Genomic DNA, 72,089 nt, shown 5'->3' on the forward strand with positions numbered 1-72,089 from the left:
TGATAGTTAAAAGAGTCCAAGACACAGGAGTAGTGGAAGTTGGAAGCACAGTCCTAGAGACTGCAAAATTCAGTGTTGCGGTGGCAGAGAAAGAGGCACAAGAAAAGGCTAATCTCCAATTGAAGTTGGAGACTATTTTAAAAGCTTACAATGATGCTTAAGAAGGAATAGCCAACAAAGACAGCATAATTGCTAGACTCCAAAGTCAACTGGCAGGTCAATATCATCCCGGTGAATCTTCTACACTCATGATAGCCTCTTCTCCAACAAGACCCCCTCCTACTAGTCCCATCATTGAATATCCCCCTTCTCCTATGCCTTCTAGTTCCCAATTACCTGAAAATGTCCAACATGAGTTGGAAAAATTGAAACAAGCTCAGACATTGTATGCAAACAAATATGAGGAGAAGGTGAAAGCCACCATCTTGAAGTTTGCTGACTCAGTCAAAACCTCCAATGTATACATAAATATGAAGAGGATTCTTGAGATTTTGATCAAATTCAAAGAAGAAGAAGCCACTTTGGAACCAATCCTGAATAAGTGGGTGCCTAGAGGTAAAGAGTTAGATCTCGTGTGTTCTTCCCATGCAGATGCAGAAGAGAATGACAATCTAAGGTCCACATGTGAGTTTATAAAAGAGATGAATATTCTTTCAGTGGAAGGAGAAGGTATAAAAACAAAAGCCCAACTTTATAGGAAAGAATATTCAAATCATAAATTTGAAATGTTTCCAGGAGGTTTTATTGGTCCTGTCTAGCTAAAGGAAGAGAAGACTTGGTTAAAGGAGGTGGACCACAATGTGTCCCTAAGGATCAATCAGATTATTAGTACTGATGACACATCCTTATTTGTCCAAACAATTGAGGAAATTGAAAAAGTTAAATCTCATTATGGTTTCATAGAAACAAAGATTGGGCATGTACGAGTCACTTGGAAGCGGCTAGAAGATATGAAACAGAAGATTGCTAGTTTTACTTGGCCTAGTGATGATGTGTATCAGGAGTGGAAAGATAAGTATATGGGATAGAAAGAAGATGCTCGGGAGTAGTTACAGGAGGTTGCAACAGAACAACAAGTAGAGGAAGCTGCAGATGTTGAAAAGGACTTATAATCGCTTCTTGAAAACGACCGGTTGTTTGTAACAAACTTTCTTTTGAAGGGTCCAAAGCTTGTATGCATCCATACTATTATAAATGGATACCAGGACTCCTAAAAAAATGATCGCAAGTGATTGTAAGAAAATGTTGTAGAAATTTATCTGAGCTTTTTTCTAGTCTTATGGAGAATACTCTGAGTTATGTAATATTTTCTCAAAATTAATATCAATATACAGACTATCAACTTTCAAGCCTAAATTTTGTGTTGTCTTCTGGTCTACTTGCAAATATTTACTGTTTTCAATATGAGTAATCTAGGGTTATTCATTTGAGAATGGATTGTAAGGCAATCTTAAATAGAGGCATTTCTTAGCTTTTCTTTCCAGGAGGGAAATTAAATATGCATGAAGCATTTCTATCAGTAAATTCCTTGTGGGAGATTTTGAATTTAATGAATGCAGTCTAGTTTGATAAGGGTAAATTCTTATCTATGTCAAGCATATGTGGGGTTTTATAGAAGCCAAGGCGATGGGATGTGTGGAGATATTTGATTGTGGGAGCATTGTTTAAACTTAGATGACTCTGTGGCCTCGATAAGGCACTGGTATCAATTGTAGTTGTTCTTTTACATGTCTTGTGTGTCAACATTGAAACATGAGTATTAATGCAGTCCTTGACCAAGTATGCATACAAGAAACATCTAGTTCTATTAAGGCACAAGCATCAAAGTCAGAGGTTATGACAACTAGTGAAAAATATCAAGAACAAAAAGTTTAGTCTCAAGCATTAGGAGTTGTAATAAAAAAACTTACAAGGATGAGGCATATTCATAACTTTTGTAGTCCCACCTTGGATATCAACACTAGAAGCAACTCATATTGTTCATGTACAGACAAGACAATATGGGAGTTCATTATACCCAGCAACTCATGGTGTTGTTGTTTGTGTTGGCTTTGTTGGACCCTGCAATTAAGATTCAATATACATTATTCAATAAGATTAACTGTGCAACATAATGAAATATTGAAAAGTGTGTTACCTTGTTAAGATTCGCTTGGTTTCGAGAATAGTTTAATATTCTCTACTTAACCGGGCCAACCACATGAAGGTGGAAGCTCATTTGGTCCCTCCCCCCCCCGCTAACATCACTCTAAATTCCCCGTTAACATCTTATAACATTCATTCATCAATTCTTTCTACCATTAATAAAATATAGCATTCATTCATTAATATCACATAACATTTATTAACACATAACATTGATTAACATTAATTGACACACAACATTCATCAATATTAATTAACACATATCATCCATAACCATTAATTAGCACATAATTACATTCACTAACACATAAAAATCAGTCATTATCAAATAAGTTAGATTACAAACATTTCTTTCTTTGTTTTTTCTTTGAAGCTATGAAAAGACTAAGTGGAACATCGGTGTCTTCATCATTTCCCCCTCTGCAGATGTTCTGCCAACTGCTCGTGATCTCAATGTATGCCTAGTCCTATACTGAGGACGAGGACACTAAACTGAAGGGGGGTCCTCTACAATAACAAAGAAATGGGTTAAATACAAAAAAAAAAAATATTATTATTACAAATATTTCATTAATTTAGAGAACATAATTGTTGTGCTCTTTACCTGATGGGGCCACATCATTTTGTGTAGCCTCAACCTCAACATGTTGAACACCAATTGCAATTATATTTGTTTAAAGCAATAATAGTGGTCCTCTTTACCTGAGTGGGGAACATCACGTTCTTGAGGTTGTGTACCCAGATCATGCTCCACTTGCTCACCACCAACTACATGCTCTAAAATATTAACAAGAAAGGTTACATTAATTACTACTCTAATTACAAATTAAGATGTTTAATTATATTAATAGCTAAATAAATAAATTTGAATAGCAAATGAATACCTCCACTACTGGGATGCACATCCGGACCTTCATGTGCAGGTGGTGTTTCACAATTAGCAGGCTGTATTCCAATGACATGCACATTGTTATCATTGCTTGCTTATTTAAAACAAATATAGTCACTTTATGTTGGAACTCAACATCAATTAGATTATTGGTAAAGTATTCAATTTGAAACAACTTCCATTTAGCATATTTACCTATGTGACGGATGCACTCGAATATTGTGTATGCCCACTCAATTCTCGTAGCCGATCAACCACGGCTGAATAGCCTTGCTGGTAGGCAATTCTCTTGTCATCTTCTATGGGCACTCTATTGAATTTAGAGCCCTATATTTTTTCTTGGTACTGTGAATTTTGCTTGCATTGTTTGATAATAAAAAAAATGTTTGCATATTATTAATATTTTGAGACAATATGGGAGTTTACATGAGATATTACAATTCGTGCAACAAGTTTCATGTAACCACCAGAGCTGAGTTTGTGTTGCTCGTGCTTTTCTTGCCTTGCCTTGGTTGCCTTTGACGTGTCACTCAGTCTATAAAAAGTTTGAAATATGTTAGATTATATAAATATAAAGAGTAATTAATTAGTACATAATTACATTCTTAATAGTATCTTGTACCTTCTTCTGGCGTCTACTGGTGTATTTCCTTTTTTCCTTTCAATTCTCTCCTTGGCATCCAAAATCAGGTCCTTCCACTCCCTCTCTGGAATCATGGCGGGACGCTCGTACTTTAGGTTCCTCTCCAAATGGTTCTTGTATTGGTCCCTCACATACTTTAGATATGTGCCATCTTTTTCAAGGAGCTTGGTTTGTCAAAGGTGTCATTTCCAAACCACTCAACCATTTGGTTTGTCAATTCATCTTTTAACCTTTTTTCTTGGTCATTCCACCTTTTAAAGCAAAAAAAAACCTGTTAGATTCAGAAATGAACTGAAGCTACATTTATTACACTTTAACAAATAGATCAAAGGAAAAGTATTCTAGCAATGATATGAAATCAAAAGTGGATAAGGGTTAGTTTGCATATGCTGCAATGCAATGTCACTAAGATGTTTATAGAAAATATCATTGCCTGCAAAAAATTCATGGGATCATTAGTCTAAAACGAGTGATCATAAAGTAAATTACAATTAGAGTATATATAATAATAATTTTAAAGTGCCTGGAACCTTTTGTATCTTTAAGGGAAGCATTTCTTCATCGCTCACCACGAATGTGGCCTGCAATGTTCCCGTACTAGCAATATGAGAAGATCCAGGAAACGATGCTATGTTATCAGTAGTAGTCACCTATGGCACATCCTCATGTGCATCTCCTCCTGTAAAAAATGAATCCACTATGAAATGGCATTAGAATTCAAGAAAGAACGCTTGAAGGGAAATAAACACATGACAGAAGATAGAGAAAAAGAGGGATCTACCAACAGTGGGTGGGCCAATATGACATACACTAGAGGATGTCTACATGCTACGTGTTGCCGACATTGCAGTCGGCAATACAGGTGAGGGTGACCTCTAATGAGGCGGCGTCGACATTTACATAGTAACATTGACAACACCTAAAGAATGATACATTAAATATATCAAACATTAAATATATGAAAAGTGCAAGAATTGTAAACAAGGATGAACCTTTATTTTGAAAACTGATAGTATCAAGTATGATGTGTTTTGGGTACTCAGAGTGATAAGCCAAGCAAGTGATAATACAAGAAAATCGTCATCACTTGATCCTGCAAACCCTGATCGTAGGAACGACTTTCATGAGGGTGGATAAATTGCTATAAAAACAACACGTACATATTTTAGTTAATGACATAAAAAGAGAATAAAATATAAACCATTATTGAACTTTTGTTATAATTAAAGCTTTCATTACTGCTTACTTGCAATTTTTCTGCTGTCTTATACAATAATTCCACCCTCTGTCGTATCTCATTAGTGGTAGGATGCACGGTTGCCAAAGAAACAATCTCTTTTCTAATTTTTATAGGAGGCATTTTGAAGAATTTCACAAGGTCTGTGGGATCTTCAGGGTCATCATTTCTTAACCCTAATGATTCCACATCCATAGAAAGGTTCTCAGGTACTACAACTCCCTTTCCCTTTCCCCGAACATCCGTCTGTGTCAAGAATATCATTAACAATTACAAAATTAGTATAAATCACTAAAAAAAAGAACAAAATAATGTAACAGTTTGCTTCTACCTAATTTGTACAATTACAATAAGGTTTACCTGCTCGGTAGAAGTGTCGCAACGTACATCTCTATCTGTGATATGTGATGGATCCATGTCGGCCTGTGACAAAGAAAAAATATAAAAAACGTTAGCGAAATTACATCATACACAACATGAACAACATGAACTTTGTAGACAAAAAGAGTATTAAATATTAAAAAGATGTTGTCATCAAAATCATTGTAAATTTTTTAATTCCTTACCTTTACTTTATGTAGACTATGCAGGATCCTCAACTAAATGGTCACATAAATAGTCACATAGCTAATAAACAATCCAATTTCCATAAATAAACACAGTTTAAAAATGGTCACATAAATAGTCACACTCCCTATCTCCATCTCCATATTAAAAGGTGCATCATGAATTAATTATGTAATAGCATTAGAATTCAAAACAGAATGAATTAATTATGTAAAAAAAATTCTATCAAGAAGTCAATATTAAATAGATAATATACTAATCGCATTCCTCATACATTTCATTCTTCATCATCATGAACATCAAGGTCATCATCGCCATCGTCATCATTGTCATCGTCGTCGTCATCGTCATCGTCATCGTCGTCGCTGTCGTTGTCGTCATCATCAACGTCTTCGCCATCATCATCACCATCATCACCATCACCATCATCATCATCATCATCATCATCATCATCATCATGATCTTCTTCTTCTTCTTTTTGTTGTTCTTCTTCATCGTCATTGTGAAACTGTCGATCGTGATCATCATCCACTTCATCTTCTACTTCTTCGGTATCTTCCTCTTCCATCACATTATACTTTATCGGCCTTCCTCTTGGATCATGTCTAACAACAAATGACCAACCCGGTTTATGTGGAACCTCAAAGTAAAATACTTGCTCACATTGGCTTGGAAGAACATAGGGCTCATCCCCAACTGGTTCAAATGACCTTGTATTTAGCATTATAAAACCATTATCATGTTCAATAACAGTTCTATCAGGATCATTTTTATTCAATCGTAGCCTGTACCATTTGACGACGAACAAAACTAATTTGAAGGAATTAAAGTCACACTCAAGTATATCATCCAAAATGCCATAGTATCGATTTTGAGACTGTTGAGAATGAATGTCATTTCTCGATGAAATATTTGTCACCTCAAAGACAGTAGTGATTCTAGAATCACAAGTTTTCTTCGTGTCATCCAACTTTTTTATGCGAAATTTATAACCATTGCAGCACATAGCATTGTGGTGTTTGACCTGCGATATGTCAAACATGTAAAATTTATTGCATTGTGAGTTGATAAACATATGGGTGATTAATAAATTTATACGTACCTGTTTATCTCTTAAACCATATGCTAAATCAATTTCCCTTTGCGTAACATTGGAATCTCCATTACGATGTGCTTCTTTAACCAATGAAGCCACACCTTCCCATGTTAACGTGTGTCCATAATGTTGACAATGTTCAATTCATACCATCATCCAATCAAGATTGTTTGCAATATACAAATGTAGTGCATCCCACTCTCGACCAACTGTACAAAAAATAAATAGATGTCTTACAATCAATTTATTTTGAAGATTAAGAATTAATTAACTACAATAACATCTTATAATTACCTCTCACTTTTCTCAATCTACCTTTCCCCGTCAAGTACTCCCCTTCGAATTTGTTAATGGTGTTGGGATCCCAAATGTGACCCACGTGGATCTTTGCTGCAAACTTAGGAAGATATTCAGAAATGTACACCATAGTCTAGTATACCATATATCCCTCCACCATAGAACCCTCAGGATGTGCTCTTTTTCAAACCAAAGCCTTCAAAAATTTCAAGTGCCTCTCAACCATCCACATTGACCTAGTGTGTATAGGTCCACACAATTCAATCTCCTCAACTTGGTGTATGAGGTAGTGTTCTTGTGCATTGAAAAAAGTTGGAGGTAGACACTTTTGCATTTCACACATTAAATGAGGATTTTTTCTCTTCCAATATTTTATATCGTCTTTATGGATTTCTTTACATGACAACCACCTACAAGGTATTCAAGATGCAAAAATATATATTACATAATAAGTAAAACAAATCGCAAATATAATATCTATACAATGAACTAAACAAATATCACTACTTACCTCATGTATTTTCCAAGATCATATATGACTTGCTTGACATTATTGTCGAAGTCGTCTGGGAGAGATAGAGGTAGAACGTACTGCAACAATTATAAAATTGTCTTTTCATTTTTTTGTAACATAATGAAAAGTACACGTACGCACAGTACTTAAATACATACTAAAAACACAAGAACATGAATTACCTTAATGAAGGTATGCCAATCATGCATTTTCATCCCTGGCCCAAATTCACTTTTCTTTGATATGAGACTGTTTATGTTCGCACCAAATCCTGTGGGAAATCGAATTTTTCGTATGACTTCTTTTATAGCATTGCTTTTCTGGTCCATTAATAACCAAGGAAGCTCACTTATATTAATATGTTCTCCATGGCTATTTTATTGAATGACATTTATCATTGCATGATTGGAATCCTGAATGTCACTACATATTTTGACAATTTTTTCTTTGTCACGCATTCCATCCAATATTTTACATAGTGTCTCTATTATATTCTTTCCAATATGCATACTATCAAACAAATGAACAATTTGTAACTGCTCGTAGTAGGGCAACCTACAAAATTGTTGGGGATAACTTTTTATTCCCTTAGGAAGGTGGTCATTTATGCCTTCACGACCTTCATGATCATCAATCACATCATCAATAAAAAAAACAAAATAGAAAAGATGTTTTATGACAAACCAATTGATGGAATGGCATTACCTTGATGATTAATTCTATTATATTCCAACATCCACAAGTGAGGTGTCATTCTTCATGGCTTTGATGTATTCTCTTCTTTCCTATTGAAAAAAAAAATTTCAGTATTTCGATACTTATGATTTTTGTGGAGAAAGTGCCTATACTCATCAAAGACCTGCTTTCCTAAACTTTTTGAATGATGAGATTTCATCTTTGGACCACAAACAAGACATGCAAATTTTCCCTTTGTTTGAAGACCTACAAGATAATGTATAATTGGATTAAATATGATAATTTTTTGAATTATAATGTTCATGCACAACTTAAACACTATAACATACCACAAAAATGTGTTAGCCCCGGGGCATCGTGTATTGTCCATAGAAGCATCGCATGGAAGTGAAATTGTCTTTGTCCTATTGGTCTAGAGATATCATACATAGTGACACCATTCCATAACTCCAGCAACTCGTCGATAAGAGGCTCGATATATACATTTATATCTTTAACTTGGTACTTACCTAATCGAATGAACAAAAACATTACATAATTATTATGACCATTTTACTGCAATATTTATAATTAAATTTAGACGACTATATTTAAATGATAAAATACCTGGAACAATCATTGCCAACATTATGTGCTCCCTCTTTATTGACATCCATGGAGGAATGTTATTGTTGATAACAAAAATAGGCCACATTGAGTAAACAGATCTCATCTCTCCAAATGGATTGACACCGTCCACTGCCAATGAAAGCCTGAGATTAGGAGGTTCTTCTTTAAAGTGTGGCCACTTTTCCTCTATGTCCATAAATGTTGAACCATCCGCAGGCATTCGAATAATGTCATCTCGACTTCTATTGTGTGCATGGTAATCCATAAATTGTGCCAAGCTAGTGCACTTGAATAATCGTTGCATACGTGGAATAATGGGAATATAGCGAAGAACCTTGCGAGGAACCCTTTTTGTTATTTGATCTATTTGATATCTACTGATATGACATTCAGGGCATTTAGTTCAAAATTCATGTTGTTTGTGATATATAATATGATCATTGGGACAAGCATCTATTGCTTGATACTCCATTCCAATATCTTTCATAACGGCAAATAATTCTCAGTATGAACGAGGTAGAATATTTGATGGTGGTAACAAAAACTCACCTATCAATCTACAGCAACAAAATATAATTTGTTATAATAAAGAATATTAATGGTAGAGCATGATACACAATTTATTATGACATATATGACATGCCTTAACATACGTGACATTGTTATGTTGGATAAACCATTCATAACCTTCAAGTTCACCAACAACAATACAACAGAGAGAAGAGTTGCCTACGAGCCTTCATAAAGGGCCTCAGATGCCTTCTCAAGTAGAGGGACATCATGAACAACATCAGGGTCATCTTCATTGTTATGATCAACTGCGCGAGTACTAAATGAGTCATGGATCAATGTATTTGTACCATCATCTTCAATTGTGTTTTCTGGCTCATGATCATCATCTTCCATGGGATCATTATCTTCAGCTTCGATATTCACACCTCCATGTTCATCCACTTCGAAAACCATATTCTCAGGGTTGTGTTGATCCATACCATGTGCTCCGGGGTGCTCAACCTATATAAAATTGATATACATAAATAAACTATGATCATGATCTCATCATCACGTGATTTATTATGTATATAAATTATCAAAATGATATAATGAAAAACTTACCAATGGATGATAATCATGTCCACCTTCAATGTGACCATGCAACCTACAATGTTTCTTCATTGTTTTGATTAGAAGTCTTATAGTCTTTAACCCCTTACAAATTTTGCATGGACAATAAGATTTTCCATCACCTTTTCTTTTCAAGTTAGACCACAATCTAGTAATTGTCTCCTTATTTTGTTGTTTGTTGATATTGTCTGACATGCTCTTTCTTCACAGGCAAGAAAATAGAAATTATTGTCTGACATGGTCTTTCCCTCAGGAGTTGGCAGATCTTGCTTCCATACTTTAATTATGTTTTCTCAAAGGACAATCCTAAAAATTCATGCATTGCAAATAACTTTTTACACCTTTGTTGGTTGTGGTGGCATCACAAAGAGTTTACATCAATAAATGAAGAACATGCCATTGCTTTTAATGCAGCAGTAGAAGTCTATCTCATATTCAATATCTCTAGTGAAACCCCCATGATCTTTTGTTGGAGTAGAATTTATTATATTCTAGAAAGGTTCTTGTCCTTTGTTGATGGGATATTCATCTACCTCAAGAAATAATTGTTCTTTTCTCCAACAAGAAGTGGAACTAAATAAAGATCTAGCACCATGAAATTAATCCTCAAAAGGATTACTATAGTTACTTTTGGTAGATAATGATCTAGGTAAAATACTAATGTGGTTTTATGAAACATTATGTACTAGCTTAACATACTCTAACAACTTTGGTGCGACATGCTACATCCAATTAAGTCTCCATCGGTATCTCTATTGTGTTTATGGATTGGGATTCAATGTACTCTTTTTATACATGGATTTTACTTTCAACTGAGGATGTTTGTATGTACTTACTTGTCTTTCGATTGTATCCCTATTTCAAGAATTTCTTCTATCAACAAATCATTTGTTGTAAGTTGTACAAGTGGAATCTTGAACATGCCTTCCATGCTAGCCTTGTTGATATGTTCAACACCATCTTGTGCAACAAATCTTTAGAACTCCATTTTTCTGAATTGAAGAGTGAGCAGTAGGGACAATCTAGGTAGTAGGGACAATCTAGGACTCAATCCAAGAAGAGCTAGAACTAATATGCGATATCTAGATTTATGATCTCTATAATATAACAATCCCATAATTATGTTTCCATGCATCTATACCACAACACAAACATCATGCTAGTGTGCAGCCATAGCAATTGATATCCTAATTATAGAATGTGAAATATTTACATAACTATAAATAAAGATTAAGAAAAACAAAGAAAGATGCTTATTGCAAACATAAATGACTAATGGACAAGAATTGAATTCATTGTAGATAGTTTTGAATATATAATTCACTTATTTGTGTGCATTTAGTAACTCATGTACTTGTGGCCAACCATTTATCTCTTTCATAAATTAAACACTTATTAATAACATTAAATGGCTGAGTAATTATGTTTTAGTTGAAATTGAAAATAAAATATTTTATTTTAGGACAGCTCACACTATTCCCTATCATATTTTAGACTCTCGGTTTTGTTAGTAGTGGTTTTATGTCTTTGGAGTTGATCATTGCATTTCTTTAGTTACATTTGCTAGCCTACTCCCAGCCTATGCCAAAATGGGAGCTTTGGAACAGGGTATGGACATCCATCAAAGCATAAAAGATAAAGGAATTTTGTCAGATGTAGTTGCAACTGCACAAAATGGATTTGTTGAGAAGGCTTTAGAAACTTTCAAGCAAATGCAATCAGCAGGTGTAAAGCCAAATTCCATGACCATTGCTACTATCCTCCCTGCCTATGCCAAAATGGGAGATTTGGAACAGGGTATGGACATTCATCGAAGCATAAAGGATAGAGAAATTTTGTCAGATGTTGTAGTTGTAACTACCTTGGTAGACATGTATGCAAAATGTGGAAGCATAGACAAGGCACGTGAACTATTTGATAGAATGCCTGAAAGAAATGTTGTCTCATGGACTACAATGATTGTTGGATATGCACAAAATGGATTTGTCAAAAAGGCTTTAGACACTTTCAAGCAAATGAAATTGGAAGGCATAAAGCCAAATTCCACAACCTTTGCCATCATCCTCCCTGCTTGTGCAAAAATGGGAGCTTTGGAATAGGGTATGGACATCCATCAAAGCATAATGGATAGAGGAATTTTGTTAGGAGTTGTACTTGCAAATGCCCTGCTTGACATGAATGTAAAATGTGGAAACATGGACAAGGCGCATGAATTGTTTGATACAATGCCACAAAGAGATGTGATCTCATGTGAACAATCAATATGCGCGTATACGGGAGGAAGGGATTGTTGATACAAAATTCAACGCTCACTCCTCAATCACAGTTCTATGGTTTTACGAGATTAAACTAGGACAATTAACCACCACATGTATATTTTTTGCAACATGAAATTAAAAACTAGGGCAATTTGAATCTACCTCCTGCGTGGGATTGCCTTCGACACGGGTTTGATGTTCTTGGGGGTTGAAGTTGCCACGGACGCCTATGCAGGATTGCAATTCACAAATCAATTCCTTGCCTCTTTTTTTATTTTGTAATGGCCACTGTCGTCGGAATTATGACAAACTCGAGCACTTTTTGAAAAAAAGAAAATTCTCATTGCTAATGCCTTCTTCGTCGAAACCAAATGGGTAGTTTCCGTCGAAATTATGATGAATGCGGGCATTTTTTAAAAAAAAATCAAATTTGGCCACAATATACCTTCTCCGTCGGAAACCTCAGTCGAAAATCTAGTCCAAATGTATTAGTGTACCCTGTTAAGGGATTTCCCAATTATTGAGGTGGTTAGAGATCAACAGGTATTACAATGATCTGGTAATAGCACTCAATGCCAATGTAGATCCACTTTAGCTCCTCTTCACCTTCTGCACTTACACTCTGCATGTATCACTTCTCTCCTCTGGTCTGGAAAGAATCATGTATCTCTTCTCTTGGATACACACACACACCTTTTTCCAACAACCTCAGAAAGAAACACAACATCGACCTTATAGGAAACAGGTAGATCGGTAGCTTAAACCCTAAACCCTAAACCTATTAGGTTAAGCAATTCAAATGGTTCAATCCTAACCATTGAGCATATTGCATTAAATGCAACAATCTTGATCCAATCTCAAGTCATTCTCCATCGTTCATTTTCCACCGATTTCATGGCGGCTGATAACCCATCATGCGTTATCACCATTTACAGGCTTCACACATTCCCAAGGTAAATAGGGACAATCTCCTTCATGTAAGATCCTTCACACGCACAAAGTTGATGTGGAAAAATGATCCGTTCTTCGTTACAAAGCTAACTCATCACACAAAGTCACCAGTTGAGCCACACAGGCTTGAAGCACTTCAACCAGAAACCCTAAAGTTGAGACTACCAACCGGTAGTCATACAAAGCTTCCATGTGTTGGTTCCCATAACCACATGTTGGTTCACCTTAAGCAAACACACTGCTTCACTTTGGCACAAATACCGGTTCTTGGTAACATATCGGTTCTCACATATACTGGTTCTCTCCTCTTCAGCATATTGACATCAATGACAACATACAATGTCATCATGTCTTCATGCCAATTCACATAATGCCAACATCAACATACCATGTGAAAAATATGGCAAAGGATTCAAGATCCTACAAAAATTTGGGTATGATGGTAAAAGTCCTCTTGGCTTAAGAAAAGAAGGTATCACTCAACCTTTGCAACCAGAATTAACATTTAAAAATCAGCGCTCAAAAGGGCTTGGTTTAATCTCTTCCAGGGTAAACACTCACAAATCAGGAAAAGCATTACAAATCATGATGTCCAATGATCAACAATAGAACCACTATTCTACCGACTCTAATGAAAGGGAATGGGGTTCGGACAAATCCTCCAGTGATTATGAACTCAGCGAGACTTTCAGAGGACCAGGTGAACCCACAGAAGAAGAGAAATTTCATAGAAAATTCAAAGTTGGTCAAGAAACAACCCCTGAGCATCCCACATAGTCTTTGTCTCTAGTTTCTAGGTCAAAATCACGAAGGATGAGGACATCAATTCTAGAATGTGCTTTTAGTAATGAAAATTTGGACTCATTCACGATTGAGACAAATGAGGAGAGTGCCAACGATGATCTCGATAACTACCTTGACATACTAGAATATAACTGTATTTTCACCCTAACACCCACTGACTTCGAAAACATTGAAGGCCTTCCCCTTGTTCACCACCAACTTATTGACTAGTACCATGAAGGACCTGTACAATTCGACACATTCCAAAATGATGAAGCCTTTATCGACTATCTAGGCATACAAGATGATCTTCCACTTGGGGACCATAAGGCGGGATACACTATAGAACTCAATAGTGTGGCATATTTTGGTGAGGGTGTTGGGCCTTCTAGTCGCAAAAATGTAAAAATAAAAACAAATCAAGGGTTTTACGGTGAAAAGCACATTGTGGCACTATCTGACCCCAAAACAGTACAAAGAAAGGACGTATCTGAGGGTGAAAACCTCTCTGAGGCACCCGAAGATGGAAGGCTCGACATTCTCCCGACATCATATGAAGAAAAATCATCTATGTTAGTAGAGGAGACCATCAAAACAAATATTGGTACGAAAGAGATTCCACATAACATATTCCTAGCACAATCTCTGACAGAGGGAGAAAGATAAAAGTTCATAAGTTTCTTTAGAGAGAGACAAATCAATTTTGCATGGTCATATGCCGATATGCCTGGATTGGATCCAGATTTAGTAATGCATCATTTGATAGTTAAACCGGGGGCAAAACCAGTAAAAAAGAAAATAAGAAAGATGCATCCACAAGTGGCATTATTAGTCAAGGCAAAACTTGGAAAATTATTGGATGTTGGATTCATATGCCCAATTGATTATCCTGAATGGATCTCAAACTTGGTACCAGTCAGTAAGCCAGATCATAGCATCATAAAATGTATAGACTTCTGAGACATAAACAAAGCTTGTCCTAAAGATGACTTTCCATTACCAAACGTAGACCTGATTGTAGATCTCACAATAGGTCATGCAATGTTATCTTTGATGGATGGATTCTCTGGCTAAAATCAAATCAAAATTGCATCTGAGGATCAACCCAAAACAATATTTACTTATCACTGGGGAACTTTCTGCTGGAATATCATGCCCTTCGGGATAAAAATGCAGGCGCTATATACCAACAAGCTATGACTACTATATTTCATGATCTCATGCACGTAATTGTAGAAGATTATGTTGATGATATCCTAGGAAAATCTATAGATAGAGATACACATTTGGACATCCTTTCAGTCATTTTTTATCATTTGGAAAAATACAAAGTAAGATTAAACCCCAAGAAATGTGTCTTTGACGTAACCTCCGGGAAGCTCCTGGTATTCATTGTTTCAAAAAGAGGAATTGAAGCCGATCAAGAAAAAGTCAAAGCGATCCTGGAAATGCCACCACTAAGAAATATCAGTCAACTTTGATCTTTACAAGGAAGACTCCATTCCATATGACAATTCATAGCACAACTTGCGGATAAATGTCATCCTTTTCAGCACTTGCTACACAAAAACATCAAATTCAAATGGGACGATAATTGTCAACATGCTTTTCAGATACTCAAAGATTATCTTCTGAATCCACCAGTCTACTACATCAGTCGTATGTTGGTCGATTATGAGCTAAACTACAGACCAATTGATTGTGTGTGTCTAGCTGTGGTTTTTGCTTTGCATAAATTACGAAATTACTTGCTAACTCATAAAACTAAGTTGGTCGCAAGGATTGATCCATTAAAATATCTTCTCAATAAGGTGACACTTACTGGTTGACTAGCCAAATGGGTGATGCTCTTGAGTGAATTCGACATTGAATATATGGACTAAAAAGCAATAAAAGGACAAGCTATTTCATATCAGTTAGCAGATGCACCCATGATAGATGATGCTTCTTTAATTTCAGAATTTTCAGATGAATCCATCTTGACGGTATCACACACAAAGCCTTGGCAAATGTACTTTGACGGCTCATACACGCAGCATGGTACAGGAGATGGGATCCTCTTTATCATACCTCAAGGGGATTCCATTCCAAAATCATACCAATTATCATTTCCTTGCACTAATAACATAGCAGAATATGAGGCATTAACAAATGGATTACAGATTGCAGTTGAGTGGAAGATCCAAGAACTTCATGTTTTTGAGGACTCTCAACTATTAATTCGTCAAGCAACTGATTACTACCTGTAAAGCGGAAAAATCAAACCCTAGTCATTCTCCCCTCCCCAACTCCGAGGAGAGAGAAGGGAGAGTCACTAGGGTTGATGGTTTTCACTTAGGAGGGACTTTACATTCAAAAGAGGGGTTGAAACCCACAAGATCCAATCCCACGCAATGCAAGATTGGATTCTATATGAGTTTCAAGGGTTGTGATAGCAAGGATACCCTCTTTTGTAAAGAAATGTAGATAGAATGATTGAACTAGGAATGCATAGAAAGTGAGAAAGATTCGCTTATAAACTGAGTTAGGGATATAGGATGAAGCTGCGGACCTGGAATTAGCAGTAAAGTGTCGATATGGCGCTGTCCTGCAAATTTGAGAAAAATTTGACGGGACGATGGCGCCCGAGCGCCACGGTCCTCTGAAAAATCCGCGAAACGAAGGGGGATCTGTTCGTCTCTGCACAAGGATTCCAGATCTTCAATTTCAGCTGCGTACCTGCAACCTACACACAGAAAAGTGAAGACGATTGGGGGGTTAGGGATTAGGGGTTTGCCCTTAGGTCAAACCCCGGTTTTGGAATTAACCAAGAAATGAGAAATGCTTGTAAATGTAATGTAAAACAAGTACTAATACCTTGTTGTAAGGATGTTTGTATCCTTATATGCGAAGGTATAGATGTTGTTGTATGTTGTATGTTGTAATATGTGATCTCCTCTTCAATGGTTGAATCCTTGTCTTCAATGCAACACTTAGCCTTGAATGGAGACTTAGAATGATCAATTGCTTGAAGGAATGCTTGAATGCTTGAATGTTTGAGTATAGTTTCCACGCTTTGTACACATATCCTCCTCATGCCAAAATGAGAGAGAAAATGTCGCTTATATACTTGTCAATTAGGGCTGATAAACTGATTTTTTCGACCTTGGGCCGACAAGCAAAGTTTATTTTCCAATTTGCAATCAAAAAGACCCGAAGTCCCATAGGAGACCAGGCCCAAAATAGGGCCAGGGACCAGGGCGCTGGGTGCTCTAGTCCCACCTCCCGAGACAGCAGGGTGCAAGGAGGATCAGGCCAGGGTGCTGGAAAAATGCAGTTTTTGGTGTCGTGAGCAAGTTTCGGGGTCTCCATTCAGGTTTAGTGTTGCGTCGCCATCGTGAAGACCCAAATGCAGTCGAAATTGCAAGTGTCGCAATTTTAGGATGCTACATTTAGCCCCCACTTTAGCGGGAGTATAAGCGTATGCTCATACTTTCGGTAAAGTACAAGGAAACAACATTGAAAAACTTTCACCACGTCAAGGAGGCAAGATACACCAAGCCCCCAGTGGACTAAGGATCTTACGACTTTGATTGACAAAGTAAAAGGGAAGATCACGAGGGAGAACCATGACTATCAGTAGTAAGGTTCCCTCACTATGAGTCATGCAAGAAAGATATCAAAAATTTTCAAGGCAAGGCTAAATTTGCCAAGAAATTTTCAAGTATCTTGAAAAGATTTGAACGGGATGTATGCCCCCCTACGTTAAAGCGATCGCACACGCCTCACCGAGGGTGATTGCTTTAAGGTAGTGATACATATAAGAAATGAGAAAGGAGCACGTTATCACAAGGATTTAGCCCCCAAGTGTGAGATAAGCCCAAGGATAATAGACACAAAACACAAAGCACAAGGTGACTTCGCTTTCCTCGGGGTCAGTATGCTGTATGATAATTCATGTATATCATATGTATGTATGCATAATTGTTCTTCATTCCCCAATTAAGGAAGGTCACCTAGAATAAGGGAACACATGTGTCTTTTGAGTCAACATGAGAGAGATCGAGAGATCTTAATGCTTTGCATCATCCTCAAGTAGACAACACTAAGGACAACAAATAGAAGAATGAGAATAACACATAGAAGAAGTAACAAAAGAGAGGGGGAGAGAATCTGCTATGCTAATGAAACTAGTCTAGCACGTCATCTACCCCCCGATCTTGCTGATCAATGTTTCGGGAAGGTAGGGAACACGCTAGAGGAGGAACATCCAACACAGCAGATGGAGCTATCACAAGATCCAAACAAGGGCTATGTTCATGTTCCGAGCCACATTGTTCTTTTCTAGGAGCTAGGATAAGTGCTTTAGAAAATTCATTAGATAAATGGTTATCAATATCAACAAGTTCATATTCACTATCAGAATGAACAGGAGAAGTAGCATTTTCATCATGAATAACATTTTCATCTATATCATCATCAAGATTTATAAAAATAGGATCTTTAACTCGCATAGGATCAAGACCATCATGCATCTTATGTTTAGGAGATTTCGGCTCAATCGTCGGTTGAGGAGAAAATGGAATAATGCTTGTTGAAGGTGTTTTTGGGGATTGCAAAGTTTGAAAAGCAGCTACCTGAGCTCTAAGACGACGCTTTTGTCGGTGTTCACGTGCCGAACGATTTCGTCTAGTCTTAGTAGGAAGTTGCGAAGAGTGAGGAGCAGGAATGTTCTCATCCTTATCACTTGGGTGTTTAGGTTGTGGTCTCTTAGGTTGAACAATAGGAGAAGAGGAAGGTCTCTTCTCTCCATAAGAGGAAGGAGGAGGAACTGCTCCATATAAGGGAGGAATATTTGGTTTTGGAAGGAGACCAAGTCCATCATGACGAGGAGGGATAGGTCTACTTTTAGGAAGTTTATTAATCATAGGCATAGTCACATCCATAGGGATGGGTTGGGAATATTCTTGAGGAAAGACATTAGTTTTATCTTTCAAAGGAAGAACTTCCTTCTCAAGAATGATAGGAATGTCAAGTTTGGGTGTTCTAGGTTCACTTAGAGATAGGATCATGTCTTTTTTCCACTATTGATAAGATTTGAAAAGATGATCACTTCGCGGAGGAAGAGATTGGAATTGTTTAGGCCAAAAGTAATCAAGAGGAACGCTAGAAGTTCTTTCAGCTGGTTTAAAGAGACTATGATTGATAGTAACAACTTCACCATTATGGGGAAATTTCAAACACTTGTGAATAGGAGAAGCAATAGCTTTCATGGAAGATAGCCAAGGATAGCCTAGCTTCACACGAAATTGTTCGGATGATGGAATAATAGCAAAGTCCACATCAAGGGATTTGTTATGGACCTCAATAGGTAATGTAATAGAACCAATTGTAGGAGAAGAAAATGCATCAAATAGTTTCACAACCACATTTGTTTCATCATAGATCACTTGATTCAATTGCAAAGTAAAAAGAAATTCTTCAGTAATGACATTAACCATGCAAGAAGGATCAATAAGCACTCCACGGCAAGGTGTATTTTTGACTTTTGCAACTATATATAAAGGACCATCAGGTGCCCTGATAGTTTCACTAGAATCAAAGGTGATGGAAGGTTCTTTAGGGATTTTTTGCTGCTCCACAAAGTTAATCACATTAGGAGTCATAGACACAAGATCATCAGGTGAGACAGAGGAATCAGTAGTATCAATCGCATTAGAGGTATGAGAAGGCCATGGATCAGTAAAAATTTGAAGATTTTGGTTAGGGGGAGCTACAGATGTATTGCCTTTATAATTCACACCAGAAACAGAGATAGTATTATTATCAATCAAATCTTGAATTTTCCCCTTTAAAGCAAAACATTTTTTAGTATCATGCCCAGGTTGACGATGAAATTGACAAAAAGATTTGTTATCAAAATAGGGTGAATTAATCTTTGCAGGATCAATTTGCCTTATAGGAGGAAGAGTAAGAACATTTTGTTCCAATAACTTATTCATAATACTATGCAATGATTCATTCAAAGGAGTAAACTTTCTCTTGAAAAACTTAGAAATAGGAGACACGCCTGATGCTGCATTCACATTGTTGTTGATGATGTTTTCATTGAATTTAATGGACTCTCTGTTCGGTTTAAACTTCCCAAATGGTTGTTGACCACTATCACCCTTATCACTCGGAGCCATAGGATGTGATTGTTCCATTTGACTCACAGTCAGTTGATAATTGTGAAGAGTTGTGCACAACTGTTGGAAAGAAGTAAACTCAGAAAACAGGAGTTTTTCTCTAATGTCTTTTTGTAAATTAGAAATAAAGATTCTTTGAATATCATTGTCAGGCACTGGAAAGGAAATTTGAGCATACAAATTCTTATATCTACCAATGAAATCATTCACTTTTTCTTTAACACCTTGTTTACAATGCATTAAATCAATCAAAGTAACTTTAGGACTTATATTGTTTTGAAATTGTTGAATGAAAGCATTTGCAAGTTGTTCGAAAGAAGTAATAGAATAGGAAGGCAATGAGCAATACCATTGTAGGGCTTTGTCTCTTAATGTTCTAGTAAACAGTTTTGCAAGCAACCTTTGGTCATAAGCAAAATCAGTACATATTGTTTGAAAGGTCTTAACATGTGTTAGAGGATCACCCTTACCATTATAAAGCTCCAAATACGAAATTTCAACATGTTTAGGGGGAATAGCTCGAACAATATCAAGACAAAGTGGGCTCGCAACATCAAATGTGGGCACACTAAACTTGGATTGATTCATAGAGGCAATTTGTTGCTGTAAAGAAGAGACAGTTTGTGCAAGATTGTTAATGGTCGCTTCAGTCGAAGAGTTCATATTAGACGTGTTAGATTGTGATGGAGGTGTTATGTTATTGAAAGAAGGTAGAGAGTAAGGTGGTGGGACACTATGATAGTTAGTCATAGGAGATGATTGGACAGGAGGAACACTACAAGGAGGAATGGAATGGTTAAATGAATTGCCCCCTTGCGTCATGTTCATTTGTGGAGATATAAGAGGAACACTCACTGAAGGAATGAACGAAGAAGTTGGATTGAATGAAGGAAGAGGGTTGATTGAAGAAGAGGGATTGCCCCCATGACTGGTGATCATAGGAGGAATGTCTTGTGTTGAAGTAGTCATTATGTTTGATGTAAAAGTAGGTATATTAGCAATAGGAGTTGTCAAAGGAATAGAATGATTGTCTTGAGTAGGAGGTTGTGTATAACCTAAGGTTTCGGCACAACTTTTCATAGGCATCACATTTGAATCCACAATGTGTGCAATACCACGCAAAATATCAATTCCATTCTTATCACTTTGAAGCATACGTTTTAGACCCTCAATTAAAGGAAGAGCTTGACTATCGGGGTATTCTTGAGACATCCATTGTCGAAAATCATCAAATTGGTTATCCAATTTTGAAAGTTGTTCTACAGAAACCTCATGGAGAGCTTCTTCATCATTAAGAGGATTAGAGGAATTACCCATGTCCTTGTTAAAAAGACCATTCAAATTAGGTTCCATCTCCTCAGTAATTAAACCTTGGAAAGACTTAATTCTACGGCTTCGTCTAACGGGAATAGTGTAAGTAGGGCTTATTGTTGTAAAACTCTTGCACTAAAGAGAGAAAGAAGATTTTGAATTTTAGAGGTAGCAAATTTCAGTAAAACCAACCAATCTTCTAGATTTAAGCTGTTAAATACAATCAGGACAATCTCCCAAAATTTCGGAAAAAATGTCCGGGACCGTGGCGCTCGGAGTGCACACGGTCCTCGCAACTTTTTTCGAAATTTTCAGGGATGAAAGTTATGATGATTTTACAGCTAACCTGAAAAAATTGAGTGATTTTACGATCTGTAGATAGGCCAAATTAAAGTTGCAATTTCAAAATTGAACCCTACCAAGATTGTCGAAAAATGCAAAATTTGAATTTTGAAAAAGAGAGGGAAACTGAAATTTTGAATTTTATGATTTTAGAGGGAATACCAACAGCAATGCAAGTTTTGAAATTTAAAAATTGACTCAATTTCACGCAAAATTCAATTTTGAAAGCGGAAATCAAAGTTGTTGTAATTAAGCACTTAATTTCAAAAGTCACAAATTGCAAAAATTTGAATGAATCACTGAAATTTCGAATGAATGATAACACACTTTTCAGATTTAGGACTGTAGAAAACACAATTTTGACACAAATTTCAATTTCAACAATTTTTGAATGATTAGAAGCCTCAATCCAAGCAATCACTAGACCAACTTTGATTGTAATTTTGAAGGTGTTAAAATTGATAAAATCAGCCAAAATTCTGGATTTTAGCAGAAAAATACAGTAAGATCTAGCTCCCGAAATTTCGGAAAAAATGTCGGGGACGATGGCGCTCGGGGTGCACACGGTCCTCACAACTTTTTTCCAAATTTTCAGGGATGAAAGATATTATGATTTTATTGCGGAATCCAAAGTTACAGCTGATTTGGAGATGTTTTGATCACTGAAATTGTCGGACAAAGGTTGAATCAAGAGGGTTTCAAAAATTAGGGTTTTGACACTTAACCACTTCATTTTCAAAATTAATGCACAAATATGAATTGATAATTTGTAATAGAAGGGCAGATCTGAAACAAGCATCAACAATTAAACATTTCACAAGTTTAATTACTTAAAAAGAAAATTTAGGGTTTTTATGCAATTAACCTCTAAAATTTTGCAAAAGATCAAACATGGAAATGTAATCAAGGAATCCAATTTTCAGATCTAACTATGAATAATCAAAAAGGATGTTCACGTCGGGTTCACCAAAATGTAAAGTGAAAAAATCGAACCCTAGTCGTTCTCCCCTCCCCAACTCCGAGGAGAGAGAAGGGAGAGTCACTAGGGTTGATGGTTTTCACTTAGGAGGGACTTTACATTCAAAAGAGGGGTTGAAACCCACAAGATCCAATCCCATGCAATGCAAGATTGGATTCTATATGAGTTTCAAGGGTTGTGATAGCAAGGATACCCTCTTTTGTAAAGAAATGTAGATAGAATGATTGAACTAAGAATACATAGAAAGTGAGAAAGATTCACTTATAAACTGAGTTAGGGATATAGGATGAAGCTGCAGACCTGGAATTAGTAGTAAAGTGTCGATAGGGCACTGTCCTGCAAATTTGAGCAAAAGTTGACGGGACGATGGCGCCCGAGCGCCACGGTCCTCCGAAAAATCTGCAAAACGAAGGGGGATCTGTTTGTCTCTGCACAAGGATTCCAGATCTTCAATTTCAGTTGCGTACCTGCAACCTACACACAGAAAAGTGAAGACGATTGGGGGGTTAGGGATTAGGGGTTTGCCCTTAGGTCAAACCCCGGTTTTGGAATTAACCAAGAAATGAGAAATGCTTGTAAATGTAATGTAAAACAAGTACTAATACCTTGTTGTAAGGATGTTTGTATCCTTATATGCGAAGGTATAGATGTTGTTGTATGTTGTATGTTGTATGTTGTAATATGTGATCTCCTCTTCAATGGTTGAATCCTTGTCTTCAATGCAACACTTAGCCTTGAATGGAGACTTAGAATGATCAATTGCTTGAAGGAATGCTTGAATGCTTGAATGCTTGAATGTTTGAGTATAGTTTCCATGCTTTGTACACATATCCTCCTCATGCCAAAATGAGAGAGAAAATGTCGCTTATATACTTGTCAATTAGGGCTGATAGACTGATTTTTCCGACCTTGGGCCGACAAGGAAAGTTTATTTTCCAATTTGCAATCAAAAAGACCCGAAGTCCCATAGGAGACCGGGCCCAAAATAGGGCCAGGGACCAGGGCGCTGGGCGCCATGGTCCTGGGGGACCAGGGCGCTAGGCGCTCTGGTCCCACCTCCCGAGACAATAGGGTGCAAGGAGGATCAGGCCAGGGTGCTGGAAAAATGCAGTTTTTGGTGTCGTGAGCAAGTTTCGGGGTCTCCATTCAAGTTTAGTGTTGCGTCGCCATCGTGAAGACCCAAATGCAGTCAAAATTGCAAGTGTCGCAATTTTAGGACGCTACACTACCAAACAAAGGATGAAAAATTAATGCCTTACAAGAAAATGGTAGATGACTTCAAGCAACATTTCATGAAGCTAACCTTTGAGCAGATACCAAGAGAGCAGAATCGAGCTGCAGATACCATGGCTACTATTGCTTCACTGATCGATCTATTGCAGAATGAAACCTGCTATGAGTTCTTGGTGGATAACCTTTTGGTTCCCTCGTATGAGATCACTCCTACTGAGATGATATGTGTCTTTGGTCCTGATTCCCAGTTATATGGTTCCATTTTCACATACCTTCATAACAACACCCTTCCTCCAGACTTATCCAATAACCAACGTTGCACTTTCCTTCGCCAATCTTCCCGATACGTCATTTTAGCTGATATCCTATACCGTCGAGGACTAGATGGCACTCTCCTTAGATGTTTAGAAAGGGATGAAGCTTAGATTGCATTACGCGAAGTTCATGAAGGAATATGTGGTCCTCATTCTAGTGGTCCTACCTTAGCCAAGAAACTCATCAGGACTGGATACTACTGGCCCAACATGGAAAAAGATTCATATCAATTTGTCAAGAAATATAAGCAATGTCAAATTCATGGAGACCTTATTCATGCACTAGCACAAGAACTTCAACCGACTGCGACTCCCTGGCCCTTTTGTCAGTGGGGACTCGATCTCATAGGCAAGATTCACCCTCCTTCTTCTAATGGCCACAAATTCATTATCACTGCCACAAAGTATTTCACAAAATGGATTGAAGTTGTGCCTCTCACAAAAGTCACTCGAAAACAGATTGCTACATTCATTCTCAACTATATCATTTGTCGGTACGACATTCCTCTTTACATCATCATCGACAATGGACGTCCCTTCAAAAACCAGGATGTTTGTGAACTTTGTGATCGCTTCCATATTACTCATTGTTTCTCCACTCTCTATTACCCCCAAGGTAATGGTCAAGTTGAGGCGTCTAATAAAACTATTCTTAAAATCCTCAAAAAGACAGTCAAAGACGCTGGCCAAAATTGGCATATCCAACTTAATCCCGCACTTTGGGCTTATCGCACAAGTGTTCGCACACTTATAGGAGCCACACCTTATTCACTTGTCTATGATAGTGAATCTCTCTTGCCTATTGAGTTTGAGTTACCATCTTTATGAGTCTCTTTGCACAACATTATCAGTGATGAAGACTACAGGGTCTCTCGCTTACAAGAACTAGAACTATTGGATGAACGAAGACAAACTGCTTTTAATCATCTCAAGGCTTATCAACAATGAATGAGTCATAGTTACAATCACAAGGTAAAGCCTTTTACATTTGAGGTAGGTGACTTAGTTCTCAAAGAAAACCCCAAAAATCAACAAGACAAAGAGAAGAAGGGCAAGTTCGAACCAAATTGGCTTGGTCCTTACATCATTACAGCAACCTATGGATCCGGTGCATATCAGCTCTCAACCACAGAGGGTGAACCTTTGGAGGATCTTATCAATAGCATGCATATTCGCAGGTTTTACACATAGCTCTTCAGAATATCCTAGTTTAAAAATACAAAAAAAAAAAAATCAAAAAATACAAAAAAAAATCGTTACTTGGTGAAAACCTAGCAAATAGGCACTTTGTGACACAAAAAAAAAATTGGAAAATAGAAAAACATTTCGTCCAACGGTGAAAACCACTTTGGTGGCACCCTAGGAAAGTACCATGGTGAAAATCGGGTCACCTGTGCCATGTGTAGAGACAGTTTTCCTCCCTCCTTCAGGATTCACTTTCATCCTTTCACTTTGCACACACTCACAACCTACCCATCGATAATAAACTTATCCAATCCCATCATGGCTTTTTATCAATCTACCTAAGATTGGTTAGCCATTCATAATAATCTCTCCCTTTTACCCCTTTCCATCAATAATAAATCAGCTCCTATCTATGGCTAAGGCAAATCCTATGTCTAGTGATGGGTGTGGAACTGAAAACATCATACGTTCTGAGGAGTATAGTTTCTTCCAGCTTTCTTCAGTCTATCCATGCACAATCCATAATAAAGCAACACTTGCATCACCAATCCGCAATAAAGTTTCATCTTCTCCGCATTAAAGTATCAATTTCATGGATTCGGTTAGTTTCAGATGAGACACAACAGCAATGGGCTTCAACAAATCAAATCTTTCAACAGACAAACAACATTATGGTTCAGTGCTATCTATCCTTTTTTGAAAGTAAACATTGTGACTACAATCAAATAGACTTATACAAGTGACTAGAGACACTAAACTTGAGGACTATAGTGGATGTTGGTGTCGAGTCTTGGTTTTATTTTGATTTTATCTTTTTGGTGGCATGTCTTTTATCTTTCAAGGATGTCTCTGACTAGAGATTATATTTCCAGGATGTATTTGACTAGAAAGGTGAGGATGGGGTATCGTCACCTATTTTTCTTTTTTGTCTGTGGATTGTCTCTTAGTAATGCTATGACTTGTCCAAGGATATGAGGACACTATGAGTCTAGTGTGAACTGGGGCATTCCTTGTTTGTGATTGTCTGATCTCCATGCAAACGAGTACAATGACTTTCCGGGTCAAACATATACCTCGATTGTCATAACCTATTTTGCCATAATAAATCTCAATGATGATAATAGCACAAGAAGCTCTTTCACTTCCATATCTTCTATCTTCCATTCCCCTTTCTTGATTGACCTTCATCATCCCTCCTAAGTCCATGTAGCCTCTTGTCACATGACTAAGTATAATGACACACCAAAAATATCTGCATTTCATGTAGTTTTCACCTGCATTACCACATATTAACATTTCATACATACATATAGATATGACAATTACATCATATCCTGCACACAACACATGTTAGCACATTTTACATTTTTCATCATGTAAATAGTTATTTGCATTATCATATTCATCTACATTTCATACATTCACATTTTGCATCATGCATAATATATTAAAAACATAAAAGAATAGAACTATTGGATTTCATCGTGTACATATTTGCATCCATATCATAAGCATCATATAGAAACATGCAACATAAAACATATAGAAGCATCACATAGGTACACATGCATATAGCTGCTGCAAGGATGAATCATCTTATATATATATATATATATCAAAATCATAAGTGTCATGATACAATGATGTCAAAATCATATGGCTACAATCACCTGAAGGTGTCTATATCATCATACAAATGGTACAAAATGGATAAATAGGGAGCCCTCTAAGGCTATGATGAACTCCCTCCCTCGGAGCCAGCTAGCCTCAACAGAGTCTGATCCTTGGAAGGACCTGCCCCAAGATCATCTCTCATGTCCCCTCTATCTGGTGGTGGTGGAGGACCCATAACCCCACCGCTAGACGCATGTCTCCTATCTCTCCCTCCAGAGGTCGTCATTGTCTATGATGGTCTCCGAAAGCTCCTAGCCCATTGATCTGGTGGCACCACTCCATAATACAGGTCTCTCCAGTAGGCTATCTCCTCCCCTGCCCATAGAACATAGGCGTATTCAACTTCTGTGTCCTTTGGTACCTATCTCCCTGCCCTCAGTGTTGTCTCAGCCTCTGTATAGCGCTGAATAACTTGATCCCTCTCTCACTCAGTGTCCCTCAGCTATCTCCTGAGCCTAGTTGTATCCCTCTCCAGATCCTGGATCTCATCTCCATGTCCCTGCTAGATCTCCCTCAAGGATAGTAGCTCATCCTCCTCCTCTCCCCCCTCACCCTGTCCCTATGGCTTCTCCTATGGTTGCTCCCATCCTTGTCCCCATCCCTGTACCTGTCTAAGAGCCTGTACCTATCTGGGAACCTGTGCTGTTGGAACCTATAACGGAAATCCACCTCTACCCCTCACTACATTATCCTATTGAGCCTGTCTCTCCTCTCTACCATCTCTCCTCTGAGCCATTCTCCTCTCTACCACTGCACCCCACTTCCACCATTGGCCCCTACCTTCGTCATCTCCACTATCATCACCATCACCTCCACCGTCTCCATCTATCCACTCCCCTGGATCCACCAACCGTGGAAATGGATGCTCTACCCAATATGCAGTGTACTTTGCATCCATCCCTGCATCCTCCACATCCGCCCATATATCCCAAGGCATGGGAACCATCTCCTACAGATGTGTCACTGTCTGATCATAAGACAATAACGGACCTAAATTCACCTAATCCCTCACTATCTATGCATACATCTTCGAAGCCCATGGCATTCGTTGTATCCTGCCAAACTGCCTACATACTCTATCTATCAACTATTTCTCAATGATATACAGTGTCCTCCCTATCAGATACCTGCTCCGGAATACATATGGCAGCGCTACTGCATCATCCTCCCACTCCTCATAGTCCTAGTACGGCCTCCATACCACACTATCTATCTCGTTCATAACCCGACGCCAATACTCTAGCCTCCCAATCTGTGGTTGAGAAGTAATCATATCATACAAATGAACATAGCTACACCCATGACCTCTGCCCCTGAAGTGTATCGGTCATGTAATTGACAGATGCTCATACACCCATACCTGCAATAGTGTCACTCTACATCCTAATCTTGTTCATCCATGATACACAAACTGATGCAGCTCATAGTAAAAATGTGCCAGCAGACATGGTCCCCATGCAAACCTGGTATGCTCGGTCACCAATGTCTCCAGTGGCCTCCCCCATCCCATAGCCAACCCTCATGTCACCCTATTCGAACAGAGGAATCCACTTATAAATCTTGCCAGCCCCACCAATAGTACCAATCCTATCTGTGTCATGGTATCCCGCCATATGTCTAGCTCTCATCTCCTGTCCTAGATCCTAAAACACTCATCTCAGTACATCCATGTCTCCCTCTCGATTGTAAGGAACTAACTCCCCATCGATCGGTATCTACAGTATCCTATACACATCCTCAAAGGTGACTGTCATCTCACCCATCGACAAATGAAACGTGCATGTCTCTGAGTGACATCTCTCAGCTAAGCAGTCATCAATCCCATGTTTTCTCAAAACTCAGGCACATACATAATATATCGCAGTCCCATGACCTCAACTACTGCTCTATCCTTGAATGTCAGTTTTGGTCGTAAACTCTAAGTCGAAGGGAATCTCTCTCATGACTCCAACATCGGTAGTTTGTTGGCATTTTTTATGGTTATGTTGTGATTGTCATTGGTAGACACACACTTGCTTTGAGATCACTTTTTGTATGTATGAGTTATGCTCAACCGGTATTTGTTTCAAACCGGTATTATGTTGTAGTCTTTAGACTATCAGTATTTTGTAGAAAGTGTTTACCGATCTCAAGCAGCATGATGACCTCAAGTGGTTCGAGGATCTCAAGCGGAGTGGAGCAAAGGAACTAAAAGTGTCAGTTATCATTTTTCCCAGTCTTCATTTTTGTCAACCGGTAATAATTAAACCGGTATTACTCTGTGTTACCAACTGGTAATCAGTAAAGTTGTATAAACTGGTAATACTCTGTGATGAGTTACCAACCGGTATATTTTTGTGATGAGTTACCATCCACCAACACTTTGACGGTGATTTTGTGTCGTGTTACAAAATGTGTCTAGATACACTGAACCTAGGAACTTGCAATGTAATCCTATTGGACCGACATGAAATTGGATTCCTTTTTTAAGGACATCATGTCTAAGCTTTCAGTGAGTGTAGTTGTTAGGGTTTTTGGTGGTTGATGAGTTTTTTGTATGTGCGATCTTAATAGAGAAGATCAAGTTTGTGTGCAGTAACAGAGTGTGGATTTACTGAAGACTGAAGTAATGCTGAAATGCATTAGCAATGAGCTATCATGGATCTAACCAAGCAGATTGTGCTATTTGCTAGATCATTCACTTGTTGATCACTCACATCTTTGACAAGTCAGAAACCCTTAACCGGGTAGGCCTAGAAAAGCCTTTGTAAATCCTCTAACAATGTGATTCACATCTATGGATCTAAAATCCTCTCACAAGGTAGTCTTTAATCAGACTTATCTCCTAATAGAGATTGAGATTCCTAATAGAATCTGTTCTGGTAAAGAACATTGTATGACCTTAACCAGTCTGGTTACTATTCGGTAGATAGTTACTTGTGAGTTTCATCTCACCGTGGTTTTTCCCATTTGGGTTTCCACGTAAAAATCTCTTGTGTTAAGGTGATTGTGCTTTTGTGGGTGAATTCCTTACTTGCTATTTGGTTTGCATTTGTGTTAACTGGTTTGTTAGTTAAACTGTTATACTGGTTCACTGCTAGACTGTTAAAGTGTTTGAGTTCAGTATTTATTGGTATACTAATTCACCCCCCCCCCCTCTTAGTATTCATCAATTGGTATCAGAGCCAACCTTTCTATAAGTCTAACCACTTGGAAAGAGATATGGGGGAATACACTGTGAGGGAACTTACTCATCGGTTCACTCAGACTGAGCAAGCCTATGATGAACTTAAAGTCAAATATAAGTCCTCTCAGGCAAAAAGAAGAGAGCATGCTGAAAAACTGATGGAGCTAACTGAAAACTATTCTTCTGATGAAGCGGACATGGAAGCCCTAGTTCAAGAAGTTGAAAAACTAAACGAGTCCAATGCCAACCTAAGAAGGGAACTTGAAGGACTAACTATCAAAATGTGTCAAGAGCTTGAGAACCAGAGGAAAGCTGAAGATCTGGTAAAAGAAAAAGATCATGAGATCTCCAAGCTGAAGCAAGAGATCAGTGCACTTATCGCTCATCTTCATGAAAATAAAATGGAAAAGGAAGAAATGCAAGGTGAACTACACATGGTTGTTTCTGAGAATGCAACCTTAAAGGAATCCAATGCTTCTATTTCCAAAGAACTCACTGAGTCAAAGGAAATACTTGCCAAATTCAATAAGAGCTCTGTTAAGCTAGAGCAAAAGCTTGAATCAGCTAAACCGGTAAAGAATACCAATGGACTTGGTTTCTCTGAATATGAGGAAGGTGAGACCTCTAGAACAAAAGATGGAGCATCAAAGAAACAACCAACACCAAAGGATAAAGGTAAGCAAAAGTTCAAACTTGTTTGCTTTAATTGTCTCAAGGAAGGACACACTGCTAATGTATGTAAAAGTAAGGCTTACAATAATCTTCCTTATTTTCTAAATGATAAGCCTAGACCCAATAGATTCAATGGTAATTGTTATGCATGCAACAAGATTGGGCATAGAGAATTTGAATGAAGGTCTGTCATGCACAACACCGGAAGATATCCTCAAAGGAGTCAAGGAGTTTTTCCTGAACCCTCTGGGAACCGGAACCCAAACCAGTTTAATACCTATAATCATCAGTCAGGAAGTAGTGGCTATCAAGCGGCAACCGGATGGAGAGAAACCTGTTTGATCTGTCATGGTAGTAGTCACACTGCTACAACATGCAAAAGGAAGAATGGAAACATGAACAATGGACCTTGGAGAGCAGCTGGAATGATTTGCTATCATTGCAACAAACCGGGTCATACAGCAAGATTCTGCAGAACGAGAAAGAACATATCAAATGATATATCAGTCACTCCAGAAGGAAAGATTGATGTTGAAACTGTTCAAGTGGATATGAAGAAAACCTAGAAGAAGAAGCTAGAAGAAGTGTCTCAAGAAGAACCGATTTCTGCACCTAGTGTGGAAGTCACTAAACCAACAAACTAAGCACCAGAAAAGCTTAGGGGGAGCAAACGGCGAAATGTTTCAAACCCCCGATTTACACCGATAAAAGACCTTAACTAGTATGTGATACCTATCAACCAGCAGAAGATCGGAAACGGTAAAAGGCAAATTAGGGTTTACGCCCTAATAGTGGAGCATTTATTATGGTAGGTGAAGAACTTGTTTAAAAGGATTTTTCAAGTCATTTTTCACTTATCAGTTCTCAAGCGAAGAAGTTTTTAAGTGCTAAGCAACGAAAAGTGATTTGGATTGCGATTCGAAGAATTTTCAAAACCTTGAAGAAGAATCAGAAGCTAATATCAATCGGTCAAATGTAGAACACAAAGCAGTATTTCAGCAACCGAAGGAGTGTGTGGCGAAGTAGAATTTGCAAGCCCTAAATTTTGATTTATGAAGGTATTTTTGAATTTCTCTATTTATCATGGCTTCCACATCACACTCTAGTTCTAGTACACCCATCGATTCAGTAGACTTCATCCAACGAAACGCAAAATATAATGCCCTATCTCAAATACCCACTGGTGTTATAGTGGAGGAAGGTATTCCAGATTATATTGATTGTAAAATTGAAGACCTAGGATCTCTGATGATCCATTCTCAATTGAGCTTATTCTGTGGAAAGGACAAGAAGATCAAACCGGAATTCAATGTCTTGGAAAAGAAGAAGCTTCACAATGCAGTCTATTTCCTTAAAGAGTTTTCAGATGATCACATCCGCATCATTTTGAGCAGAGTGCACGGTGATAAAATGTACTTAGAGCGGATGCATGACATCACACCAGAAGTGATTCATGTCGTCACAAGTTTCTGTAATGTCAATGAAGTGCCAGCCCTAAGGAAGATCAGCAAGACAGAAATGACCAAGCTCACCAGTTATGTGAGCGACCAACGGGGAATGACCATCAATCCCATCAAGGACGATCTGGTCAAATATGCCTACATGGTAATAGGTTACTAGACATTTTATGCTAGCAAGATCAACTCTATCTCTGTTGCAGCGGTAATGTTGCCTATAGGATGATCATGGAAGATGCATCATTTGATTTATGCACCTGTATGCAAAGGCAACTTCTGGTGAACCTAAAGTCAATTAAACAGGACAATGCCTTGAGATTTAAGTTTGGACAACTATTGGTTGAGTTGTTCTTCTACTTCCAAGGTTACTTCCTAGGAGTCAAAGATATTCATGGTTCGCCGACCAACCGGTTACAAAGCAAATCAAGGAAATCCTTCAAGCGGTTGGAACCGATTATCCAAAAGTTATAAACAAATACTTTGATGAGTTCAGATGCAAAATGAGACAAAGAGTGAGAATATTAGGTGATATTGTCATGAAATATGAAGATGACATCTGCTTCACTATCAAAGTTGATGAGTGCATAATGGTGGCAGTTGAGCCTAGACGGGAAGAAGTGGAACTCATGGGATATGAGGTAATGTATGACATGCTAGATGGGTATGCCTCTACCCTACTCGCCTCGCCCCTTGACCCAAAGGCAAAGAGAACCGGCACCTATTTGGAAAGGATTACACCGGTTGAAGAACCTTCGATAAAGAAGGGAAAGGCAGTGCCTTTAGTATCGGCACCAGTTACTGCAGCAAGTCCCAAAGTGACCAAGCGGTCACCAACAAAGAAGAAACTGGAAGCTGCACTTGGCAAAGTCTTTGAGAGAAAGCGGAAGACAAAAGACAACACACCAGACTCAGAGGACACTGTATCTGAAGAACAGCCTAAGAAGACTAGGCAAACGAGGAAAAAGACAAAGAATGAACTGGCAACATCTGCACCGGTAAATATTGATATTTCCTCCTACAAACCTTTGACACATTGTCAAAGAACTATTAAGAATATTAGAAGAAAAGTGCTTGGTGATTTGAAAGTGTGCTTTGATTATTTTAATGATGATGAAAAGGAAGAAGTTGAATAGGAACTCATTAAATATTTATGTATTAATGACCGGTGGCCATCAAAAATTAAATTTGAGACACCTGATTCTTTATATAATTCTTTAGATAACAAATGGTGCATTTCCATAGAGAAGGAATAGGAAATAAGAGAAGAAGTATTTGCACAATACTTTCCTGATGTGCCTAAATCAAAACTTTATGAAGTGGTGGAAAGATATAAGGGCCTCTTCTTCATGAGAAGAAGAAGACTCATGTTGCTAGAAGGAAAAGTCCTAGAAGTGGTAAAAGATACCCACTCCCTTGCTCAATCTGCTCTAAAGTTGCACCAAGTGGTAGAAGCGAATAGGAAAGTTGAGCAAGAACCAGAAATCAATAAACTGGATGAGGCGTATGACAGTGAAGGAGTACCGGTCACTGATCAAATGGAACCCATTGATGTTGATGCCTTGAATGATGAAGATGTTACTCTGGGTACATCAACAAAAGTGGTAGGACAGGAAAAACAGGAAGAAGAAAAGAAGAAACAAGCACAAGAAGAGAAGAAGCAATAGGAAGAGGAAAAGAGAAAACAAGAAGAAAAGAGGAAATAGGAAGAGGACAAGAGAAAAGAAGAGGAGAATAATAGACAAGAGGAAGAGAAGAAGAAGAAGGAAGCAGAAAAGAAAGAAGAAGCAAAATGGAAGGAAGAAGAAAAGAAGGAAGAGGAGAAGAAAAAGGAAGAGGAGAAGAGAAAGGAAGAGAAGAAGAAAAAGGAAGAGGAGAAGAGAAATGAATAGGAGAAAATGAAGCAGGAAGAGGAAAAGAAGAAGAAGGATGAAGATAAAGAGAAGCAGAAAGAAGAGGAGAAGAAGAAAGAAGAGAAAAGGAAGATAGAGGAAGAGGAGAAAAAGAAGGCAGAAGAGGACAAGCTAAGGGCTAAAGAGAAGGAGGGAGCGGCACAGAGCACTCAAGTGGAGACCCCAAAGGCAACCGGTAGTCAAGCCAAACCGACTGAGATTACCAGTCCCATTAACCTCCAATTTGCAAATGAATAGGAGTTGTTGCAAAGCATTAAGCTTGCTCAAGAACTCCTGGAGGTGATAAGGAGGAAGAAGGAGCAAGATGTGATCCAAGTTGCGGTGGACACTCTTATCGGTTTGATACCTAGTACCAACCTCCCTAGTACCGATTCCTCGCTGGCCCAACTGAAACTCTTATGCACAGTTATGGAGGACCAGGTACAAATCTTGGAAGAGGTTGCTGAAGCGAATGCCACAAAGGAGCATCAAAAGGATTTGAACACTGCCTTGGTGAAAAAGTTACATGAGCTCCAGTCCGATCTGCAGAAGGCACAGAAGGACATCAAAGATGCAATGGATGAGAGGAAATTACTGCTCAGTAAGATATGTCAACCCCATCTATTCTGTGATGATGTGCTTGCTCAGAAAGACAAACTGCAAACTGATTTGCAGACATTTATAAGCACCTTCAAAACTCCATATGATTCATTTACCGCTTATGGGAAAACCATTCACCAGTTTCAACTTCAGGCTGCAAGAATTGATTTGGAGATTAGAAACCGGACCAGAGATTTGCAGGAACTACAACTGGTTCTACTACCAAGACTACAAATACTTCAGAAATGCTATCTCAATCTGGATGCCTTGACGGTTACTCAAGAGATGAGTACCTTGGATGCCATGGAGGAATAGGTATCCCAGATGCAAATGGAGAGTGAGGTTGCTACCTCATTGCTTGAGTCATGGTCCTTATCCATGAAGCAATTTATGCAGGACTTTAAATCTATTTTTGACAAGTTTCACATTTTATTGTCATAAACTCAGCTAATAGAAAAAGGGGCTATTCAGTTGTATTTTTGTTGGGAAAAATGGTGTCTCAACCTTGCATTTATGCGAGATTACTATTTATAGTAAGTTTTCATTTGAGCACGAAATGGTGCGAAACTCTCCCTGAAGCTTCTGGTTGGCTAGATAAGCATTTCGGTAAAGTTGCGTCGCAAGGTCACAGCTAGTTTTGAAGATATTAAAGTTTTCATCTTGGAGGGGTGCAATAAAATGTTTAAACTTAATTTTGGGGACTTTAGAGGCTCTGAAACGCCCTGAAAAGTTTTCGTAACCGGAAAAGTGGGTTACGAGGTGATAGAGCACTTCGCGAGCTTTCCGGCGCTTCAAACGGTTCGTCAATCGGACACCCGGTTCTCAAGTTATGGCCTCCGGAAGTTTGTACTCTTGAAATAGGAAAAATAATTTGTATCGAACACATAAATGAGCTGTAAAAAGGGAGTGACATGTGTTGATGTGTTCTTTAACATGTCATAGGGTGTCTAGAAGGGAGATAAGGTCGGCTACACCTTATTGGGTGGTTTTAGCCCATGGTTTTGTAATACCGTTTGACGGTTTCTTATATTGTATCTCCTATTTATGAGGTGTGTGAGATAGAGGTTGAGTGTAAGAGTCTTAAGGCTATTGAGTTGCCTCTGAATCTCTGATTAGTGGTACTCCTATGAAGAGCTTGCTCTGCAAGTATGTTGTAATCTGTTTTTGATTACTGAATAAAATATTGAGTTGCTTTTGGAGGGTGGGGTTTTTATCCCGAAAGGGTTTTCCCCACGTAAATCATTGTGTTGTGGTATGATTGCTATTATATCTATTTCTATTTTCTATAACTGTTGTAATGATCTGAAAAAGTTTTGCATTACCCTCCTCTCAAGGTTAGTGTAGGAAGTTGTTTCCGCTACTTAACTTCCTTACAAGTGGTATCAGAGCCTGAACACCTTTGGTTTCAATTGTGGGCAGTTGGGTTTTTTGAACTAATCCAGATTTGAGTGGGAGCTTGTGCAGAAGACACTTTTTGATCTTGTTGCAAGAATTTTCAGATGGCGAGTTCGTCAGGGAGAATAGAGGTGGAGAAATTTAACGGAAGTAATTTTGAGATGTGGAAGCTGAAGATGGAAGATCTGCTAATAGATCGAGATCTTTGGGATGCTGTTGATGCGAATGTCCAAAGGCCCTCAGATCCTACTGCGGCAGCTCAATATGATGTTATGGACCGAAAAGCCAAGGGTCTAATCAGACTGTGCCTGGCAGACTCTGTTCTAATCAATGTCCATGAAGAGAACTCTGCAAAGAAGCTATGGACTAAGCTTGGTGAGATGTATCAAGTGAAATCTTTATTAAATCAAATTTTCTTAAGAAAGAAATTGTATTCCTTGAAGATGGAAGAGGGTGGAGGAATTGCAGACCACTTGGAAGCATTCAATATGTTGGTGGCTCAATTAGTATCCATCGGTGTTAAGATGGACAAGGAGGAGAAATGTCAGATCTTGCTTTGTTCTTTGCCTGATTCGTGGGATTATCTTGTTATGGCTATCGGTAGTACTTCTATTATTTTGAAATCTGAAGACGTGGTGGGTGCCCTACTCGGTGAAGAGATGCGAAGGAAGGTATCCATCAGTTCAAAGGAAGCCCTAACCGTTCGTGGAAGACCTAAGGAGAAAGGCAAGAAGAATGAGAAGCGCGACAAGTCCAAATCCAAAGGGAGATTGAAATCTCCTGGAAAGTCCAAAGTCATTTGCTGGAATTGCGGTAAACCGGGTCACATCTGTAAGGACTACAAAGAAGAAAAGAAGAAGAAGAAAAAGAAAAAGTTCGATTCTGATTCTGAGTCTGACAAGGAAGATGGCGATGCCTTTATTGCAGCTTTGGCGACTCATGCAGGTAATGATACCTGGCTAATTGACTCAGGTGCATCTTTTCATATGACTTCCAATAGAGATTGGTTTTCTGAATATGAAGGATTTAATGGAGGTAAGGTGTACTTGGGTGATGATTCACATCTAGACATTATTGGTCGAGGTAAAGTTAGAATCAGGTTTTCTGATGGTAGAATAAAAAGGATTAATGGTGTGCTGCATATCCCTGGATTAAAATGAAACTTGTTATCTGTGAGCAAACTGATAGATGCGGGTGTGCAGGTAGTATTTTCTGAAGCAGGATGTAAGATGATTAAGGGTGCTATGGTAGTTGCTAGAGGTGTCAGGTTTGGCACTTTGTATAAGCTTGAAGCATACACTGTTGAGTGTAATAGCACTTCTGTAAAAAGTAAATCTACGGATACTTCACTGGAAGATTTGAAGGTTTCACCTTCAACAGATGGAAATGGTTTTTGGGTACCTAAGGGTGCTCTTTCGTCTGAAGCAAAGTTACCTGCAGAGAAGACTATGTTATGGCACCAGAGACTTGGTCACATTGGAGAAAAGGGTCTAAGGACCTTGAAAAATAAAAACCTTGTTGAAGGTTTGAATGACTGTAACCTTGACTTTGATTTTTGTGAGCATTGCATTTATGGAAAACAAAATCGCGTTCAGTTTTACTCGAGTTCTCATAAAACTTGTGGTGTTTTGGATCTTATCCATTCTGATGTGTTTGGTCCAGTAGATGTCTCTTCGATTGGAAAATCCACATATTATGTTTCATTTATTGATGATTTTAGTAGAAGGACATGGGTATATTTTCTAAAGAGTAAATCTGAAGTTTTTAGTCATTTTAAAGAATTTAAAGCAATGGTTGAGTTGCAGACTAGAAAGAAAATAAAATGTTTGAGAACTGATAATGGCGGTGAGTTTTGCTCTAATGATTTTGATAGATTCTGTAAAGACTGTGGAATTAACAGGCAGAAGACAACTCCGTATTCTCCACAGCAGAATGGAGTTGCAGAAAGAATGAACAGGACACTGATGGAGAAGGCTAGGAGTATGTTGAGTGGTGTTGGTCTCGAACAAAAGTTTTGGGCTGAAGCTGTTGCCACTGCTTGCTACCTGATTAACAGGTCTCCTACATCAGCTCTTGTTGATAAAACGCCTATGGAAGCATGGTCAGGTCACAAGCCTTCATTGAGACATCTTAGAGTTTTTGGTTGCGAGGCATATGCACATGTGCCAAAGGAGAAGCGAACAAAGTTGGAGAACAAGGCTGTGAAATGTATCTTCATCGGGTATAGTTATGGTGTGAAAGGATACAAGCTTTGGGACCCTGTTGCACAAAAGGTAATTCACAGTAGAAGTGTTATTTTTAGAGAAATTAAGTCTCCTTCTGTTACATTGCAGCCAAAACAGACTAAAAAAGAAGATGTGATTCAACTTCCTTCTACACCTGAAAGAGTTGAATCGAGACCCCTAGATAGGCAAGAATTTGAGGAGAGCTCATCTAGCTCTGAATCTTCAGAAGAGGAGGAAGAACCTCCAACTCAGCTTGTTCGAAGGTCTACAAGACATAGACAACCACCTGAAAGGTATTCACCTGATGATTGGAGATGTATTTTTGCTCTGAATACTAGTATGGATGAACCAAAATCTGTAGAAGAGGCATTAGGTATGAATGATGCAGAATCCTAGAAGATTGCTATGGAGGAAGAAATGGCAGCTTTGAAAAAGAATGATACATGGGATCTTGTACCATTGCCTGAAGGACGAAAACCTGTTGGTTGTAAATGGGTGTTCAAGAAAAAGATTGGTTCAGATGGAAGCATTGAGAAGTATAAAGCAAGGTTGGTTGCAAAAGGCTACTCTCAGGTTGAGGGTGTTGATTACGGTGAGATATTTTCTCCTATTGCAAAAATGACGTCCATTAGATTTTTGCTTTCTATTGCTACTGCTTATGATTTAGAGGTTGAGCAAATGGATGTGAAAACTGCTTTCCTTCATGGTGATTTGGAGGAAGATATTTATATGACACAGCCGGAGCACTATGTGGTGAAAGGCAAAAGTAATTTGGTCTGTAAATTGAAGAAATCTTTGTATGGCCTCAAACAAAGTCCTAGGATGTGGCACCAGAAATTTGATACATATGTGTTGAGTTTGGGATTTGAACGTTCTAAATCAGATCAATGTGTTTATTATAAATCTTATGGTGATCATTTCTTATTCATTGCATTGTATGTTGATGATATGTTATTCATTGGCAAAGGGAAAGGTATGATTTCAGAACTGAAGTCTCAGCTCGCTACTAAATTTGAAATGAAAGATCTTGGTGCAGCAAAGCACATTCTTGGGATGGAAATTAGAAGAGATAGGGTGAACAGAAAGCTATGGCTAGGCCAGAGTAAGTATGTGAATTCAGTGTTACAGAGGTTCAACATGCAGAATTGTAGACCATTGAGTGTTCCTTTTACAGTTGGAATGAAACTATCTATTTCAGATTGTCCTACATCCCCATTGGAGATGGAAGACATGAGTAGAGTGTCTTACCAGAGTGCAGTTGGAAGCTTGATGTATGCTATGGTCTGTACTAGACCAGATATTGCCCAAGCAGTGGGAGTACTTTCTAGATATATGTCTAATCCTGGTAGAGTTCATTGGGATGCAGTCAAAAGAGTCTTCAGATATTTGAAGGGTACTTCAGAGTATTCTTTGTGTTATCATGGTAATTCAGTTGGAGACATGACTTCCCTTGATATCCATGGTTATGTAGATTCAGATTGGGTAGGTGATATTGATAGCAGAAGATCCACCAGTGCTTATGTGTTTACTTTATTTGGTGGTGCAATTAGTTGGATGAGTAAGCGACAGGCTGTGGTTGCTCTATCCACTACTGAAGCAGAGTATATGGTAGCTACTCATGCTTGTAAAGAGGCCATTTGGCTTAAGAGACTGTGTTTGGATATTGGAATAAAACAAGGTACAGTGACAGTTTACTGTGACAGTCAGAGTGCAATTAGCCTAGCTAAGAACCCGACATTTCATGCCCGGACCAAACATATTGATGTTCAGTATCATTTTGTTAGAGATATGGTCGAAGATGGTAGGGTGAAGCTGGTTAAGGTGGAAACTTTGATGAATGTTGCAGATGCTTTAACTAAGGCTGTGAGCACAGAGAAGTTCAGATGGTGTTCAGAGTCTATGGGCCTTATGGCCCCTAGCAATTGATTCATTGTGTTGACACTCCCTTCCGCTCTTGCAAGGTGTTCGACAAGTGGGAGATTTGTTGGGAAAAATGGTGTCTCAACCTTGCATTTATGCGAGATTACTATTTATAGTAAGTTTTCATTTGAGCACGAAATGGTGCGAAACTCTCCCTGAAGCTTCTGGTTGGCTAGATAAGCATTCCGATAAAGTTGCGTCGCAAGGTCACAGCTAGTTTTGAAGATATTAAAGTTTTCGTCCTGGAGGGGTGCAATAAAATGTTTAAACTTAATTTTGGGGACTTTAGAGGCTCCAAAATGCCCTAAAAAGTTGTCGTAACCGGCGAAGCGGGTTACGAGGTGATAGAGCACTTCGCGAGCTTTCCGGCGCTTCAAACGGTTCGTCAATCGGACACCCGGTTCTCAAGTTATGGCCTCCGGAAGTTTGTACTCTTGAAATAGGAAAAATAATTTGTATCGAATACATAAATGAGCTATAAAAAGGGAGCGACATGTGTTGATGTGTGCTTTAACATGTCATAGGGCGTCTAGAAGGGAGATAAGGTCGACTACACCTTATTGGGAGGTTTTAGCCCATGGTTTTGTAATACCGTTTGACGGTTTCTTATATTGTATCTCCTATTTATGAGGTGTGTGAGATAGAGGTTGAGTGTAAGAGTCTTAAGGCTATTGAGTTGCCTCTGAATCTCTGATTAGTGGTACTCCTGCGAAGAGCTTGCTCTGCAAGTATGTTGTAATATGTTTTTGATTGCTAAATAAAATATTGAGCTGCTTTTGGAGGGTGGGGTTTTTCTCCCGAAAGGGTTTTCCCCACGTAAATCATTGTGTTGTGGTATGATTGCTATTATATCTATTTCTATTTTCGATAACTGTTGTAATGATCTGAAAAAGTTTTGCATTACCCTCCTCTCAAGGTTAGTGTAGGAAGTTGTTTCCGCTACTTAACTTCCTTACAATTTTGTCATTGTTGGCAAAGGGGGAGAACTATTCTGGTATTTAAAATTTTGATGCATGTTATGTATACTCTCATGTTTAACTCTTTAAGGAAGTAGTATACATTGTATTTTCTGCAAAGGGATAGTGTATATGCTTAGGGGGAGTATTGTTTGAGTATGGCATGTTTTTTGTAAAACACTTAGATGTCAAAATTTTTCCTAAGTGTTGCCATCAATGCCAAAGGGGGAGATTGTTGGCATTTTTGATGTTTATGTTGTGATTGTCATTGATGGACACACACTTGCTTTGAGATCACTTTTTGTATGTATGAGTTATGCTCAACCGGTATTTGTTTCAAACCAGTATTATGTTGTAGTCTTTAGACTATCAGTGTTTTGCAGAAAGTGTTTACCGATCTCAAGAGGCATGATGACCTCAAGCGGTTCGAGGATCTCAAGCAGAACAGAGCAAAGGAACTAAAAGCCATAGTTATCATTTTTCCCAGTCTTCATTTTTGTCAACCGGTAATAATTAAACCGGTATTACTCTGTGTTACCAATCGGTAATCGGTAAAGTTGTATAAATTGGTAATACTCTGTGATGAGTTACCAACTGGTATATTTTTGTGATGAGTTACCATCCACCAACACTTTGACGGTGATTTTGTGTCGTGTTACCAAATGTGTCTAGATACACTGAACCTAGGAACTTGCAATGTAATCCTATTGGACCGACATGAAATCAGATTCCTTTTTTAAGGACATCATGTCTAGGGTTTCAGTGAGTGTAGTTGTTAAGGTTTTTGGTGGTTGATGAGTTTTTTGTATGTGCAATCTTAATAGAGAAGATCAAGTCTATGTGCAGTAACAGAGTGTGGATTTACTAAAGACTAAAGTAATGTTGAAATGCATTAGCAATGAGCTATCATGGATCTAACCAAGTAGATTATGCTATTTGCTAGATCATTCACTTGTTGATTACTCACATCTTTGACAAGTCAGAAACCCTTAACCGGGTAGGCCCAGAAAAGCCTTTGTAAATCCTCTAACAAGGTGATTCACATCTGTGGATCAGAAATCCTCTCACAAGGTAGTCTTTAATCAGACTTATCTCCTAATAGAGATTGAGATTCCTAACAGGATCTGTTCTAGTAAAGAAAATTGTATGACCTTAACCAGTCTGACCTTAACCGGTCTGGTTACTATTCTGCAGATAGTTACTTGTGAGTTTCATCTCACCGTGGTTTTTCCCATTTAGGTTTCCATGTCAAAATCTCGTGTTATGGTGATTGTGCTTCTGTGGGTGAATTCCTTACTTGTTTGGTTTGCATTTGTCTTAACCAGATTGTTAGTTAAAATGTTATACTGGTTCACTGCTAGACTGTTAAAGTGTTTGAGTTCAGTATTTATTGGTATACTAATTCACCCCCCCCTCTTAGTATTCATCATAGGTCCTCTTGTAGTCAAGCAAATCAACTATGTCAATCCTAGTGGCATTCCCTATTCATCACAAAGTGTTGCCTTTTGTCCTAGTGCTTATATCTATCATATGGCACTCTATCCTAGTGGCATTCTCTGTTCATCACAAAGTGCTACTTTTTGTCCTAGTGCTTATATCTATCATATGGCACTCTATCCTAGTGGTACTCCATGTTCATCACAAAGTGCTACCTTTTGTCCTAGTGCTTATATCTATCATATGGCACTCTATCCTAGTGGTACTCCCTGTTCATCACAAAGTGTTGCTTTGATCCTATCTTTTAGGGTACCTACTTGAGTGTATCCTCTTGAGTAGCTTATCCAATTGACAGCGTATGTTTTATCACAAAATTGTCAATTTCAGTCTGATCAAATTGGCAATGTATGTTCTATCACAAAATTATCAATTTCTTTTGTACTCCCTATTCATCACAAAGTGCCTCAATCTATCCTATTCTAGGGCCTCTGCTTGAGATTATCCTCTTGAGTACTTTCCTGATTGGCAACGTATGTTCTATCACAGAATTGTCAATCCTAGCTCTATCTACTACCCTAGTCTTCCCTAGAGGACCTGTTTGAGAGTATCCTCTTAGTAGCTTATCCAATCGACAACGTATGTTTATCACAGAACTATTGATTTGGCCTCAAAGACATAAATGCGCCTTTTTTGACACAAACGCGCTTGCATACTTCCTAAACACACCTACCCTGCATAGACGTGTTTGAATCACACAGACGTGCCTTTGTTCGACATAGACATGCCTATCCTGCATAAACACGTCTGCATTTCATAGACGTGCTCGCATCTAACATAGATGCTACTTAAATCATAGACGCGCCTATCCAACCCATATGTGTTTGGCACCGATGCAGATGCACCTTAATGTTTTTCCCCCCACTTGACATTTTTTTTTACTTACTTAATGTGCATTTATTGTACTACCTAGCATGCATTATGACAACAATTAATGCAACAAGGTAAAAGGAGGTTTTACAATACTTACCGGCTCTCCTGCATCTGCTGGCCTCTGATATCGGCAAACGTGATCGAATCTGTGAACCAATGCCACCACTGCTAACTGCTCTCTGCTCTCTCTGCACTCTAATCTCTTAGATGTGTGGATGATAATGAGGATGTTTTCCCTTGTAGTCTATCTTATAGACTACCCTAACCCTCATCTCCCAAGTCAGTCTTCTTTATCCCATGACTCTGTCACTCTATCCTATTTTGTCAGTCCATTCTAGCCTTTCTTTCTTATCGAGAGATTGTCTACGATCTTTTCAGACATTTTCATCCAATCTCTCGAGGGGGTATACCATTCCCATCTTGGGCCAACTTTGTATCAGTTCCTCTTATCTTCTTTGAAACAACGCGACAAGTTGCATTGTCTCAAAGAGGGGCAAAATGTAGACACCTAAAATATTCATGTCCAATTAAATAAATGTCTTTATTTATTTAATTATTTAAGGCTAATTCTTCTATTAATTAAATAAATCTTTATTTATTTAATTCATTCATTTATCCTCTTCTAGCCTTATTTCTCATTTAAATAAATACCTTTATTTATTTAAATAATCCTTTTCCCAAATTAAATAAATATTTCATTTATCTAATTGATCCCACTTCTTCTATTAGTTAAATAAATCTTTATTTATTTAATTAATTCATTAACCTTTTCCACCTATGACACATGTCATTCATCTCTTAATTCCTACACTACCTACCCTCTCATTATTTTCTTATTTTCTCTACCTACCCTTTAATCCTACTCGACCATTTATCTTTTACACCTCTCAATATTATTCCTCCATTTCTTATAGTGTCTTCTATATAGGGAGATGTTTCCTTCATTATCAACCCCCAATGAGGCTTTTGAACTTTCACATGCGATCAAGACTACTTGCAACCACATTTCCGTTCTTTGTTGAGCTCTTGTGCACACATAAAATCTAAGAGCAATTATATCAAGCAAGATCAATGGAGATAGGAAGAATGGAGATCTAAACCCTATTGGACATGTGATGGTATAATATCTGTGATTTCATTTGATTTGCATTGTCTTAGGTAATCTTCATATGTTATGGTGGATCTTTGTTGTTGATTAGGCTAGGGTTTTGTGGTTGAATCTATTTTAGTCTTTCAATATTGTTGTTTCCATTTTTACCATAAACAATTTGATTCACTAGCCTTCATTACACTCTTCTCTGTAGACTTCTCCATATTTCCATTTTAATTAGCATAATGTTTGCATTGATTGCACTTGTAACAACTGATGTTCTTCTGCACTGAATTTGTTGGATATGTTCTAGATCTACACAGATTAGCTTTGTTACAATAACCATTGCATGTATGACAATATCCATGAAAGTTATCATTTAATTTATTTGCTCCCACCAAATTATGGTTCTAACTCATAGCATGATTTCTACAATAATTTGACTTATGATCAAACCTCTTACAATTATAATATTGAATGCTTCTATAGTTTGTAGCTTTATTGCATTGAAACAATAGCCATTAAATGATGGGTACCTTTGTGTGTTTGGTTGACAAACCGATAGTCTTCTTGCATTAGTATTCTGATTCCGGGTCTTGCTTGCATCTTTTGATTTCTTCTCTACATTTGTCTTTGTCATTTTGATTTTAACATTCACTGGGCTGAAATCCAAGTCTAGTTTTGTCTATATGAGCTTTCTACATGTTGATCAATTCTTCCAAGAGCTTACTCCTATCAAGAACCTCATTCTCTTCCTTCAACTTCTTCACTTCTTATTCTAGCTTCTCTCATTTTTCAGTCTTTAGCTCAATTGATTCTTTCAGGGTCTCTTCTATCTTGTTCTTCTCCTAAATTTTTTGCATCAGATCTTTAACAGACTCATTCACCTACTTCAACTAATTATTAACCTCCTTATGTCTCAATTTAAACTTCCAGATTTTCTCTCTTAGCTTCTATAGACATTCATTCACTACCTTCACATTTTCTTTCAATTCCTCATTCTCAAATTCAACACTTTCCAAATCTTCAAGAGTTGTCTGCAACTCCTCGTCCAATTGAAATTCTTCGGTCATATTAGTTGATGTCATGATTCAACCAACAAGGATCTCCCTCAAGTAGTTAAGCTTTCAAGTAAGGGACCAAATCTCTTATACCAATTGTTGGATTGGTTGAAAGGACCATAATTCTAAGAGGGGGGTGAATCAGTATTCCCATAGATTCTAAAAATTTCTCCCAATTTCTAAACCTTTTATTGATATACCAAATTCAACAATTAAACTCATCAACATGAAATATAAAATGCAGAATAAACAAGAAACACGGGCATAAATGGAACACCATATTTTATAAGTGGAAAATCCAAATGGGAAAAAGCATGAAGAGTGTTATCTCTCAAGATAATATAACTAGTTATATGGTGTGTACAAAAGGGGTGGCTCATTATCAAATTATAAAAGAGGCTCATTGTTGCAATGCTCATTGTAATAGATACAAATGAACTAAGGAAAGTTGCATCTCCAAATGCATGTGATCAGTTCCAGATTAAGCTTAGATCACAACTCACAAAACTTACAATAAATCTGGTAAAGGATTATTGTACCACTGTCCACAAATACCTGCAACAAATCTGGTAAAGGATTATTGCAACACTGACCACAACTCTGCACACTCCTTACTCTGCCACACAACACATACTCTATTGATTCACACTCTGCTCTTCTTCTATCTTGCTTCACACACACACACTTATCACTGTTTCAACTAAATACATGTACACACACACATATATATATATACTAGAAAGCTTATACACTGGGATAATATGTCAGCTAAGCACAAATAATATATTTCTCAGATCAACATGTTATCAAATAAAGCCTTAACCAAAAACATGATAAAAAAATTCAGTCTTCGCAAGATCTCATACATACTTCCTTTACACATTTCATTTACCAATGCATATACCTTAATTACCAAAATAAAACAGGGGTCTACCAGACCCATAGATACAAACGCATAAGCACAAAACTCCAAGAACAACAACTCCTAACTCCGGGATATAGACACCATGTGGTATATAGATGTCAGATCACAAATCATAATAGATACAACTTATATAACTAACATGATTGATGTTGGAACACACAACTGATATCGAGACAAAATGTAAACCAAGATAAACACAACTCAGGATTCCAGAGATGTGGATCTTCCTGAAATTACTCCATTAGATCATTTAAGCCTTGCATTATATCTCATACCTTTCTTCCACTAATACTTGACTAGTAATATCAAAACTACAATATTAAAACCGCTTCCAACATCATACATTATCCAGTCCTAACCAGATAACCAAATTTGACATCAATGACAATATTCACACAAGTCTAACAGACTCTTTGTTTGCAATCAAAACTAACTCCTCTTATAGTATTTATAAAGATGATCTTGTTGCCACCAACTTGTTTAATGAAACCACCATGTCCTTACCATTGGTCTTGACATTTAATACCCTAAACTTATCAAATGGAGTTGAGAATAACACACACCAAAAGATTAATTTTGGAATGATGAAGAGTTTGTAAAACTTATGGGGCATCAAGATGACATCTCATTAGGAAATCATAAACAAATTGTTAATGAAAAGTAAAGTCCCCTAGTGAAACCTTTTTGAGATACAATTAGACCAAAAATAAAAATAAAAAAAATAAATGTGTCTATTAGTAAAAATCTCTTTACAAAAATAATAATAATAAAACATAATCTTTATAGAAACCTGATTTAATAAAAATAAGTGTGTCTTTGGTATTGCATTAGAAGTTTTTTTGGATCTCTCACGAAAAAATAGGTATACTAAATGTGATCAATTTTACCATAAAAATACCCACTCCAAAAATACCAAACAACTATGTAGTTTATAAGGAAAAATTCAAGCCATTAGAAGATTCATTCCACAACTTGTAGGTAAATTTCATGGATCCTTTAAAGGAAATTACAATGAAAATTGAATGTTAATGGGTATTTTGTGAAACTTCAATTTTGTATGTTTCAAAATCTTCTAGTCTTCGTGAAAATTTTTGTTGGGACCCATTTTGGCTTAAGATGATTCTTAAGGGACATAGAGAACTCTTTATTATCTCTTCTGAACTTTGGTATCACATGAGCTCAAATACAACCAGATTAAGAATACATGTCTAATCATTATTATTTTTTAAATTTCAACACTATATGATCAATAATAAACTAAGCTTATATTGTATCTCCTTTAATTAAACAATCTTAATTGATCAATTAAAAGTTCATTCATTTTGGCTCTGCGTGCGAAAAAGAGATGCAATGCATCGACATCCTTTTTAGAGCGTTCTTATCCACTGTAGGGAAATTATAGAGGCTCTGTAAATCAATTTGTTGTTTTGGATAGTAACTCTGGGATTGAAGATCTTGGTAGGGTCATTTTGCGGACCCGCGATTAGGAGGCCTTCTTTGCAAAAACAAAATATTCTCTAGTTAATGAGGTTAGGGCTCCCCCTCCTCTTTACAAGGGTTGGGATTGGGACTGGCATTTGCTAAGCCGTAGAAATAAAAGGGCTTTAAGGCAACCAAATGGCCACAAACGGATTTCCAATAATTGTAGGGAGGAGGGTTCTGTAAAATCTAACCAGTCAACGAGATCCTATACTTACCATACTATCCCTCCACAAAAATCTCTGAGTAAATTATCAGAGGATATGGAAACCCCTGGCTATCACAATTCTAAGGAAGTCGAGCACCCAATGTTGGATCTACATTCAAATTCCCCAGCTACCCCTAACGGGTTGGTCATTGAAATTGATAATCATACCCAGGTCAGGTATCAAATGCATTGCAGCGACAGAATGATCTTTGCTCAATGGAAAGGTTGGGGGATCTCGTCTGAACAAATTGCCAACTGGGTGTCATCCTCCTTCAATAACCAGGTAAAAATTGACATCCTTCCTGAAATTTCTTAGCTATTGAATGTGGTAATAAAAGTCTGAGAAATTCATTGCTAAACGAGGATATATTATCATTTAAGGGTCTAGGGTTTGATTGTTGGGATTGGCAACCTCTCTTTCTCCCATCTCAATTCAATTCCTGCACGGTTAATAGAGCAATTTCACTTGATAAATTTCCTATAGAATTGTGAAATAATGACCTTTTAAGAATAATAGGCGACAAAATAGGTAAATTTGTAGAAGTCAAAAAATTAGCTTTAAGCTTCTTTAACCAGCTCTTAATGGTTAATATGAAAATTAACATTAAATCTTTAGAGCCTATAACTCTGAAATGTGATAAATCTTGTTTAACCCTATAATTACCCTTTTATAATGGTCCCTTTGAAGATTCTAAGCCAAGGAAGATCCCCTTCAAGAAACCCTTCCCTGAATCGTTGCTTAAGTCTAATGGTGCACCATTCAGATTCGTGCAAGGAGGGGGTTTCACCCTAGAGGGATATAAGATTGATATTAATCCTAATCATCTCACCATGGACCGATATCCTCCTAGCTCCCCTGTTAAGCCCTCACATTCCCCTCTTCCTCCACTACTTACTATAAATTCACCTATAGCTAACTCTCTTCTCAAGGATCAAGATCTAGAAGAAGGTGAAATCAATGAGGTTATCCCTTAGAATGAGCAGCTCAGTCTGACAAATATGTCATCATCTAGCTCTCTCATCCCTCCAAAGAAGCTGAGTCCCTTGGGGTCTCCCCCTTTAATGAAAGTAATTACCCCTAAGCAATCACCAATAATGGATAGGCTTTCCCCGGATCCAAGAATGGTATCCTTGCAGGATCATCCAATCTCTCTAGCCTCAAGATTGGAGGGCTTTGATGAGGTAGAGGCTCGCCCTCCACCTTTGAAGGCTATTTCTGATTCAATTGTAGAATCTGAGAGTGATCGAGTGGCTAGGGAAGTTAACATCATTGCCAATTTTGTAGGGGAAGAAGTAGTACACAACCTCATGGATCAATTGGTTGCTGAAATTTGTGATGATGAGGAGTTGGAAAGACAAAGGGATCTCTTAATCAAAAATCTAGTGGATGTTACCAGAGTCGACCTAGAAACAGATGAATTATTTATAGCATTAGGTAACTTAGAAAATGATAACCCAAATAATCTAGGCATTCTCAGCTCTGATAGAAGTAAGGACTCTCCTGAATGTGCTAAACACAGTAAGAGAAGAGGTAGGAGATCCCTTGTTGAACTAAGATCAAAGGATGGAGATGCCAAGGGTCAGTCTAAAATAACTACTCTTTTTAATCCAGGGGAGGGGAAGTTCCTCCCCACGGAGCCATGAAAATCATAACATGGAATGTTAGGGGTCTAAATGCCCCTAACAAACAACACATCTTAAAATTTTGCATCTCTTATTCTAAACCAGATATAATGTTAATCCAAGAAACCAAAATGAACTCCTCTGAGATAGTCCTTTTCGAGAAAAAACTAGGCGTTAGACAACTAAAGCACTCCCCTGCTACAGGGGCCTCTGGGGGCTTAGCCATCATTTGGGACTCTAGATTCATCTCGTTTACACCTTTAGAGATTAAGAAAAATTGGATGGGAGGAGAAGTAGTAAGTCATAAAAATAACGTAAGATTCAAATTGATTAACATTTACGGTCCTATCCAAAATAGGGATAAGGCTAGGGTGTGGGTGGAACTGGAGTCTTTCCTTAGAAGTTTTCCAAATGATGTATGCATCATTGGGGGAGATTTCAATGCTATCACTAAGATAGCAAACAAAAGAGGAGGTAGCAACAAACTTCCTCCAGCGGCTCTAGATTTCAATCATTGGATCAATAGGAACTCCCTATTGGAAATCCAGACGGTAGATAATGCCTTCACCTGGAACAACAAAAGGCTTGGTTTCTGTAACATTGCTAAGAAACTAGATAGGTTCTTTATCCATGGAGGGTTCTCGGAGCTTAACTTTACTCTAAATGCAGAACCCCTCCCTTTAGCAGGATCTGACCATTTCCCACTCCAACTAATCTTATTATCTGACCACTCCCCTAAAAAATGTCCCTTCAAATTTGAGAGCATGTGGTTCAGAGATGATAAATTTTTAAAATTAATTGAGAACTAGTGGAGAAGCTTTGTTTTCTCTGGTTCGAAGATGTTTATTATCACAAGCAAGTTAAAGCTTATCAGAAGGAAGCTCTTAGAATGGAACAGGACTTATTTGGAAATATTTTCGATAAAAAACTCCTAATAGAAAATGATCTTAAGAATGTTAACATTGAGGTTCTTGAGAAGGGGAAAGATGAGCATCTCTTCCTCAAAGAAAAGGCTCTCCTCTCTGAATATGAAAAGATACTCTCAAATGAAGAGATCTTTTGGAAACAAAAATCAAGGGAGACTTGGTTGAGTGATGGGGACCGAAATACTAAGTTTTTCCACAATAGTACTAAGTAGAGGAGATGGGTCAGTCGAATTTCTAAAATTAAGAATTACCAGGGTTCCATCCCATCTAAACCAGATGATGTTGCCTCCGAGGCAGCAAGGTTTTTTGATAAAATCTTAAACAATATTGAAGGCTCCAACCTCAGAGGCCAACTCAATATTATCATGAATCTTCCAAAACTCATTAACAAAGACCACAACAAAATCCTGTCAAAGAAATTCTTTGAGGAGGAGGTTAAATTTGTCCTTATGAAGATGAATCCCAACAAGGCCCTGGGCCCGGATGGCTTCCCCACTAGCTTTTTCCAAAAATGTTGGGGTTTTATGGGGACAGAGATCACGGATGCCTTAGAAGGTATTAGGAACTCTGGTAAGATTCTCAAAGAAATAAAAAATAAATTCTTAGCTCTCATCCCCAAAAAAGAGAATCCTAAAAGCTTTAATGACTTCAGACCAATAGCCCTCTGCAACACTCTACACAAACTCTTAACCAAAACCCTAGCAGCCAAACTCCAGAATCTTCTCCCCATTATCATTAGTGAAGAACAAACCGGCTTCATAGTAGATAGATCAATCTATGATGGGGTTATTATAACCCAAGAGGCCATTCATTCAGTCCAACTCAACAGGGCCCCAAGTATGCTAGTCAAATTAGACATAAGAAAAGCTTACAACAAAGTTGATTGGTGCTTCCTATGCAAATGCTTTGAGGCCTTTGGATTTTCCAAATCCTGGATCAACCTAATCTTTGAATGTATATCCACCCCCAAATTCTCGGTCTTGGTTAATGGTTCCTTGGAAGGTTTCTTCAGCAGCTCAAGAGGGCTTAGGCAAGGAGATCCTATGTCCCCCTTCCTCTTCATCATCATGGCTGAAGCCCTAGGTAGATCCATCTCTAAGGCCAAAGAGGAAGGTGGGATCCAAGGAATCCCCATTACCAGTGGCCTCTCTCCCTTTACGCACCATAAATTTGTCGACGACACGATGCTTTTGGGGCAGGGAAGTGTAAGGGAAGCGAGCACCTTCAAAGTCATCCTTAATTCCTATATGCTAGCCTCGGGTCAAGAGGTGAATCTAGCCAAGTCTACAGTTTTTATGTTCAACATAGACCCCTCCTTAGGAAAAGTGATCAGCAATTTCCTGGAGATTAGTGAAGGAACTCTTCCTTGCAAATACCTAGGCATTCCCCTTGATAAGGGTAGAAGACCCTCAAAATTATGGGACAACTTGGTGGATAAAATCAAGTCCAGGATTAACACTTGGAAAGGAAAATGGCTCTCATCTGCAGGTAGAGAAACCTTGGTTCGATCGGTCTTGTCAGCTATGCCCATTTACCAGCTCTCATGTCAACATTTATCTTCTTCTAAACTTGTAGAGCTCAACAAGCATCTCAGGACTTTCTTTTGGCAAGGTTCTAATGACAATCGTAAAATATCACTCATATCCTGGGACAAGATATGCAAACCTAAAGAAGGAGGAGTCGGCATTAAAAACCTTCATGATCAAGGTAAAGCCTTGGGTACCAAGCTGGTCTAGAGGATGTTCAGAACCCCCCACCTCAAATGGGCTCACTTGCTACACCACAAATACCTTAATCAAGGGAATCCCATCCAAATCTTCAAAGAAACCAACCCTCCCAAAGGGTCCTACCTATGGAATTTTATGTTAGACTGCAGGAGGATTATCTCTGATAGACTTACTTGGAACCCGGGGTCCAGGGATAAAGCTCTTTTCTGGTCGGATTCATGGGGTGGATATAAGGCTATTGATAATATCCATGACTTTGGTGCTACTCGGATCCTTCTTGAATCTCATAGAGGACCCCTGTTAAACAACTATATCTCCCCTTCAGAGGATGGGGTTGGTTGGCAGTGGATCGAGAAGGAAGTGTTAGGATTCCCATAGATACTGAGAGGGGGGTGAATCAGTATCTAATCGGTAATAAGAATTTCTTAAATTAAAACATTCAAAACATATTATAACAGTGTACCGGTATGCAAGAAATAATGCAATGAATAGAATTAAAAGCATCCACATGAAAAGCACACCATAACACAAGGATTTAATGAGGAAACCTGGTGTGGGAAAAACCTCAGTGGGATTTGTGACCCACAATATTCACTCACTGGCCAATAAGAGAATATTACTGACAATAGGGGCCTGCACATGCAGGAAGGCCAACTGCCTAGAGTTCACTATTCAATGGGAAGTCTCACTAACTTACAATATGGATTATACAAATCCAATATCTTGTACTGCTTTACAATAGCATCTATAATGCCTGATTCAGTACCGGTTGTTGCTTTTCTTCTTACATAAACCCTTTAACCTATATTTCGCATAATAGGTATGCCTTAATATTTCGCTTACATCACTTTGTTCACTTTTATACAAAATGTATGCAATGATCTCTTTTATATATAAGAGTTATTTTACAACATGCCAAGTTGGCTTACAAAGTTTTTACAATAATAAACAAAATATAATATAACAAAAATCTTGTCGGCCTTTGTGCCAGTATACTTCCTTTCTTTGCCAGTGACGGTGTCCTGAGTGCCGGTGTAGAGTGTGTTCGTTGATGCCGGTGAACTATCTTGCCGGTGCCATAGGATTGTAAGGTTGCCATCAATGAAAAAACCTTCAATCACCTACAATGTCTCATTGGAGTGTGTATATGCCAACAATCTCCCCCTTTGGCATTTATGGCAACACTCATGAGAAATTTCAAAAGTGTATCCAAAAATGTGAAGTCCAAAAAATGTTACCAAAAATTTGTGTGCTCCCCCTGAGCATATGATTCCTGTGATGTTGAATTTTCTCATCCCACTACTCCCCCTTTGGCATCAATGACAGAGGTTGTCAAGATGTCAGTAGAGTTTGTAGTTTCAACCTTGTAACTGGGTAGTTACAATTTGAAATAGATCCGCCAAAAACAAGTTTATACTCTCCATAAACTTTTTACTATCTCTTATTGATGTCTCTGTTCTTTTAGTTGTACCGGTGAGATGTTGCAAATGCTCTGCCGGTGTTTTTTGTCCCTGTATTAGTGCCTCAGATATTTCCTTCCGCAATGATGCTAGATAGTCCAATCTTGGACTCAGTTTTAATCTCAGATGCTTTGCTTTATTCACTATTCTCTCCTTTTGTCTTTCCAATTTAAGCAATTCTTCCTCAAAATTTGTTATCTTTTGTTCAAAAACTGATAATGTATCAGGTGAGTTAACAAAATTATCAGCAAGTTTATTGATTTCATCTTGTACCTTGCTCATCTTCTTATCTATGTCTACTATCAAAAGGTTTGTCTTATAGGTGTCTTTGTACAGAGTTTTGTACTCTTCCAATAAATTACACAGTTCCGATAGAAGTGTGTCAAAATCTTTGGTACACTTCTTTATCTGCTCATCAAAGAATCTTTGCTTTTCAATTTCTAATTTTTCCTTCAATGTCTCTTCCTTTATTTTCTCAATGTTCTCTATGATATATTTACACAAGGTATCAAGTTGTCCTAAAGAATCTTTATTGTCTATATTACAGTTAGGAGCAATTACCTTAAAAATTGGTATGGTGTCATCTATTGCCTTATAAGCTTGTGTGTTGTAGTCTGTTATCTTTTTAATTGAATCTAAGAGTACCTCAGTCACATTAGTTGATTTGTAGCCTAATGATGAGGAACCTACATTCTAAGTACCGCTAGTGGAAGTAACCAAGCTTGTATTGACCTATGGTAGGTTTGTTTGTGTTGCATTTCCTTAAGCAATGGTTTGTGTACTTCACCTATTGCCGGTGGCATTGTTTCCTTATGAACCTGTTCCTGTTTCAGTTGATGTTCCTGTTCAAAATCCTTTTGCTCTATTTGTTGCATTGTCTCAGTCTCAGTCTCAGTCTCTACCTATTGCTCTTTGTCATCTGTCGGTTTCTCCTGTGTGTTATCAATTTGCTCAGCTACCGGTGGCTCACTAGTCATTTCAGTCTTATCAGTTGTATCTTTGTCTACCACAATGTTGATCTTTTGAGTATCAACATTCACTGTATATATGACTTCAGGATTAGGATTGACAACCTCTACATCCATACTTTCAACTGTTGGTTGATCTTTTGTAGCTGTTGTTGTTTTTACCGGTGGAGTAATCAAAGGAGGTGGGGGTAAGTTGTCTTTAACCTTGATACTGGGTGGTCCACCAACTTTACCTTTACCCTTGTCTCTTTCCTTCTGATATACCTTTATAGGTTTGTGACTCATGTATTCTTCTTGTTTTTCTTTTTCCACTAGGAAAATGTCCCAAGCATTTTCTGTCTCTTCAGTCGCCTCACTAGCTCTTCCAACCATTAAAGCAATGTGTCGGTGTGCAGTAGAAAATACTCACCAGTTGGCTTCAGCAATTAAGTCATCAATTGCTTTGGGTGAATTCACTGGATATACAACAAGTAGCTTTTCTATCTTGATTTTCTTGTCAAGTTCTATTACTGCTTGTCTCCTTGCTTCCAATCTTTTAAATAGTTCATCTGGTACTTCATCTACTACTTCCATCAAAAATTTCTTATACATATCCATATGCAATAAAACACTATTTTCTACTTGTTCTTTTTCATCGGCTGTCAAAGTGTCATATAGTTTCTCTATATTCTTCAATTTCCCTTCCTCTGTAATTTCATTCAACAGTATGTCAAGAGGGGCCAAGTCCTTATTTGTCCTCTTCTTCTTCTTGGGTGTCAGTTTCCTCTTCTTTGGTGTAGCCTTTCTTACCGGAGATCTCACTGCTTGTTGTTTTTGTCTTGTCCTCCTAGGTGAGGGTGTGGTTGCTGGTGAGGGATCTCTTTTCCTTACAACTCTTTTGAAAGTTGCAGGCATGTCACTCTTCGAAGAAGTACCTACCAGTGATAGGTGAGTTTCAAGTTGTGGAGCTGCTAACTCATCCTCTGTTATACCGGTTTGCTTTAACACATCTTCTTTAATGGCCTTTGCCTGTCTGGAACCTTTTCTTACAACTACCTCAACCTTTTTCACTCTTTTCTTAGATTGTATTTGGCTTTCAATAGTTTATGCACTACCAAATACTTCTTCCTTAGGTTCTTTAGGGGCTTCTAGAAGTGCTTTAACATATGTTTCAATTATATGATCATATGTTTCATAGCCCATCTCTGTTACCCAAACTGTCCTAGGGATGACTGCTTCCATCCAGATCTCATCCTTCTTGATTACAAAGCATATTTCATCCTTATATTTGTCAACAATCTTTTGTGACAATCTGATTCTTTTCTTCATTTTGGCCTTAAGTGCTTGAAAGAAATCATGGATATTGTTTTCCTTATCTTCTCCCATATTATTGAATAGTTTTGTTAGTTGTTTACCTACCGGTATATCATATCCAAGTTCTTTGTAGCCTATACCAGGAACCTGTTTGGTTATATGTAGCATCAGACATACTAGCAGATTTCCAAACCTGAAAGTTCCTTTCTTGTCCTTCTTAATCTTGCCTAAGTTGTCAATTAACTTGTCCTTCAACCACTCACATACATCAATCTTTGCATTATCTGTGATCATGTCATAAGCACTCTTAATGCACAGACTTGATACTAAATTGAGTCTATTGCATGAGTTGCCTTATATCCTAATATCATGCAGATAAATCTTAAATTAGTATCTTTTACATCATTGACTCTTAAGGACCTTTTATCAGATGTGGCACCAGTTAACTAAGTAACTAGGTCATTGGAAACCTTCTTAGTTTTGTCTGGCCTTTTATCAGTGGTCGGTAACCCTGTGACAGCTTCCTTGGTGATTTTCTGAATTGCATCTACCCAGAAAAATTCACCATATACCCTGCTTAAGACTATCCTAATCACATCCTTGGGGAATTCAGGAATGCTAAGGATCTCTGTAAATCCTAGGGTTTTAATGATCTTATGTTCATCTTTTACATTGTCGGATTCATCACATATGACAGTTTTAAACATGGTTTTAATTTCTTCATCTCCTAGTTCCTCAACGTTGCAGTGAATGTAAATTCTAGGGTCTTCAACATAAACAAATCCCTTAGTAATTTGAGAAAAAGCACCTAAAGTATCATCTTTCTTTGCTACCTCGAGAACTAATTGAAATACGGGCCTAGGTCTTTTTATAACTTCGACAATAGTAGGGTTTGCTATATATTCAAGTGCAGAGGTGGATGTCATGATAAAATACCTTTTACTACCTTTAGGATGGATGATTTCCTGAAGTGTTCTTGCATCTTGCTCAAAATGCCTTAGCTCAGAATCTTCATGCTCTTCGTAGGTTTGAAATCTCTGTGAAATTAAATGGAGCCAAAACCTCAAATTTATAGTGTCTTTTTACCATCTACCACATTAAATGCATGTTAGTTAAGTATTCACTTAACATTGTCTGTCGGTAATAAGTAATTTCCAACTTCTCATCTCTAACCGAGGGAATAATAGCACATGTGTCATTAGATTGCCAAACCCTCAAGGAAACTTTCTTCAATTCGATGAAGAACTTCCTACCGATGGAGCATCACTCTGTCCTGCCAGTAAAGCATTGATTGGTTCTACTGGTGGAGGAGTATTCCCAATATTTAGATCAGCTTTTCTAATCCATTGTTTTGAGAATTCTTGCTTAACCTCTTCAACTTTTCCTTTACCCTTCAAGCTAGAACTTTTGTTGTCTGTCGGCGATCCTTTACTTCTACAGAATTTTGCAATATGCCCAATCTTGTTACATGCAAAACAAGTCACATTATTCTTTTGAATAACTTTTCCATAACCTATGCTAGTTTGTGTTCTGCATTGATTAGATAAATGTCCAAATCTTCCACAAACATAACATCTCACATTCATTCTGCAATTTTCAGAGTTGTGACCAACTTTGTTGCATTTAGAACATTGATCGGTGGGTGTGTTGATATTCTGATAATTTATAGATCTACATTCATTTCCTCAATGACCATACTTATTATAGTTAAAGCATTTTCCATTGAATTTATAAGCATTAGGTTGTATTACTGGTTTGTTGTGATCCTGAGTATTTGCAATACCGGAGCTTTCACCAATTTCAAATCCAATTCCAGAAGTGTCACCTTTTAGTTTTTGATTCTTCGGCAAGGTGCCAAGTTCCTCTGAGCTTTTCTTGAATTTTTCTTTATGTTGATTTGCAATTTCTAGTTCTCTTTCTAAGACTTCTTTCTATCTCATCAGTTCATTGGAGTCATTCTAAGTATGCATTAGATCTGTCTTTAGATCATCTTCTAGTTTGATATTTTTTAATTTTTCTGAATCATAGTTTGAGAGAGCTCCTTTAAGTTGCTTCATCAGATTTTCCATCTTTACCAGTGTCAAGATCTTCCTCAAGTTGTTAGGCTTCTGAAAAATAGAGGACCAAGCTCTAATACCAGGAAGATGAGGATATCCCGGTAAGGGATAATCAAAAAATTATGTCAATTCTTAAATCAAGGAACATTGCCTTAGGTCAGGTTGAGGACAAGCTTGTCTAGGATGGCTCCCTAAGAGGAGAATACAACTCCAAGGATGGGTACACTCTTATCTCCAAATCGTTTATAAGACCTATGACTGAGCTTCCCTTGAAACTTTGTTGGGATAAATATTGTCTGCCTAAGGCAGGTATCTTCTCCTGGCTTGCGGTTCAGAACAAGCTCCTAACTGGGGACAAATTTAGAAGAATGGGGTATGAGGGCCCTAGTAGATGTCCTCTTTGCGAGGCTGACGAGGAAGACACCAATCATATCCTCCTTAATTTCCCCTTTGCTCACAAATGTTGGATCTGGTTCACCAACAAACTTGAATGGTCTATGGCCTTCCCCCACACCATCTTTGGAATGCTCAAGGCATGGCTTCTCCTCAGGCATGGCTGTCTCTTTGAAGGTTTATGGACAGCTCTTCCTTCTTCCAGTATGTGGGAACTATGGAAGGAGAGAAATAGATGTCTCTTTAATAATGAAAAACTAGAGGTTCTCAGAATCATTAATAGGATAGAGTCAACTATCACTGAGCTCATGAACAACCGACTGTCATCAGGCACATTGAAGAATGCCTCTATCACTTATTGGGATGAAAAGAAGATAAAATGTTGGGAAGGCTTATCCTTTCCTCCCTTTGTAGGAGATGGTCCTATTGCTAGTCTTCAATCAAGGGAGGCATGGAGATGGCAGCCCCCAGGCGAAGGTTGGATGAAGCTAAACTTTGATGGGGCATCTCGTGGCAACCCAGAGCAAGAAGGGATAGGATGTGTTGTTCATAATTGGTAAGGAAAGGAACTAGCAACCCTTGCCTCTTCGGTTGGCATCAACACCAACAATTGGGTGGAACTTATGGCCCTGGTGGAGGGTCTGCATTTATGTAGGAAACTAGGAGTTAAGAACTTGGAAATTGAAGGAGATTCGGCTATAATTGTCAATGCTCTGAGGAAAGGTAGTATGCCTAATTGGAGACTAAATACTTTGCTGTCAAAATCTATTGACTTATGCAGAGATCTTGATAGGTTCACAATCAATCATATTTATACGGAGGGCAATAAAAGAGCGGATGAGTTGGCCAACTTGGGAGCCGATGGCATCAATCTCCTATCTGTGCCACCCTAAGGCAACCCCCTCTTTTGTTTTTGTGTCCTAAGTGATCATTAGCATATTCCTCCTTTCATCCCCTTATGTTTCTCTTGCCCAGACTTTGTTTTAACCTCCTTATTTAGTCCTCTTCCTGCCCCCTATATTTTCGTATAGATACTTAGACAAATATTCAGTTTAATTGTTGGCTTCTCAACATATAACTGTTATCTAACACTTTTGTTTCGAATATCACTTCGATCAAGTATTTCCTTCATTCATCGATATATTGTTTTCGGTCGCTAGGGTTGTCTCCTCACTGCTTCCTATCTGATATCCATCGGGTTTTTATGTCGATGAAACCATGGGCTTCGATGACCATCTTTATTTTTCCATCGAAATACTTCTTCCATTGATATCACTATGGCCCATCGATGAATGATCTATTGTCCCACCGAAGCCTTTCATTATCCTCTCTTGTCATCTTCCACCAATAAAGTTGTATCAGCAAAACAATGCATATTGGAGACGTGCCTTTTAGCCTCCTCGAAACCTATCTCCTCATCGATATCTTTTATTGATGTATCTACCTTTTGTCTGATCGACCTTATTCTTTTGATGAGAACATTTCTTTCGGTGAGTCCCTTTGCACCGATGGTATTATCTCCTTGAACACCTTGTCCCGTCAATGAAAACCATCTCCACTTTCCTCGATATCTTTTATCGATATAATTACTATCTTCGATGAGTCCTTTTTGAAGTTCATCAGCATTTCCTTTCTTTCGATGAGACATCATTGGGTCTCATGTCGAAGAAACCTTGGGCTTCGGTAATTTCCTTTATCCTTCCATCGATACACTTTTTCTATCGACATCACTACACTCCTTCGATGAATGGGTCTATTGTTTCATCGAGGCCATCTTTCTTTTGATGATTTGCTTCCACTATCATCTTTCATCGATGAGCTCATTAGTAATCTTCCTCGATAAAGTTGCATCAATAAAAAACCACACACATCGGTAACATGCCTTTTAGCCTCCTCAAAACTCATAATCTTATCGATATCTTTTATCGATGTAGCTTCCTTCTGTTTGATCGAGATCATTCTTTCGATAAGAACGCTTCTTTCGGTAAGTTTCCTTCATGTTGCGCTGATGGTATTATTTCCTCGGTAGCCTTTTCCCATCGATGAAAACCCTCTCTGCTTTCTTCGATATCCTCTTTCGGTGGAATCAATGCTTTCGATGAGTCCCTCTTAGGTTCATCGATGTTCCCTTGCCTTCGATACCCTTTTTATATCGATGAAACTCTCTTATGTTTTATCGACCTTTTATCTTTTGATGAAACTATCACTGTCGGCCAATAACTTTAGTATCTCTTCGACACCCTTCTTTTCTCGAACAGTCCTATCGATGAAACCTTCCCCAGTTTCTTTGATCTCATCATTTCGGTAGAACTATCTTCTTTGGTGAATTCATTACATGTCCTACTGAGACCGTAGTTTCTTCGATAGCCTTGCTTCATCGATGGAACCTCCTTTGGTTTCTTCGATATACCTTCTATCGATGAAAAATAACGCTTTCGATAAGTCCCTTATGAAGTTCATTGAGGCCCAAGTCTATTCAATAAATCATCTTATCGATGAAACATCGATAGTTTTCTTCGATTCAACAAGTGTACCATTTTGGTAAAACTAGACATTTCGATGAGAGGTTAGTGTGTACATCTGATGGCTCTGGTTTGGGTGATAACTTTTAGGATTCTGATGTTGGTGGAAGTTTCAAAGGTTCTATCAAAACTCTTAAGGGCATGCTTGTTTTACTTAAAGCTTTCCCATGACACTCAATTAGGGCCTTGAAGGCTCTCAAACCATTTTCTTTAGGATGGTAGCTCCCAATGATCTCTCTATAGAAATATTTATGGAATTTTCCTCATTAATATTTATTGAGTTTATGCTCTTCAATGGGTAATCTCTCTCACATTTTGTTTTTGGAGATTTTTTTAGACTAATTTTTTGAGTTGTGTATCCTAACAGGGTGACCATCCAAGCAGGTATGATATATTGTATAAGTTGACCTGTTTGGTTTTCTTTTTCCTAACATTCTGGTGAAATATTTTCTCGAGATTTTGTGCAGCATAAGGAGCAGAGCATGCTTAACCCTGTGTTTCAGGAATAGCAAGAACTGTCACCCACAAATGGCAGCATCACCCCAAGAGATGGGCAATCTGCTGCTCAACTTTACACAGAGGATTTCTACATATTATCTTCATTATTTTGGACAAGTTCCCTTTGTGATCTTGTACCTCCATTTTGTATTGCATTCTTAATTTTTCTGATCCTTGAGGGATCTAGGCTAGACCAAAGGTTTTCTTCCCTCCATTCTTTCCTACTGGTGCCCACACCGAATGGAGGTGTAAATGTAAATCTATCTATTTTTTAAATTAATAAAATTCTTTGGCCTCGGCCTTTTATTGATCAACAAAAAAAATAATAATAAACTAAGCTTATTGCCAGTGTTCATCTTATAAATGATTTTCTAGTAAATCTAGCTCTTACAGTTTGGCATGTGTTAAAAACCCTCACCCAACTATCATGACAATTACGATAATGATACAATGTTAAATTACATATTAAATTATTAAGAAATAAATTATACAAACAAATAATTATAATTAGAACAAAGAATAAAAAGAACAAAAAAATATTCAATAAGATATATACATATAAATAATAAATAAGTTATTAAAATTTTACCCCAAAAATATGGTTGATAAATACTTTCTAGAGAGCCTTGATTTTGGTTTGTTTATAAAAAATTGATAAGATTTTTCATGGACAAGACTTTATTTGACTGTTTTTGCCAAAAAATGTTAATTTATTCTTTTTGAAGGTGAATTATCAAGCACTATAAGACATTTTTTCTGGGAGAGAACTTTATTTTGTGTCCAATCTACTAAAAATGTGAAGGAATGTCATTTAGGGCTTAAAGGTGAATCTTTTCAGTTGATTTTTATTTCATTTTATCTATATAGTAAGAAACTTTTCTTTTTGCTCGGTAATAATATTGTATTTATTAATCATCAAAAAGAGATATACATTGTCTGAGTACAACATGTCATCTTCCCAAAAAACATCCACATTGGCCAAAAAGAAGCATCCCCAACATACTAGACTGAAACAAATTTGAATCATTTGAAAGAAAATATACAACATGCAAACCAAACCCATCCCCCCGACCACACAGTATAACAACCATAATTGAATTACAGAACAAACAGACTAAACTGTCAAAGACAAAACTCACTAGAAGTCAAAATTGCCACGGACCCATCACGACATTAACTTTTCTTTGAAGAGCTCTCTTCACCACCCGACCCTACAATCGCTCTTAGCTTCCTCAGATGTAGAACCCTTCTCTCTGCACCCTTTGCCTTGGCCTTGGCTCTTTCTATGATGGCATCCAGCTCTTTAATCTACACCAAGAGGATAACATAGAAGGGATTGAATCTAGTTATCATCAATCAGAATATTGAAGCGGCTTAGAGATAAGGATGTCGATCATGATTCCTCTTCAACCTTTAATATACTTAATCCATTTTATCACTTGATATAGTCATGCAAGTATTATAAAGATGATGTGTACAAATGTCAAGTATTATTTAGTTAAATAAAATTACTATTAAAAAATTCACATCTAATTATTGTTATCAAGAAAGTACACATCATCTTTATAATACTTGCATGACTATATCAAGTGATAAAATGGATTAAGTATATCTAACAATAATTTTAAGCAAATGGAAGTAAATTAATAAACACCATTATAAGAGCTAACAATAAACATTTTTAATGGCTTTGAGTTGTGAAACTTAGTGTCTTGCTTCTGCCCTACGATGGAATTTACATTATCCTCACGACCATCTCACAAAAGAAATTATTACTCCCTTAATCCTTTGTCCATCATTCTCCACACCTTCTCCAATGTCAGACATCTGCCCAAGTACCACCCACTCTAGAAGAGATTCCATTTCACCCAAGAAATCTTTAGGGACCAAAGCTTCCATGACCCATCTTACAATTCTAGTTTCTTCACCAACTTCCAGACCCCACACCATAATCAGAGAGTATACATCCATCCTTGTCTTGTACCTATGTTTCACCCCATCAAAAGTCTTTCATACAATGAGAAAAATGCATGGTGCTAAATGTTTATCCCAAAAATTAAATAAACCCTACAACCTCCTCACTGTTAAATCCCTGAAAAATGGACATAGTTGTTTATGTGTTCGCATGGTGAAATTTGCTTCCATTTCGCTACCCCGCACACCACTTCTTAGAGACACCACTTCTACAAAGGGTATCAACCACTCTACTCCACCTCCACTTCACATTTAGCTTTGACCAATGCAAAATGAAAGTGATAGGCAATTAAAGCCAACTCCTCTCAGCGCAAGCTCTATCATTAAAGTCTCTGCACATCATAATTACCCATCGCTAAATAACACAATACTAATTCTCTATTTGTACTCGAAGTGTACAAAATAGATATTGCATAATCTTCGGTTGTTTCCAAAAAATTTAAAACTCCTCAATGTTAATTTTCCGAATATCCTCGAATCTCAAGTCACCAATTTCATTAAAGGTTAAAGCCCATTTTGAGAGAATGTCCACCTCCAATTTTACCAACCATTTGACATGACTTACTTTAAAATTATTTAATTCATCCACAATATTGACTTGAATTTTGTAGATGCCATGCCTCAATACTACCCTTCATTATTTTCTGAATGATTATCAAATAATCCCCCTCCAAATGCAACCTTCGAACACCTAACTTCCTACAAAATGTGATTGCAATAAATGCAGCTGAAGCTTTAGCAATATTATTAGTTTCTGGGTCAAGTTTTTGTGCTCCCAATGCTACCATATCCCCCTTCCAGTCCCAAACAATGAATCCCGCACCAAATGGTCCAGGATTACCTTTAGATGTACCAACAAAGTTAATCTTCCACCATCCCTTCGAGGGTCGCTTCCAAATCTCCTTAAAGATGAGAAGAAGAGCTAGATTGAACCTAGTCATGCCCCTTAACGAGCCTAAGCCGAATACTCGGCCAATGAGCTTGTATGCATCTATCTTCTAGAGAAAACGGGACCTTCAGATTGAAATATTGTGATATTGTTGCTCCTACTATCTTCTCTATGGCATGCATAATTTTGTATTTTAGTCTATCAAGGGGCTCCATCTTATCTAAAAAGATGCATCTATTCCTTTCTTTCCATACCTCTCAGGTGACAAGAGATGGACTTACCCTCCATATACATGAAAGAGTCAATTTTTTAAACCCTTTCGGCCAACTTTCTAGCACCTGTTCAAGATTTCCTGCATTGGACTCTACCACTCCAAAAGACTTCTTACCATCTCCCAACATGAAGAAGCAACTTTGCAGTTTAAAAGTAGATGGTATGTTGTTTCTTCTACCTCTCCACACATAAGACATTTAGAAGGTTCACAAAATCCTAACCTCTTTCTTCTCTCCCATGTGAGCATACAACCTCTATAAGCAAACCATGTAAAAGATCCCACTTTAGGAAAAACTTCCTTCCCCAAAAACAAATCCATAGGACAATTTTCTTCCCTCACCCCCACCTCCAATAATTTATAACCCAATTTAACTGAATACTTACTATCAACTGCCCCGCACCAAACTACTATGTCCTCACGATTAACTTTCTGAATACGTCTTGAATTGAAAATAACCTCCATCAATACTTTTTGGTGGTCTAGTATGTCAAGATCCTGTACAGATTTCCACTTCCATGAGCCACCAAAAGCCCCCTCCTTATAAAAAAGGTAATCACTAATGTTGTCTCCCCAATGTTGAAGAAACCAAAGCCTTAGATTCTAAAAAGAAGGATTGTCTTTAAGAGCCAAGAAACCATTCCATGAGTCATCCCAAAAATTAGCTCTCATGCCATTGCCAACCTCCCAAGTGATATGCTCCACAATAACCTTACTGTTGGAATCCAAGAACATTGAGAGGGGGGGGTGAATTAGTGTTCTACCGGTAAGTGAATTTTTGAACTTATTGTTGATCAACTGGTTAATAAAATATAAAATTAAAGTGCATAAACAAATCAACGCATAAAGTAGCAATAACATAACACCAATATTTTTAAGCGGAAAACCTTGTAAAGGGAAAAACCATGGTGGGGTTGATACCCACAATATCTATATACTTGATCAAGGTATAAAAATATTACATAAAGAGGATTGCAAATGCAATCAAGCTTACCACCTAGAGCTGACTACTCAAACATAAGTCTCATTGACTTACACAACATTACACAATGATTTCATACAGAAATGAACTTATATAGTGCATCTGACCATGCTTGATAAGTTTCAATATAAGCTCTGACAACTGTAATACCCTAAAAATGGTCATCTAAACCATGAGCCCCTAATCTCGACAATGCCACCAAGGTCCTAACCAAAGGCAATTAAATAATTCTTGAGCACATAATTAATTTCTAAAATCATCAATGTCACATGGAAAATTAATCAACCAATATTAATTAAATATTTATTTAATTAATTAATCATTCCAAGTAAATCATTTTTAAAACAATTATCCTATTTATTTTAATTAAATATCTTTTGCATATTTAATGAAATAAATCAATTTTGCCTTTAAATCATCAAAAAGAGGAATTAATTTGAAAAAACTAATTAAAATTGGAGAAAAGAAATTAATTGGAGATAATCTTGAAAAACAAATTAAAATTTGATAAATAATCTCAAAGAAAGCAATTACAACATTTAAATATTAAAACTGAATGAAATAGAGAATAAATCAGTTTTTTCCTGATTTTATCTTAATTTTAGTTCAATTTCCTTTAAAACTGAGAAAAGCATCCAATCACATCAATTCACCTGGATTGTGCTTCCTCTTGGAAAATCTTGACCGCTCATTATCATTTGATCTCAGCCGTTGGTTTCTTTCTGAATTTTCTATAAATTCAGGCTCTCATCTCTCATTCAAGGATCCTGGAGAATATATTGTTATTATGTTGTTTTTGCTCTAGGTTCATTGAGAATTTGCATTGAGATATTACATATTAGTTATTTCATATCGCTTAAATCATTTAGCTTAAAAATTCATATATTGCTTAAATCATGTTAGATTAATCTTGCATATCTAGCTTAAATCTTGCATCCATCTAGCTTAAATCAATTCTCATATAGATTAAAAATCCTTCGTTTAGGTGTCGTCTAGTCACTAGATAGCTTAGCAATCTTAGAGCAATCTAAACTTGCATCTACTAGAAGGCAATAAGCTGACTTGCAATGGATTTCATTTTATCACTTTTGATTAACTAACCCATGCAAATAATGACATAATTGAAGTGTTGTGTATTCCAGATATAGATACAAGTCCACTTTTCACACACACATTTTTGGTGCCCACCGTAGGGCGGAAGACTATTGCCTCAAAATCACCTTTTTCTATCCTACAGGTCTCGTCCGTATAATCACTACTAAATATCGTACGAGTGGTATTACTACATCGTACGACATTCTGTCAAGATCTTTGTTTTATCATACGAATCAGGAAAGGGGCTCGTACGAATTTCTGCTCTGAATATCTGATTTTGTACTTTGTCATTTTATGCTCAGTTCTAACTCATACAAGAAAAGGCTTTTGTCATTTTCTTCTGTGATAATTGTCGTACGATTTTGTATTCTGTTGGGTTAAAACAAGTTTCATTCTTCAGGTTTTATGTTCAATTTTGATTACATTGACGCTAACCCTAATTTGTCTTCTATCTGCCTAAGATTTTCACAGCCTAACCAATTTCTTGTAGAACACTTGTCAAAGAATTTATCAATCAAACATACACCTGTCAAAGAATAAAAACAACATGACTATTGATGCGTTGTTTTTGCGGGTTGTCTAAAGAGAATCAACCAAACATCGTGTATTCTTTAAATTCATTTTTTAGGCACCTAAATTGCTATCTGGTTAAAGAACAAATCTGTATTTCATGTTTTAAGAAAATTCTAAGAGGCAAGAGAGTATGCTCTTGTCTGTATAGACAATCAGAAATCCAAACCCTTGAGGCATTTTCTTTAAGTTTGAGATTTGTATATCTTTAGCGGGCCTGCCCTCCTGATGAGCTAATAACTCTATAGCCATTACGGCCGATGAGAGGGGAACGACCCAAGTGGGAATGGCTAAACGCCAAGTACTCCAACCCACTATTAAACAAACATGATTTGATGAAAATCAAGTCAATGGCAGTGCTCAGGAATATCTCTCCTCTATACCTTTGGGTATATTAAACCTTGATTTTCAAGGCTGGGAAACCTCTTAATTGATTTTATACCTCAACGCACTGAACAGACCCCTTACTAGTTCCAATTCAAATTAGAAGCTACCTGGTTCACCTCTGAAAGGTTGGTAATCTTTGTACAAGAGAGATAGTAACTCTCTCAAGACACTTGCCATATCGTGCCCCCATTAGCGTTTGGAGTCGGCTAATACGGCATTGAGAATCCATTGTGTGAGACTCAATGGCCATATTCTGATTAGCTATTCGGTGTGTACCTAAGTCTGCAAGCAAAGGTTTTCTTCTCTAAGCCAACTTCCATAGGGTTTGCATGTTGTGATTGGAGTTATTATTCGTATTACGTGTTTTCTATGTTTTCATCACTGGAACTAAAACTGGAATACCAAAAATGGAGAAAACAATACCAAATAACTCAGTGATAAACTCTGTCAGTGTCAAAAACTAGTCCTCGTTAGTCATCGAAAACTCAGTTCGCCTCAAAATTGGTCATACTCGGTCATTGAAAACTCAAAATTTAACCTCTGTCCAGACACAGTCGTACAGGTCTTCTAATTCGTCCTGTTTCATTTTTTGTGTCGTACGATATTTCATCAGCCCTAACAGTCAGTCATTTAAGCCTCCATCCTATGTTGTACGAGCCTTGACTATTTGTCATCTGGTTTTGAGAATTGTCATTTCATCCTGAATCCTATGTTGTACGATAAACCTTTGCATTTAACAGTTTGTCATTTCAGGCATACCTATTTGTCGTACGGTCTTAGGCAGCAACTCATACAAAATAGTATTGTCATTTTCCTGAAGCTATTACATTGTCATTTGGTCCTGTAAAACCTGTCATACAAATCCCTAATTTTGTTGATCCAGAATAGTCAAACTTGCCTAAAATAGTCTACAGCGAGCCTAAAATTGGTTATCATCCTCCTGAGCATAAACAACCTTGATAGTGTACCCCTATCATTGTGTTGCACGATTTTGTCGATCATCTCTAAGCTAGTTCAAACAACATCTTATCAAACCTAAGTTAACTTAGATAACGTCTTACATAGGATAGATCATTCCTAAAACCAGACCAGTTCTTAGTTACTTCACTCAATCACTGCATTAAACGAACAACTAGCTACAATTTGATCTTGACTTCTGCAACACATCTAGCTCTCGGTCTCGCCGGTTGTAATGCCCATTCAAACCAAAAGTTATCGTAGCAAAAAAGACAAAGGAAAAGGAACACCCTTTTCATCAAGCGTCAATCCATTCTTTGTAGAAAACCTCATCCCAAATAAACCATCATCGTCACAGATACTAGTTTATGATCTACCAATCTTTGGTCAGCCCCTATCTCCCACCATGTCTGGAGAAAGGCAGGAAAAATACGCTGCTAAACACAAAAATTATGATGACATCAATATCCATGATACCAACAATGATTCCTCATCACGTGAATCTGAAGCCTCTGAACCTCCAGAAAAAGATATTCATATATGTCAAAAGGATAAAGATTTCCAAAAAATGATGAAGGTTATCATGGCTAGAGAAAAAGAAGACTATTTTTTGGAACTAGCAAAACAAGGCGCTAAGCTTCCTACTAGTTATGATGTGGAGACCCTCGTCACTAAAGAGGAAGAGACACCATTAGGAATCCTAAACAAACAATTACAAGCGTTAAGAACTGAGATCACAGAACTGAAAAACAAGGATAAATCACCAAAACAATATTCTCTGAACACAATATGCCCATTCCCATTTGGCAAAAACCTTTACATGCCTCCATTTCCCTCAAAAGTAGAAATGCCTAAGTTTGAAAAATATGATGGGAATACAGATCCTCAAGATCATATCAAATAATTTTGTGCTTTATGTATGGAGTTCATGCATGACCAAACGTATCTCATGCGCCTTTTCCCGAGAAGTTTGGGAGGGCAAGCTATGGAATGGTTCTCAAGTCTACCTATGGGAATAAAAACTTTTGAAGAATTAATCCAACTATTTCTACAACAATACTCCTATAACATTCATCACCCAGTCACTATGATAGAGCTTTGCAATACCAAACAAAAAATAGGAGAACCCTTTCTCACTTTTCTCCAACGATGGAGAAAGATGTTCTCTAGATATTCACAAACTATTCCAAATTTTGAGAAGATGGATATCTTTGTTAACAACTTAATCCATGAATTGAAATACAGCATCCAGATGCAAGTACATCCTTCATTCAACAAAATGGTAGATAATGCCCTCAAAATGGAAGATGTGCTTATAAAAAAGGGAGATATATCACTTTGGAAAGAAACATCGCAAGGTTCTAGTTCTAAAGAAAAGAACAAATACTAGAAATATGGCAAAGATAACAATATAAATGTTGTTAATGATGGAGTGGTAGACATTGTTAAAGCAAAAACAAAATCCACAATATTAACCTGGCTAGTGGCACCCAAGCACTCAAGGTAGCTAAAACTGCAGCAGAAAATCCGCCAAAAAAATCAAAAGAATGGTTTAAAGAGAAACCTTGGCTTTCAAAGCCTAAGCGTGATTTTACTCCTCTAGATGAATCATATGAATCAGCTTTTTAAACTTTATTGGCAAATGATCTGATAACATTTCCAGACAATTCTAGACCATTTGATCCAGAAATTAAACCCAAATGGTGGAGAGAAAATGAATATTGTGACTACCATCGGAACAAGGGACATAACACAAACAACTACATGAAACTCCAACATGAAATTCAAGATCTCATCGATGCTGGCAAAATCATTGTTGGGAATCATGCAACTAATGTTGATCATAAGGCCTTTAAAGATCCCTTACCGACTTATGAACAAGGAGATTCCTCAAAATCCAAGGGAGGTGCTAGAGTCAATTATACCCACACTAACAACGATAACGTGATCAAAATGATTGAATCTTCCCAACCTGATATTGCAATGTGATCATAATCAAAGATAAACAAAATCAAGCACAAACTGCCAATGCTGTGACCCACGCTCAAAAGAAGGTTACTCTCCAAGGAGCTAATTCCTCAACTTTTGCTCAAACAATATCAAACCTACCAACTCCTTCAAATAGACAAATAGACACAATCACGGCCAAATCAAAACAAATAGCTTCATCATCCTCTCCTGGTTATAGTATTGTCGAACAATTGAAAAGAACTAACGCTCAAATATCCATTTTGGAATTGCTTAAGATCTTTCCTGCTCATAGAGTGATCTTGGACAAGGCTTTGCTCACCACTAGTGTCCCTAAAGATTTAGACGTAGATTGGTTTCAATCTATGGTGGGTCACCTGACTTCACCTCATTACCTCACTTTCTCTGAAGAAGGTGATAACTCACTGAGTCACCTGCATAACTAACCATTACACATCGAAACTATGATCCATAAACACCGAGTTAAACGTGTTTTGATAGATGGAGGCATTGGGTTGAATATCTGTACCTACAATCTACTGACACAGCTGGGATTTTCTAAAAATGTTATTGATCCAACAAATAAAATAACAATTAAATCTTATGATGAAGAATAAAAAACCTCTAAAGGTCTGGTATTGTTACCAATCAGGGTAGGACCTGTGGAAAGAGATGTCATCTTTCAGGACCTTGAACTTCCTCTTTCATACAACATCTTACTAGGCAGGCCATGGATTCACGAAATGAAAGCAGTACCATCTATGTATCATCGGGGCTTGAAATTTCCTTATAAAGGAGTTGAAGTCAGTATTCATGTCGATACAAGCTATACCTGCAATGCATTAACGCAAAGTGTTGACGCTTTTGTTCCTCATAATAGAGCAGCCTCTACAGCTGAAAGTTCAGAATCTTTGCTGAAAGATTTAGAGAAGAAGTTGAAAATCACAAACACTGGCATGGATGGCTACAAGATAGAGCCTATACTCTCACTAATGTATCTTCCTCTATCACCAAGATAGTCAGGAAAACCATCAAAGGTTATGAAGCCACAAAATTCAACTCCAAAAGTCATTTATGATGGTCTCTTTATACAGTCCTCTACTT

This window comes from Cryptomeria japonica, chromosome 6 (genome assembly GCF_030272615.1).
Source record: "Cryptomeria japonica chromosome 6, Sugi_1.0, whole genome shotgun sequence".
NCBI classification, from domain to species: domain Eukaryota; kingdom Viridiplantae; phylum Streptophyta; class Pinopsida; order Cupressales; family Cupressaceae; genus Cryptomeria; species Cryptomeria japonica.